At 40.8% G+C, this 60,948-nt stretch overlaps 1 protein-coding gene and 1 long non-coding RNA gene across 2 annotated transcripts; one reads left to right on the top strand and one right to left on the bottom strand.

Annotated features, from left to right (window-relative positions):
• Positions 1-395: 395 nt before the first annotated feature.
• ppp2cb (protein phosphatase 2, catalytic subunit, beta isozyme) lies at positions 396-28,596 on the top strand. The gene is made up of 7 exons (XM_048542876.2): positions 396-704; positions 14,839-15,048; positions 17,825-17,998; positions 19,678-19,767; positions 21,930-22,091; positions 25,779-25,897; positions 27,738-28,596. Exons 1-7 carry the CDS (start codon positions 603-605, stop codon positions 27,808-27,810), a joined length of 930 nt encoding a protein of 309 aa, XP_048398833.1. The 5' UTR covers positions 396-602; the 3' UTR covers positions 27,811-28,596.
• LOC132210707 (uncharacterized) lies at positions 19,245-44,681 on the bottom strand. Its single transcript, XR_009446882.1, has 3 exons — positions 44,623-44,681; positions 40,970-41,081; positions 19,245-19,434 (listed from the first exon to the last, which is right to left on the bottom strand). It is a non-coding gene; the product is annotated as an uncharacterized LOC132210707 (long non-coding RNA).
• Between the last annotated feature and the right edge of the window lie 16,267 nt (positions 44,682-60,948).

Here is a 60,948-nt window from a genome sequence, read left to right as displayed (position 1 = left end):
GAAGGCAGTGGAGGCCAACTCTCTGGACACTTTCAAGAAGGAGATGGATAGAGCTCTTAAAGATAGTGGAATCAAGGGTTACTGGGATAAGGCAGGACCAGGATACTGATTGTGGATGATCGGCCATAATCATAATGAATGGTGGTGCTGGCTCGATAGGGCCGAATGGCCTACTACAGCACCTATTGTCTATTGTCTGTCTGCAAGGGGCCGAACGTGCCACACCACGTGGTACATAAGGGGCGTGACAAATAAAGGCAACTGTCTTCGCTCGCGCACCCATTCAAACGGGCTTCCAACCGCCGCCCGACCTCGCGGGCGCGCTTCGCCTCCTCAGTCACGCGCCGCGGGAACGTGAATTACGTCGGTGCGTGCGTGCGCGCGCGATTTTGCGGACACGCGCGCCGCTTTTTCTCCCTCTCACTCTCACAGTGACGGACGGCGCCGAGCTTCTCAGGGGTTCCGAACCCATGTAACTTATTTATGATCAAAATTTTAACCTCCCGATTCCCCCTCCCACCCAAGACTTTTTATTTAAATTTTCCTTTTCACCTCAACACCCTGTCTGATAATTTTTAAAAAAAAAACCGTTCCCGATAGTTATGGATAATAAGGCGTTCACCAAGGAGCTGGACGATTGGATCGAGCAGCTGAACGAGTGCAAGCAACTCAACGAGAACCAAGTGCGGACCCTCTGCGAGAAGGTATGTGGGGAGCGCCAAGGCCAACAGTTTTATTCTCGATGCGATTTCAGACAGAATCCCCGCCTGGGTTTAAGCGACAGAGTCGGCCTTTCCGCCGCTGCCAAATAGTGAGACCAGTGGCTCGGCCGCTCTCCCCGGCTCGGCTCGGCTCCGCCCCACCCGCCTGACCGGGCGGAACTTCCGGTCCGGTGCCACTTCCGCTCAGGGGGCGGGTCCAAGGTGGAGCTTTATATGCCCTCAAAGCCCTCTTCATCGCCTCTTTCCCCCCCCCAACTCTCTCTTCATCCATATCCGCCCCTCCCTCCTTTCATCCCAGTCCCCGGACTTACTTGCCCCATTCCAGCTCCACCCCATCCTCCTCCTTTTTCATGTGTTCCAGCTGCCCTGACTCTTCTTGCAGGAAGTTGTAGACTTTGACATGTGATTGAATCTTACAGCCTGGATAAAGCCCCTTCAGCTCGATGTGCCCGCACTGTTTGCCAAGCATCTCCAGCACCTTTCCTGTCGTCTTGTATACATACCATGGCGTTTTAAACGCTCATCATTTACCTGATACAGAGGCATTGACTTAGTAGGAGCGCTTCAGTAGGTTTGGGCCTGTACTGGTTGGAATTTAGAAAAATGGGAGGCAATAGTTTTGAAGCATAAAAGATTCTTGGAAGACTTGACAGAGTAGATGTCGAAAGGTTGTTTCCCCTTGTGGTAGGGTTAAAGGGATTGATCTTAAAAGAAATCGTCACACATTTAAAGTGGGTTGAGGAGGAATTTCTTCTATGCAGTTAAGTAAGAATCTTGGCATTCTTTACCACAAAGACCTATTGAGACTGAGTTAGGTTTATTCAATGCTGAGACAGATTTTTAATTTATGAGTAAAAGGTGGGAAAGTGGAGACAATGATTCACATAAACCTGATCTGATTGAATGGAGGCGGAGACATGATGGTTTGAATATGTTTCTTCTGCTTTGTCATGAGGTCGGTTAGCTCAGTTGGCAGACTGGATTGTGGCAAAGTGTGACATCAGTGCTACGTCCAATTTTCATGTCACCTGAGGTTATGATGGACTCTCGTTCTCAGTCTCTTTGCTTGTCTGAGGCATGATGGCCTCTAATAAGGTGCTCTACTAAGACTGTGTAATGTCAAGAGTTCTCTACCACTCTTGTGACTTTTTCATCCCCCTTCTCCCAATACAAGTGCAACAGGCCTTGAATTTATGAATATTCTATCAAATGCAGTCAAAAAAGGTGTAATTTTTAAAGATCTGACAGATGTAGGAATCTTTCCTGTACTTATGAGTGGCTAGTTTTATATTTCCTGCATTGCGTTCTGACATGCATACAAATCAAACTGAGTGGACTCCACGTGGAACTTTTTTGCAACTGGGGTCTGCCTGTATTTAGACACAGTCTCAGTATGCCTCAATCTCTTTATTATTCCACACAGCAGCATCTCTTGCTTCTTTGCCACACTGTCGCAGCCTCTCCCATGGTCAGTTTTAACCATGCCATAAAGTATTTTGCTGTAAAATGACAGCAGACATAAAGCAGGACTAGGCCATTCAGCCCTTCATCCTGCTTTGGCATGCAAAAAGTCTTTCTTCATTCTATCTCCCTGCCTGCACTGTGAAACTGTTAACTCCCTTGTTTATCGAAAATCTAACTTAATCTTGAATAATTTCACTCCACTCTTTGAAGAGAATTTACAGACTAACAACCCATCACTTTAGACTGATACCTACATAGAACATAGAACCTAACAGCACAGCACAGTACAGGCCCTTTGGCCCTCGATGTTGTGCCGACCTGTCATACCGATCTGAAGCCCATCTAACCTACACTATTCCATGAACGTCCATATGCTTGTCCAATGATGACTTAAATGTACTTAAAGTTGGCAAATCTGCTACCATTGCAGGCAAGGTGTTCCATTCCCTTACCACTCTGAGTAAAGAAACTATTTCTGACATCTGTCCTATATCTTTCACACCTCAATTTAAAGCTATGCCCCCTCGTGCTCGCCGTCACTATCCTAGGAAAAAGGCTCTCCCTATCCACCCTATCTAACCCTCTGATTATTTTATATGTTTCAATTAAGTCACCTCTCAACCTTCTTCTCTCTAACGAAAAAAGCCTCCAGTCCCTCAGCTTTTCCTCATAAGACCTTCCCACCATACCAGGCAACATCCTAGTAAATCTCCTCTGCACCCTTTCCAAAGCTTCCACGTCCTTTTTATAATGCGGTGACCAGAACTGTACGCAATACTCCAAGTGTGGCCACACCAGAGTTTTGTACAGCTGCAGCATGACCGCTTGGTTCTGGAACTCGATCCCTCTATGAATAAAAACTAAAACACTGTATGCCTTCTTAACAGCCCTGTCAACCTGGGTGGCAACTTTCAAGGATCTGTGTACATGGACACCGAGATCTCTCTGCTCATCTACACTACCAAGAATCTTACCATTAGCCCAGTACTTTGCCCTCCAGTTACTCCTACCAAAGTGCATCACCTCACACTTGTCTGCATTAAACTCCATTTGCCACCTCTCAGCCCAGCTCTGCAGCTTATCTATGTCTCTCAGCAACCTACAGCATCCTTCGTCACTATTACCTTAATTAGATTAAATCATAATTTGCTGTTTCAGTCACGGTTTTAAAAACAAAAGGGTCCCAAGAACAGTTTTGCTCATGAGGAAAACATTAGAATGTCTCTCAATTCTGGAATACTTTATGTCCTAAAGATTAAAGAAACTAAAGTTTAGAACAAGGTGTAAGAAGCATGTGTTCCACCAGGCTTTGTTGGAAATTTAGGGTTGCTGATGTACATTTAAATTCCGAACTAATTCTTTGCTTTAAGGTTCAAGAAAAATAATAGATTTTTTTCTGAAATAATAAATATACAGCAGCATCACTAACTAAACATTTTACCCAGAGAATTCTTTCCAATCTGATAAAAATACTTCGCAGTTTTAAGCAAGCTTGTATCAGTTGATTGTTATAGATTGTATGTAAAGCTATTATTAAACAGAGCATTTTCCAAGACAAGATCTTTGGAGCGCATGGATCATTAATTGCTGGCTGTTTCTCTATTTTAAGCTGCAAGATAGTCTGCAGCTCTGGTATTCCAGCAGTGTCTATGCACTGTGCTTTCTGTTTGAGCAGAATACTGCTTGCCCCAAAAATGGCTAAAGAACAACAACTGTAATTTTTTTAACACTGCATTTTATCAATGAACTTAATATTTAAAGAGGATGATTTTTAACTTCTGTTATAAATTTGGAATTTTCTCTTGTCCTTGCCTAGAACTCCAAGCACTGTGCCAAAGTCAGGCCAGGGGAATCTTCACTATTGTGCTTTTTCACTCGAAATCCTGGTCTATTTTACCAGTTGTTTGAAGTTGAGTAGCTTGGGCAGTACTCATTGGCCTCCAGGACTAGAGGGCACAATCTCAGAATAAGAGGTCACACGTTTAAGAGGGAAGTGAGGTGTAATTTCTTGCGGGTAGTGAATCTGTGGAATTCTTTACCACTAATGGTTATGAAGGTCAGATAATTTGGTATATGCAAGGTTGAGGTGAACAGGTTTTTAATCTGAAAGTGAATCAAGGATTTTATGGACAAGGCAGAAAATTGAGTTAAGGATTTTTCTGCCATTGAATGGCAGAGCAGACTTGATGAGCTGAATAACCTACTTCTGCTGTGTCTCATGATCTCAGTCCACTAGTCAGCTTTACGTTTGCTGAGTTTTAAACTATTCCTGTTGGGCAAGGAGAAGTGTTCTTGCAGGTTCCGCAAGAGTACTGTGGCCCACCATTGACCTGAAACTTTCCCAGTTCCTACTCATGATTGCCCATATCCTGATCAGTTGAAAATTGTAAGAGCAAATATTCATTGTATAGCGAAGTGGCTCTTATTGTTCTGACTGTGTTGCGGTTAAGAAAGGACTGTATAGTTTTAAGTAAAAGACTGTTAGCCTTGCTAACTAGCAAGTTTTTTTTGTGAGTCTTAATCTTAGAATACCCTATAAACATCCTGACCGGCATTTATTGCCTCCTCCTTTTACACTAAATTTGTCTGTAAAACCTGCTGCTCAAAACAATCGTGGTAACATTCGTGCTGTAGACATAGTCAGTCCTTGCTGCTTTGTTCAGTTTATTTGTCTATCATCTAGAATGTTATTGATGTAACGGCAGGACAAGGTTGTTACCCATCTTTGATCTTTAGAGAATGTGTCTTAGAACCAGTATCTACACAAGGAGCAACTTGGTAAGAGCCAAAATTTCTAGATTGGTTTAAAAAAAGGCTTCTGTTTATGCTAGCGAAGTGTAGAGCTGGATGAACACAGCAGGCCAAGCAGCATCTTAGGAGCACAAAAGCTGACGTTTTGGGCCCAGATCCTCTGAAACGTCAGCTTTTGTGCTCCTGAGATGCTGCTTGGCCTGCTGTGTTCATCCAGCTCCACACTGCTATCTTGGATTCTCCAGCATCTGCAGTTCCCATTATCTGTTGTAGAAAAAGTCTTTAATTCAGGGGATGATAACTGAACCTTGTTACCAATTCAATACCAGAAACAAATAACTTACTAAGGACACAAAGCAACAATATTCAAATAGCTTAACATTACACTGGATATTTGTGATGCTAAAAACTGCTTTATTGACTGACCCAGATAACTGTTAAGCCAGAAGGCACTTTTCTTGTATTGTGGTTTGGGTTAGAGTGGAGACAGTGGAGCAGAGAAATTGTAGAATAATAAAGAAGGAATCATGATAGTGATGTTTTAACACTATTCTAAATCTCTCCCTGTTTTCCCTGAGTCCTAAATGCTACCATCAGCTCTTTCAATCTAACCAGAGCATTACATGTGCATCTACACGTGTTCTGAGGACTAATTTAGTATTGTAACATCATATATTGCAAGTGCTTTAACATACCAATCTGTAAAAGCCAACTAGAGATTGACATGTGCAACAAAGCTGTTGATTGAAAACCTAATATATCAATTTGTTATCACTGACGTTCAGTATCTAGTTTTGAATATTTTTGACTTTTGTTTGACTGCTTTGCTTTAGAATTGCTACATTCCACACCAAGCAAAAACAAGTTTAGTCAATTCTAGTGTTTCTGCAGAACCTACAATTTTGTCAGTCTTTTTTAAAAACTGCTATTTAAAGCTGAACTTGGAGCCAAATAGAAATTTTTGATTTTTGTAAGTACAGGGCTTGTAAACCATAGCATTCTCAACAACTATGTGCTCCTTTTTTATTTTGTCATTGAGAACATAGTCTGAAATCTCTCTCTCATTTTGCCTGAAACCTGGCCAAACAGCCTTAAAAAGAAGCCTTCAGATCGGCTCTTGCTAAATCTTGTTTAAAGTCAGGCAGTCAAATGAACTGCTAATTTGTTTACATTTTTATTTATGAAACATGGTTTGCTCAAGTCATTACTGACAAAGTAAGGGTCACCAGACCCGAAACGTTAACTGAATTCTTTTTATTTCTTTCTTCACAGATGCTGCCAGATCTGCTGAGCTTTTCCAGCAACTTCTGCTTTTGTTCTTGATTTACAGCATCCTCAGTTCTTTTTGGTTTTTGTTTACAAAATACAGTTCCGTTGACTTCGGAGGTGAATTGCTGACAGTGGAGTCCACATAAACTAGGAGCACCTCCAATTGAGCATTCTACTTACTAGGACCAGCTAGGGAGATAATGCTGGATAGCTCCCAACAATTGTTTTCCAAAATGGGAAAGAGGCCATGCAGACTGACTGGTGATCCCAACGTTGACTAGCACTGATTCTGCTAGAATCCTGAAATAGTATGCATTTAAAACTGGAATGAGCAAGCATTTGAAATATTGCACAGCCTAGTTAAACATCCGTGCATGGTGCTTGTTGTTGCTGTGGAGATAATGTAATTTACATTCTGTTCAAAGTAAAAAGCAGAATGCATCAAACGAGTTAATAGTGGATTGATTCATGTTCTGTATCGTGTGTAATACAGACATATTAAAGTGTGGTTATACCGAGTTTCTGAAGGGACCTATTACCTATTCATCTCAGTTACAACAGCTTTATTATTAAAGGCTGAAAATTATTTGACTGATGGAGTTGCTTTGGAGCGAATATAGGACTGTATCTGGAGTTGGGAGCATGGAGATTTGTGAAAATAGAGGCCAGTGATGCATTGTATGTATTTGGTTATACTCAATTGTTTTCCCTCCTTGCATCTATTGTAGGTAACTTATCATTGGGAAAATGTTATTCTATTATGAAGGATATAATTGCAAAGTATTTAGAAGCTGCTAATACAATCAAGCAGAGTATGACTTCATTTAAGGAGAAATTTTAGTTTTTGAACAGGCAACAAACAGGGTAGATATGATGGAACCAATGAATGTCCCACCTTTTGAAAAGGCATTCAGCAGGTATCCTGTAGCATACTGCTTAATAAGAGCTCGTGGTGTTGAAATATTATGTTAGCATGGATAGAGGACTGGTTAACTGATAGACGACAGAGCTGGAATGAGGAGGGCATTTTCAGGATGGCAACCTGTAAGTAGTGAAGTGTCACGGAGATCGGTGCTGGGCCCTCAATTATTTACAATGTATATTGATAACTTGGATGACAGAAGTGAAGTGTACTATAATCAGGCTTACAGATGACACAAAAGTAGATGGAAAGGCAAGTTGAGGATAAGACAAATAGTTAAAGTGACATAGCCGATTGGGCAAAACTTAGCAGATGGCACACAATGTGGGGAAAATGTGACATCTGCACTTCAGCAGGAAATACAGAGCTAAATATTATTTAAATGGAGAAATACTGCAAAAAGCTGCAGCACAGTGGTTTGGGGGAGCTAATACACTTTTTAGTTTAAAAAGAAAACTAATATCCAGGTTCATCTAGTAATAGGGAAGGCAAATTGAAGTTTGGCCATCTCTTCAAAGAGAATGGAGTGTGAAATTCGGGATATCTTGTCAAATCTACACAAGGCATAAGCTAAACCATACCTGGAATAATGTGAACAGTTTAGTCCCCTTTTCCAAGGATGAATATATTGGCATCAGAGGGCAGTCCAGAGAAGCTTCACTAGGCTGATCTTTGTTGAGGGCTTTTCTTGTGAGTATCGGTTCAGTACGTTGGGCTTGTACTCGAAGTTTAGAAGAATGAGAAAAGCCCTTATTGAAACACGTAAAATTCTTAAACATTTGACAGGGTAGATGTGGAGAGAGGATTATCCCTTCTGGGGCCGTCAAGGACCAGACGACATAATCTCAGAGTGAGGAGTCGCAATTTTAAGACAGATGAGGAGGAAAATTGAGGCAGCTGAAGATTATCAGGTCAGCCATGTTCTCATTGAATGGTGGAGCAGACTTGATGGGCCACAGGACATAATTTTGTTCTTTTTACGGCCTTGGTTTTTTCCCCTGTTGGAAATTCTGATTTTAACCAAGGATAAACAGTACCATGGAAGGATCACCATTTGTGACATTAAGTGTCCAGAAGTGAAAGCGTAGGTTGAATGGAATTGGATAATCCATTTGAGGTCTGTAGAATTCATTTAAAAGTTGGGGATTATATTCAGCTGTTAAAAGCACTTCAATCTATTTTGGTTAAGAGGAGGGCTATTAGTATTAGAGGTTAGAACGTTTTCTGCTAGGTATCCTGCCGCTGTCATCCAAGAAAATTGCCCTAAAGATGTTAAATCCAATCTCTGAAATACGTCCCCGCTTTTGTTGGGCTTTACTCCCTGTCCGATTTGCCCATCCATGTGGGTTGCTGTTTTCCATGAAATCTCATTTATCAGAACTGGATTCAGGCCATCCAAACTGTTTAACAATCTTGGGGCTGTCAAGGAATTTTTTGCTGTACACTGACAAATGGAATGAATTGGTTTGATTGTGTGGTCACAGTAATGTCAGTGGAATTTCAATACCGTCTAATGGTGAAGATGATATTTTCATATTTAAACCTCCTAATCCCTGTGGGTGATGTTATGAGGAACCACTCAGACTGGAAGTTCCTGCAGTAATTTACTTGATCGCCTTTACTTTGAGCTATTAACTGGACGAGTTGGCCAGTGGTTCCAATTATTCTGATATATTCCAATGATTGCAAGATAATTAAGTCTGTGATCATTAGGTGAGAACCAGATCAAACATTTATTTTGAGCATAGTGAATTATGAACACTTGCAACATTTGCTTTATGTGCCTCTGCATGAAGAATGATCACTAATGAAGTAGATGACTGCTGGCACCTGTGCACTGTACAAGAGAATAAAGCCTGGACTGTCTGACGGGTTACTTCCATATTCAAATACATTTGCTGTTCTTTTACTTAGAGTGGGAGTTGCAGAATTGGTACTTGATGTTTTAGAAACAGAACTAGAAATTGCTGAAAAGCTCAGCAAGTCTGGCAGCATCTATGGAGGAAAACCAGTTAACATTTTGGGTAGAGTGACCCTCCCTTAGGACTGTTTAGCTGCCAGACCTGCTGAGGTTTTCCATCAACTTCTATTTTTGTCTCTGATTTACGGTTCTTTTGGGTTTTTTCTTGATGTCGTATCCTGTCTTTGGGTGCAGCTCTGGCCTTAAAGGGATTAAACCAAATGGTGAGAATTTTATATTGGATCCCCATAACCATTAATTTAAATGAGGATGGGCTAGCAGGGGATCTGAATAGGATTTGAGCACTTGAATTTTGGTGGTTGGAGCTTACTAACGGTGACTGATGGGAGACCTGATGGGATGAAATTTAAATGATTAAACCTGGAGATGATGAAAGCTCAGATGAGGACTTCTGGTGCAGCTGGGCTATGTCAGACATGGGTCATATTACCAAGATGGATGCAGGTTGTCTTTGCCACAAAGACAATGAGATTCAAAGCTCAGTCCAAGGATAACTAGGAATCGTGTATTGCAAGCAGCTTGGTTCAACCTATCATTGTCCTAAGCGATGGGCCAGAATCAGTAGGCAGAGTACATCTTATGTATCAGGGCCAAAACCACTGATTTTAATTTAATGAGTATTTACCTGGCGGAAATTATAGTTTATCTAAATCTAGATGTCAGGGAAGCAATTCAACAGCTCTGTTGCACAAAACCTTAAACAGCTGATCTGCTAAGAATGCAATTTTCTTAAAGCATGACCTCAAATTGCACTTGTTCCTGTAAATATCAGTGACAGGCTTCCTTCCAATCCAATGCAATTTGTTCTTTTAACTAATGGGCATTTGTTCTCAAAACTTGCCTGTATTTCACCCTGGTGTGCGGATACAGTACAAAATCTCATATGACCATCCTGATAGACATATAATATATGTTGAGGAAGTCACTATTTTTGTTGCATCTGTTGTTTGGACAGTAGCCTTTAGGCTGTGAATATTGGTTTCCACTCTAACTTGGGCTGTTGGGGTGGAATTCCCTTGGTCTGTCTTACCTTCCAATATGATCAGAGGGAATGCCTGAAACAGCATGGAATGAGTGAAGAGATGTGGGCTTATTCATTGTTTGAATTAGCTGTAGAAGTATGAGGAGCTAGTAATCAGCTGGAGAGAGTTTTCCCTGTCTTGTTCAGGGCAATTCTAACTTTTCTTTTCTTTTATTTCCAATTTCCTGCTGTTTAAACCTTTAAAAGTTAGTTTTCTAATCTGGTTATCATATTAACTCTAGACGCATGACTTGAAACTAAACTGGTATCAGAGATAATGGGAACTGCAGATGCTGGAGAATCCAAGATAATAAAATGTGAGGCTGGATGAACACAGCAGGCCAAGCAGCATCTCAGGAGAACAAAAGCTGATGTTTCGGGCCTAGACCCTTCATCAGAGACCACAAAAGCTGACTGATGAAGGGTCTAGGCCCGAAACGTCAGCTTTTGTGCTCCTGAGATGCTGCTTGGCCTGCTGTGCTCATCCAGCCTCACATTTTATTATCTTGAAACTAAACTGGTTGGTTTGTTAGTTTTGTAGATGTTTCATTACCCTGCTGGGTAACATCACCAGTGTAGCCTCCAATGAAGCGCTGTTGTTTTCCTGCTTGTTATTTAAACTCTTAGGGACCGTTGGAGTTGGTTCGATTAGATTCCCTACAGTGTGGAAACAGGCCATTCAGCTCAACAAGTCCACAATGCCCCTTGGAGCATCCCACCTAGACCCAACCCCCTCCCCCTATAAGCTGCACGCCCCTGAACACTACGGGCAATTTAGCATGGCCGATCCACCTAGCCATCTTTGGACTGTGGGAGGAAACCGGAGCACTCGGAGGAAACCCACACAGACATGGGGAGAATGTGCAAACTCCACACACAGTTACCCGAGGCTGGAGTTGAAACCGGGTCCTTGGCGCTGTGAGACTGCATTGCTAACTACTGAGCCACCGTGCCGCCCCCAAACTTCATTTCTGGTTTTTCTTCACAGTGATGTGTGTGTGTGTATATAGGGTCTAATTCTACATGTTTATTGATGTGTGTGTATATAGGGTCTAATTCTACATGTTTATTGATGGCCTTCTTTGTGGAGAACCAGGCCTCTAGAAATTCCTGTGCTTGACTCTGTTTGGGACCATGGCGTGTCCTAGGATCCTGACAATCAAACTAGTGGTTCTCCTTGTTTTTGTGAAATGAGACAAGTGAATATTGTTCATGTCTTGTTGCTAGTTGGTGTTCATGTATTCTCGTGGCCAGTTTTCTTGTGTAATGTAAATGTAATGCTTTTCGCAGTTCTTGCCTGAAATCTTGTATCTTATGTTGGTTCTGCCCATAGTGGGTCAGGGGTCTCTGGTTCTTGTTAGCAGTTGGTTTAGGGTCGATTGTAGGTTTGAATAATAGAATCCCTCCTGTGTGGAAACAGGCCATTCAGCCCAACAAGTCTACCCTGTCCCTCCAAATCACATCCCACCCTGACTCATTCCCCTACCCTGCATTTCCCTATGTCCAACCCACCCAACTTAAACATCCCTGGACACTATATGGGCATTTAGCATGGCCACTCCACCTACCCTGCATATCTTTGGACTGCGGGAAGAAATCGGAGCACCCGGAAGAAACCTGCGCAGACATGGGGATAATGTGCGTACTCCGCACAGTTGCCTGAGGGTGGAATTGAACCTGGGTCTCTGGCACTGTGAGGCAGTAGTTCTAATCACTGAGCCACTGTGCCACCCATACTCTCTGTACTACTCTGATGTCCAGTGGCTGTAGGAGTCTTGTGGTCAGTTCAGATACATTCTTGATGTACGATAACATGACACATGTGTTGGGACAGACTGTATCATCTTGTTATTGTTTGTGTGACAGGCATCGTGAACCCAGCTGTTTGGATATCTATACCTAAATCCTTGGAGGTAGTCCTTCATTTTGGTGTAGCTCTGGATTGCTGCAGTGTTGTGGCTCATTTGAACAGTGTTTTTACGCAACTCAGTGGGTGTTGGGGTGGTTACTGTTGAAATTTACGACTTGATCCATGTGTGTGGCCTTTCTGTATACTTTGGGTAGAAATTCCCCTTTTGGCCCTGCGTTCTACTGTCACATTTAGGAATGGGAGCTGTTTGTTCTTTTCGGTGAATTTGATGCTGGTGGAAATGTTGTTATAAGTTGGCGTGTTTCTTCTAGTTTAGGTCGTTTGAAAATGTCGTCTGCATATCAGATCCCTAATTTGGGTCTAGGCCCGAAGCGTCAGCTTTTGTGCTCCTGAGATGCTGCTCGGCCTACTGTGTTCATCCAGCTCCACACTTTGTTATCTTGGATTCTCCAGCATCTGCAGTTCCCATTATCTCAGATCCCTAATTTGGGTTGGATCTCGGGAAGGACTGTGCTTTTGAGTATCACTGCTTCTGCTATTCACCCCGAGATGGGTGACACCATAGGTGTCACACTGATTTGTTTAAACATCTGGCCGTTAAAAGTAAACTGGATCGTGAGATATAGGTCCAGTAATTCCAGCACTGTGACTGTGGAGGTGATGTCACTCGGGTCCTGTTCTTTCAGTGGTGTTGTTAGTGGTATGTCGATTTGATATCAGTAGGGTGGTAATGTCAGAGGACACCATGATCTCATCCTCATCTATTCATATGTCTTTGAGGGTTTTGAGATAGTCCTGGGTTGAGTTGTTGATGAGGTCTTTGTAATTCCTTGGCTAACCTGTATTTTGATGTGCCGAGGAGAGACTATGGGTGTGAGAGGCACTTCCAGTTTGTGTACCTTTTTTTGGGAGGCTGCAGAATTAGGGGCATTTGTCCCTTCAGGTTTCATTTTTTAGGTAGTCTGCTTTGTTGATCTGTCCAAGTTTTCAACAGTAATCATCCTAAACCCCACAAATGGAGTTGCGTAAAACCACTGCTCAAACCACAACACACTACAGCAACCCACAACTATGCCAAGATGATGAAGAAGAATACCTCCAAGTATTGAGACAACAGGTACCCAAACTGCTGGGTCCAACGATGTCTGTCACACAAACAACAGGAAGATACAGTACGCCCTGACACACTTGTCATGTTACTGTACATCAAGAACGTATCTGAACTGACCACAAGATTCCTATGGGCATCAGAGTAGGACACAAACCTATGTCAACTGCTAAATAGAACCAAAGACCCCTTACCCACTATGGACAGAACTGACATAATTTACAAGATTCCATGCAAGGACTGCAACAAACAGGAAGAAAACTGGCCATGAGAATACATGAACACCAAACAGCAACAAGACGACACGACCAATACTCTCTTGTCTCCATTCACACAGACAAGGAGTTCACCAGCTTGATTGGAACAACATCTGGGTCCTAGGTCAAGCCAAACAGACAAGCACAGCAATTTGTAGAGGCCTGGTTCTTCACCAAGAAGGCCATCAATAAACACATAGAATTAGGCCCTGTATACACACACCATTGCAAAGAAAAACTGGAAGTGAGGTAACTAACTCCGACAGACCCCAGAAGTTAAATAACAAGTAAGAAAACACAACAGTGCTTCATCGGAGGCTGCACTGATGATGTTATCCAGCAGGGTAACACAATGTCTGCAAATTAATGAACCAGCTTGGTGACTGAATCCACCTTCGCGTCCTCAACTGAGCTACAAATCTATGTGAATCTTTGAAACTAAACTGTGATAACAGAACTAGAGAATACAGGCTCACTAGTAAACTACTAATTTGGAACTAATGTAAAGAATACTTTGGGTGATCAACATATGGAATAAAGTTGACAAACTTTAGACTGCCTATTTTAAAATAGCTGGATCCGAAGTTAAGTCCTTGTGAATGTTCATCTATGTGTCTGTCTTTTTAAAAAAAAAAATGGGTTAAGGGACCCCTCAGGATAAAGCCCCTGTGATTTTCAGTGTTTTCCCAAATGAATACAGCTTTTTTGTTTTTAGGAAATGAAATTTCATGCATCTAGCTACTACGCCAGACCTAGATTTTCTTGAAATGGGAAAATTTTCCACTTAAACCGAGCAATAATACTCCAATACAACATTCTGCTTTAAATGCTGTTGGTTGTTTACCCATTATTATTCTGTGAAATGCAGTGGTGGGAGCATGTTCACTTGCTACTTTTGTCATGCCACATTCCTCTGGCCTAAAATACTGTGGGAGCTGCCCTTGCACATCTCTCAATTATACCCTTGAAGAATACAACCCTGAAAGAAGCAAAAAGAATTGGAAAGACCATACTCTTTTTTTTTTTTTACAATTCTGATCAACTGCCAAAGTGGCTGCTATTTGTTGTCTATTTCTAGATTGTTGTGAATTCATCCAGCTAACTTGGTGAAGAGGTTACAATGTTGAATCATAAGCTAACGTTAACCAAAGTAATAGTTTACTTTCAGATGTGATTTTACTGTCATTCACATCCGCTGTATGCCTGACTACATAAAATGAATGTGTTCTCCTGCTGCCAACAGGTATAATTTTGTCATCTTTAAAAAGTTCCTTGTTCACAAGATTTCACAGAAGTGGAAATACATTGAACATAGTTTTCTATATTTGCTTTGGGAGAGCAAGTTATTTTGTGGCTCTGAGATGTGCCAGTGGAACTATTTGTGTGGTGTGGTTTAAATTTAACATAAAGTTCTTTATAACTCCTTGTGCCTTTAGTGGCTTTAGTAAATTAAACTTCTGTTTGCTTCCATAGGCTAAAGAAATTCTCACAAAAGAGTCAAATGTACAGGAGGTGCGATGTCCCGTCACAGTGTGTGGTGATGTCCATGGACAGTTTCATGATCTCATGGAACTGTTCAGAATTGGGGGCAAATCACCAGACACTAATTACCTTTTCATGGGAGACTATGTTGACAGAGGTTATTACTCTGTTGAAACTGTCACGTTACTCGTAGCATTAAAGGTATGATATTTCCTTTCCAAACTTGACATGGTCTGCCTTATGTTATGCACTTGATGATCCTTCTGTCCTAAGTTCTCATCCAAAAGTCCTATACACCTACAGTCAGAGTCATACACTTTAGAAACAGATCCTTCAGCCCAAATCATCCATGCCCACCAGGTTTTCTAAACTGAATTTGTTCCATTTGCCTGCATTTAGTCCATATACCTCTCTAAATCTTTCCTATCTATGTACCTGTCCAAATGTCTTTTTAACTGTTTTAATTGTACTCGCATCTTTTCATATATGCACGCCATCTGTGTGGAAAATGTTGCCCCTTGGGTCCCTCTTAAATTATTCACCCCTCACCTTTAATCCTGTGCCCTCTAGCTTGTGACTCAATCAGTTTGGGCCTTGGTCATTCACCTTATCTGTGCTTCTCAGGATTTTAGCTTCTCATGATTTTATAAATCTCCTATAAGGCCACTCCTCAGCCTCCTGTGTTGTAGGTCATTTTAAAAAAAAAAGTCCCAGCCTACCCTTATTAACTCAAACTCTCCAGTCTCAGTAACATTGTTGCAAACGTTTTTTTCGCACCCTTTCTAGTTTAATAACAATCTTACTATAAGCAGAGCAACCAGAATTGTACACAGTACAACAAATGTGGCCTTAACCATATCTTGTACAGCCGTTACATGATGTCTCAATTCCTGTACTCGGCACTTTTGAAAGCAAGTCTGCCAAGTACCTTCTCCATCCTGTATGCCTGTGATGCCACTTTCAAGGAACAACATACCTGAACCCCTAGGTCCCTTTGTCAATACACCCCAGGGCCGAACCATTACCTGTACAAGTCCTGCCCTGGTTTGTCTGACGGAAATGCAATACCTCATGCTTATCTAAAAATAAATGCCATCTGCCATTCCTCAGCCTATTGGCCAAGTTGATCGAGATCCTGTTGTACTCTTAGATAATCTTCTTTGTCCACTATACCACCAATATTGGTATCATCTGCAAACTTACTAACCATGCCTCCTACATTCTCATGCAAATTGTTTGTACAAAGATGTACATGCTCCTGTTTTTATCAATGGTACTGAGGTGGAGGTGGTCGAGAGCTTGACTTTCCTGGGAGTAAATGTCACCAACAATCTATCTTGCTCATCCAAGTCAACACTACAGTCAAAAAACCACATCAACACCTCTACTTCCTCGGAAGTCGAAGGAAATTTGACATGTCCACGATGATCCTTAACAATTTTTATCTGCACCATAGAAAGCATTCTATCTGGATGCATGAGATAACAAGGTGTAGAGCTGGAGGAACACAGCAGGCCAAGCAGCATCAGAGGAGCAGGAAAGCTGACGTTTTGGGTCTGAACGCTTCATCAGACCCTTCTTTCTGAAGAAGGGTCCAGACCTGAAAGGTCAGCTTTCTTGCTCCTCTGATGCTGCTTGGCCTGCTGTGTTCATCCAGCTTATACCTTGTGATCTCAGATTCTCCAGTGTCAGCAGTTCCTACTAGCTCAGAAAACAATAGAATGCTGATAGTGAGAATGTCTGTCTGCTTTTGTAGTTGGAGAAATTGAACATAATGCCACAACGATATGCTGACCATATTCTCCAGCATCTGCAGTTCCTACTATCTGGATGCATCATAGCTTGGTATGGCAACTGCTGTGCCTAAGACCACAAGAAATTATAGTTGTGTATGCAGCCCAGCCCATCACAAAAACCAGCCTTCCTTCCGTTGACTCCATCTACACTTCCTGCTGCCTCCAGAAAAGCAGCCAACATAATTTGGGTCCCTCCCACCGCAGGTTTACACACTCCCATCGAGTAGAAGACGTAAAAGTTTGAAAACACATACTAGGAGATTTAAGACTCTTTATCAGACATCAGAACAGACCTCTCATATGTCAGAGTTGAGATCTTTTTCTGCACCTTCTCTGTAGATGTAACACTGTATTCTATTCCATTACCCTGATGTACTTGTACTTGTGTAAAGTATGCGTTGTCTGGTTAGCATGCAAAACAACACTCTGTACTGTTATACAGTACATGTGACAATAATAAATCAAATTGAACAGTGTACCCAGCATCTGTGGCATACTACTTGTCATAGGCCTCCAACAACCCTCTACCACCACCCTGCTGACTCCTACCATCAAGCCAATTTTGTATCCAATTGGCTAGCTGTCCCTGGATCCCACTTGATCTAATCTGGCTAACTTGTCTGCCATGTGGAACCTTGTCGAAAGCCTTACTAAAATCTATGTAGACAACATCTACTGCGCTGCCTTCATGTATCTTCTTGGTCATCTCTTCTAAAAACCTCACTATTTCCCAAGTACAAAGCCATGCTGACTGATCTTAATCAGTCCTTGCTTTTCCAAATGCACGTTGACCCTGTCTCAGAATCCTCTCCAACAACTTACACACCATTGATGCCAGGCTCACCAGTTTGTAGTTCCCTGGGTTTTACTTGTTTGAAGTATTAATAAAACTTGATTCAGTTATAAGATGACAAGGTGTAGAGCTGGATGAATGCAGCAGGCCAAGCAGAAAAGCTGAAGTTGTGGGTCTGGACCCTTCAGAGATCCCCAGACCCGAAATGTCAGCTTTCCTGCTCCTCTGCTGCTTTACCTGCTGTGTTCGTCCAGCTCTACACCTTGTTATCTCGGATTCTCCAGCATCGGCAGTTCCTACTATCTCAGAATCAATTCAGTTGTGTGTTTTTCTAACTTGTGCATATTGACAATACTGCTGAAACTTAATGATTTTTCTTTAAACACAGGTTCGTTACCGGGAACGTATCACAATATTACGAGGGAACCATGAAAGTAGACAGATCACTCAAGTGTATGGGTTTTATGATGAATGCCTAAGAAAATATGGAAATGCTAGTGTTTGGAAGTACTTTACAGATCTGTTTGATTATCTTCCTTTGACAGCCTTAGTGGATGGTCAAGTGAGTAAAATGTTCTCATTTTATTTCTTTCTCATCAGGTCTTATGAACTGATTTCCTTGTATTCAAAATCTGCTCAATAGTTGACTTGAGTCTTTACCTTTTAGAGTGAATATCCAATGTGGTTTTCTCCTACTGTCAGTAGTGCTGTCAAGTACAAGTCTCAATCCGTATAGTGCCAATATATACACTTTCAGTGGGGTCTTGAGGTTTCCCATCGTTAAGTAGCTACTGTAGGAGCCAGTTCTGTGTACCTGTCTGGTTTAATAATCTCCTAAAATGCTTTAATGTTAAATACTAAACTTTATCCTAACCATTTCAAGACGAGGTCAAAAAATCACATGAAGCCAGGTTATAGTCCAACAAGTTGATTTTGAAATGCAAGCTTTCTGAGCTCAGCTCCAGAGTTATTGACTACTCTGATCTACCTACTGCTCAAAAGTAGAACGCAATGAGCTGGGGAAGGGTGCAGATTATTACTTGCACAAACAGTCCCATTATGCTGTAAAGCAAATGAAGGGCTTAGGTGCTTTACCCACCTGCAATCCTTGTAACATGTGGAAAGTCCCAAGATGCATCGTAGTGGCTTAATTGGATAAATAGGTGCAGAACTAAAGAAGATACTCGAGTTTGATTAGGGAGAACGGTTTTAAGAATCTTTTTAAGAGGGAAGTAGTGGTTTAGAGAAATAATTCGGGTGTCAACACAGCTGCAGAAATCGGGAGGTTACATTGGAGAACATGATGTGGAGGTGCTGATGAAGGACTTGGGTGGACAAAGTCTAAGGCATACGACTTTAAGTTATAGTCCAGCAGGTTTATTTGAAATCACAAGCTTTCTTAGCGCTGCTTCCTGAACTGAAGGAGAGGAGAACTTGAAGCAGAGTGGGTGCAGAGCTTTGTGTGGGACTGTTTAGAGGAGCCAGCCCATGAAATAATTTAGATTTGTGGCATTTGTATCTGGCACCAAAAATAGGTGATAAATGAGCAAGATTCAGCACTATGTCAGGTATGAACAGCAAACGTTTTTTTGTCAAGGTCAAACGTTTATAAAGACGGATGATGGGTGAAGATTAGAATATGTAAATATGGGGCTGACAGCATTGGTGACAATTTCAGCAGAACCTTGCAATGATGTCAAAGTGAAAGTGGATGCTGTGAGTGGAGGCATTCAAGCATGGAGTTTTGATAAAAAGGAGCTGCCATGAAGCATTGAACAACAAAATAAACAATAATATAATGTCTGAGTTGATTGGTAAGTTTATTCAAGGGTAGGTTCAATTAGAGTTTCTCTTGAACATCATATCAACTCTTAAGTTGCCTCAGGACACAGCTGCCAACTGTCACTTCCATTTAGTGCATATATCAGCCGAGAAGATTTCTGGAACTTGCCATTTGTTGTCCGTGTTTCCTGTTGTGTTCCTGCATACAGAATAAAACTAGGAAAGAAGAGGATGGTTAAAAGACAAGCTGTTATTGTTTTTATTTAAACTTTAAATCAAAATTGGTGAAATGAACAGAGTAGGGTCAAGTAATTCATTGAGTCTTTAAAGAGGATTTAAGGTTCTGTCTTAATACAATCTGTACTTCTGAAAATTTTTAATTTTACAGATCTGGATCTTTTCAATGTACCTTTTCCACATGAATACTATGTTCACTTAGTGATGATTTGCTTTCCACAGATATTCTGTTTGCATGGTGGCCTCTCTCCGTCCATAGACACATTAGATCATATTCGAGCCTTGGATCGTCTGCAAGAAGTGCCTCATGAGGTGAGTTTCATCCTGTTCTGTTTGTTCTAGGGATTGTTTCCAAAAATGGAGCATGAAATGGAAATGTCATACCTGTTTGGATCTAGCAACTATCCGTGAACAATTCACGCACATTGCCTTTGGTCCAATAATAACTGTGTATAATTGGCCTTATTTATTTCTGTTGTTCTGTGGAGAAACTGGTGACTTGAGTGTGGTACATTTCTGGAAGAAAGAGGCGATCACGTGTTTTCTGGAGTATCACAAACACCTGCTGCTGTATAGTATTGCATTTCATATTTTTCTCTTCGAAGTTAAGCTCTAAATGCTTTGCATTTACTTCACAATTAAGGTTGTTGAATTAGGCCACCTTAAACTTTCCGTTGTAGTCACGTTGGTATTAGTATACGTAATGTCTTTTTGGATAAACTTACTGATATTATTTATATTGGATTGTATTTGTGCAGCATAATTGTTCTCACTGTTGAAGAAAACAATTAAAAATTACGTCAAGGCTTGTTTTGAAGTGGGATTTTGTCTGCCGTATTAATGCACAAACTATTGCAAATTGGGTCTGAGAATGTTGCAATAAAAAAGACTCTCACTCTTTAGGAGGGAATTACCTTTGGTCCTGTGTATGGTGTAAATTATATTTAGTTATGGTATAGTCTGGAATGGAAAATAATTTTTAGACTCTTTGGTATTCTTTTTGACACATTCACCCCGATTATTTGGTTTTTACCATGTTCCTTAGTCCCAGAACATTGCTGGATTTGTACTTGGGGAATATGCTGATGTGGCATACTTTTTACGCTGTATTCCTGAAAACTATTTCCTTTTGGCTGGGGAGGGGGGAAAAGAGTGTGCAAAACTTGCATCTTACTGTTCGCAGTCTCCTTTTTTATTTTTAGAAGTTCCAAGAGCTATTTGTTTTGATCAAATTAAATTCCTTTCATATTTTTTGAAACCTAGTAAGCACATACCTACAATACTTGCATGTAAGAAAATAAGCCAGTTTGTTATATATTTGCTCATGGGATATGAGGGTTGCTGGTTAGGCCAGTATTTATTGCCCATCCCATCTTTACCCATAATGTTACTTCCTCATACTTGAGACATCTTTGTACCACATCTATACCCTTTCAAAGGCAGCAATGACAGTTCCCTGATTTGGTGACCAAACCCGGCGCAAACCAGTTCTGACTAATATTTTAAAACACCTACGTTATCCTTGATGTATACAACATAACCAGTTAAACTACAGTTTCATTTACATGTATTTTATTTACTAGATTTACCTGTATTGAACTATGTTAGCATCTCCGAGTCAGTTGTCCTATAATTGAGTCAGGTTACACTGTTCCTTATTGGATCTTCTCTTCAGTGTCACCATTGTTAAATCTGAGTATTTTTGAGATACCCCATTAAAATTATGAATATGTTAATGTCAGATGTAATGTTTACATCTCACAAATGCCAGACAATGGCCATCCCTTACAAGAGAGAATCTAGACATCACCTCTTCACATCCAGTGAATCCATGACTATCCATGTCCTGGGGCATTTCATTGACCTGAAACTGAACTGGACCGAGCTGTTCTGTCTGGATAACCAGGTCAGAGGCTAACAATTCTGCAGCAATTAACTTCCCTCCTGATTTCCCCATAGTTTGTTCACAAGGCACAAGTTAAAGGTGTGATTGAATCCCCTCCACTTGTCTGGAGTGCTGTTTCCCACAAGTACAAGACGCTTGAACTATTCAAGACAGTCAGCTTGATTGGCATCCTATACCCTCTATGCTTCTGGAGACATTGACTCCTTTCTTGCAGTGAACTACCATATATACTGTGCAGTACCTGCCAAAATGGCTATCCTACATGTCATTGATCTAACTTTCTAAAAATAATACTGTACTGGCCAGAATATCCCATTTTAATCCTGTGTTTGGTGTTGATGTACAATACCTTACAGCAGCTAACTGGATAGAATTCACTATATGTAAGAACCATAATCTCCTTAACTTGAGTTTCTATAGCTGACTGTAAAGTTCTAATGCCAAAATTGCTGTGATCAGCAAACTCGTAACAGTTCCTAATAAGCTGTGCTAAGAAGAGAAGTGTTATGGAAAAGATTTTATTAAAATTGTGAAGTTGTATGATTTCTAGTAATTTCTATGCAATCAGGGTCCAATGTGCGATCTGCTGTGGTCAGATCCTGATGATCGTGGCGGCTGGGGGATTTCTCCACGAGGTGCTGGGTACACTTTTGGACAGGATATTTCAGAAACCTTTAACCATGCAAATGGGCTAACTTTGGTGTCCCGAGCTCATCAGCTTGTAATGGAGGTAAGGAATCTACGTCTAAACTACAATTATACCATGTGTTAAGTGGAATTGGAACAGTTCAAACTGTAGCTTCAGACTTAAGGTCAGCATTCTTTTCCTTTCAAATTCCTTTTAAAAATGTTTTCAAATGTTATATTATTTCAGTAGGGATTTAATCTAAAAATATAGCATAAAATAGAAACTGATAATTTAAATGCAGCTGGGCTGATTTTTGCACCAAAGCTGAAATCCTAAGAATTGTACCAATTAAGCATTACATTCTACTCCTTTTTAAAAAAAAACAGGTATGTACATTTAGCTGATTTTGAAGGCAATATTCTCCTTTATCTTGGTCTTGATGTTCTGCTTAGAATTAATATAAAATTGGTCTAATATTTTTAATAATGTGTTGTGTGGTCTGATGCATTAGTAGGTCTTGCACAGGCTGCTGAGAAACCAGAAAAGCAAACAAAATGGGGGAAATAGGTTTACTATGGTGTACAAAATTCCAATCACCTTTGTAACTAAGGCTTATAGATTTTGTGCAGATTAAATTTGTCCCTTAACCAGACTCCTCATGAAATGCAACATTACTAAGACGTGTTTTTTTTGTAGTCCTTCCTTGAGAGTTCAGATGTATTTAAATTGATTATTAATGCTACAGAGATGGTATTGGGTTTAAGAAAGTGTAAAATCTCAATAGAGACTAAATGTTTTTTAGAAAAACGGCCAAGGTTGTTCAAAGTCCCAGTTATTAGCTGAAAAGACCATCTTTTTATTTTTTTTTTTAAAGAAAGGCAAAAAACATTTTTACTGGCAAAAGAAAATGAGCAAGTACTTTTTAACATTACCTATACTTCAAACTAAAATTCTGAACAGAGTTTTCTGTTGGTTCTGCTACACTTTTTTTTAGGCAATGAATTCAAGATAACCACAACTCACTGGGTAAAATTGTTTTTCATTTATCCCTGCTAAACCTCATGGTTCATATCTTTTAAAAGCTGTGTCTCATAGCTAATGACTCCTCTACTAAGGGGCAAAACTTCTCCGTATCTACCCTCCATATTTGTATACCTAAACTACATTCTTCCCATGCGTCCCCCCCCCCCCCCCGCCCCCATTCAGCCTTCTCTGCTCTAATAACAGAAATCCCATCCTCTTGTGTCTCATGACCACTGAAGCCCTCCAGCCCCTGCTACATCCAGGTGAACATAATCTTCTGCTCCCTCTCTAGTGCAACCAAATCTTTCCTATAATATAGTGACCAGAACTACACACCAGTACTACAATTTTATGGCCTAACTAGCATTATATTCATCTCCATCATCACCACCTTTTTGTTCTTGTATTCAGTGCCTTGATTAATAAAGCTAAGTATCCCATATGCCGCCTTAACCACTTTTTTATCTATCTGTCTTGCTGCCTTCGAGGACCTAATGGATATGCTTGCCAAGGTCCCTCTGATCTCCTCCTATACTTCCCTATGGTCCTACAATTCAATGTTCCGTTGCATTGTTTGCCTTCAGAAAAGGCATCATCTATCTCACTCTTCAGGACAAAATTCCATTTGCCACTTTCCGTCTGTCTGACTAGCTAGTCTGTGTTGTCCTGAAATCTGAGCCTTTCCTACTTACCAGGGTACCAATTTGGTGTCATCTAGGAAGTTGCTGATCATATTGTCTAAATGCATGTCTTGATCATTTAACGTACACAGCAAATAGTGTGGGACCCCGTACTGAACTTTCTGGTACACCAGTGGACATAGGCTTTCAGTCACTCGAACACCCTTTGACCATCATCCTCTGCTTCCTGCAACTAAGCACATTGTGGATCAATTTTTTAAATTGTTTTGGATCTCGTGGACTCTTAGTTCCTTAATCAGGCTGCCAAGTGAGGCCTTGTTAAAGGCCTTACTGGAATCCATGTATATTATCGTCAACTGCACTGTCCTTGTACATAAACCTAATCACTGTCTCAAAAACTCTAATCAAATTTGTTAGATGTTTCCCTTTTATAAAGCTTTTGCAAACTGTCTTTGAAGTGGAGATTAATTTCAACCTTTGGGATTTTTTCCCGATAGTTTCTCTGCCACAGATCCTAGAATCACTGGCTGATAATTGTGTGGTTTGTCTCTTCTTGAATAATAATGTCACGTTAGCTGCCCTTCTGGCTTCCCCTTCTGTGGTCAGAATTAGCTAATGATTCTAGACTTGCTATTTTGAGCGCATGTTTCTCTCACATCCAGTGAACTCTTAGTCCTTGATGTCTCTCGTTCTTCGGCAGATTCTGTCTCTGCCTTCTCCAAGCTGCTCAGGACCAAAATTCAGAAAAAAAACTTCTTACCCCACCCTCATAACCATCTCCAATGTGATATGAAACAGATGGCCTGATCCTGGAAATATGCAAACTAATTATCTTTCATTTTAAACTTGCCAACTACATTGGTTTTCTTGCTATCTTAGGGGAGTCTGACATCTTCTTCAACATGTAATAAGGCCTTTCAGCTCATTTATTTTTGATTGGCACAAATTCAGTGTCTAACTATTCTGATTCCATTTTTAGCACTTGGTCCATAGCCTTGTATGCCTTGGCATCACAAGTGTACATCCAAATACTACTAAAATGTTGAGAGTTTTGGCCTCTTCTACCCTTGTAGGCAGTGAGTTCCAGATTCCTACCACCCCCTGGGTGAAAGACAATTTTTTCCTCAACTCTTCTAAACCTTCAACACTATACCTTAAATCTATACCCCCAGTCATTCATTTCCCAAACAAGGAGAAAGCTTCTTCCTGTCTGTGCCTCTCATAACTTTGAGTGATTCATTGAGCGCCTTAAAATCTGACTGGCAAACACTTTCCCATTTATAACATATGTTGACACAAATGGTATTCTTTAGATTTAGTTGTGAAATTAGTCTCATATCGAACCTCATCGCAATGGCATTTAGTGCAGGCTTAGACTTCTAACAAAATTTAAAATGGATTAATCCTACCTTTTATTAAAAACTGTCAGTTTTCCAATGAGAATAAATCCTCTTCTATCCATTTTAAATATTTTGAGACTGCAGTAACACACCATTATTGAACAGTGTGGGCATTCTTCATGGTATGTGTAACTCTGTATAAATCTGTTTGACCAATTGACAAATCAAAATGTAGGTTTGTTTGGTAGTTTCAGACACAACGCAAAACAATTGTGGGAGAAAAATGGGCTTCCTTTTGGATTTTAATCTTTTTTAATAAACTAAATTTTTTGTATAATGTATATATTGCAAAGCACTGATGGTTAAGCCTGAGAAATGTATCAATGCCTAATGTTATCATAGTGCTTGTACATAAGGAAAAGTAAGTTGTAATGGTCTGGCAATAAAGTATTTTCAGCATATGGAGCTCGTTCTTCTATCCCTGAGGCAATTATGAATATTCTGATATTATAGTATAATTTAGATGCACAGTCATTTGTGAGAGGTACCCAGTCTCATCCTTGTAAAGTTAGCCTATTAGCTGTTATTAAAAAAAAAATCTCTAGTATCCTCAATCATACTTTAAATATTTACTGTAGTTTTGCCAACACACGAAAAACTCAGTTACTGTAATTGAAAAGGTTTAGTGAGAACTCAGCAGCATTTACCTGGGTGTTCTGTGTAGTTTCTATGAAGAGCATTTTTTTTTCAACATGTTAAAGATCTTTTCAATTGTTTGATCCCAGGGATACAACTGGTGTCATGATCGAAACGTGGTAACAATATTCAGTGCTCCAAATTATTGTTATCGCTGTGGTAACCAAGCTGCTATTATGGAGCTGGATGACACGTTGAAGTATTCCTTGTAAGTATGATGGAATCCAAATTTAATATTTTAAAGTAAGCACCCTGTTTAAGACAGCATTCATTAAAAACATTATTTTAAGGTAAACTTGTACCTTTTTTAAGCAGAAAGGTAAAAATCGGTTTGGTTATACTGAATTCCTAAGTAAGCTCCCATCTTCCAGCACTAGATTTAACTGTTTGTCTGGTGAAAGCTTCCCAGTTTTAAATCTGGCAACTGAGTCAATACCATGGAATCCATAGATGCTTGCTTAAATCATCCAGTAAAGGAGCATGGTGATTCAGTCATGGAAAATTGATTCCTTTTTGTAGATGGCGAGTAGATTCAAAGTTACAGTTCTCGTGTTGAGTCAACACCAAACACCTCTAGGTCTGAAACTGAGAGGAGGGAGATAATAACATTGAGCGTGCACTTGGTTCTAAAGCAACTATCAACAGTAATATAGATGTTTTTAAAAAGGAGTCATTTTACCTTTTGTTGTTTTGAGTGGAGAACTTGTTTTGAGAGCATGTTGCACATATCTCTAAACTAAAGAACTGCAGATGCTGGGATCTGAAATTGAAATTGCTGGAGAAACTCTGCAAGTCTGGCAAGGTCTAAAGAAGGATCATGGTACTAGAAATGATAGTGCTGTTTCTCTCTCAGCAGAAGCTGCCAGACCTGCTGTGTTTCTCCAGTAATTTGGTTTTGTTTGTTGCACATGCCTCTGAGCCTCTTCTCTACTTTCTTTCCTTGTCTTTCCATCTCCTTTCACCTTGTGCTGTCCAAAACCTACATGAGCACAATTGTTGACCTGGTTTTAAAGTCTTCATGTGCTAGTTTGCAGTTATCCAATGTTGGATACTTGCAGTATCTTGTCCCAAATGCTGGACAGGATGCTGTGTTTTAATCTTTGCCTTTTATAGCTTGAGGCTACTGAAGCCATAAAATGAATCCTGCTACCATAGCTCAAATTAGCATCCTGCTACAGTTTTTAGCTCAAACTGCCTGCATTTTCTTAATGGTACGTTTTGAAATGATTAGCTTTCATTTGGTTATTACTGAAATGTGGGTCTTCATCTCATGACTTGATTCCTTGTAAATGGAAGCCAATCTGTTTGTTATTGACACCATTGTTTGAAATCCAGTTTGTGAACATTTATAAAATCAAGCTTCCACAAACATTGTTTTGTTTTTAAAATAATTAGTGATAATTATTTGAATATTCATGTTGGTGTTTAGATTAACTTTTTACCATACTTTTACTTAAAATCTTTGCTCAAGGTGCTGTGCAACCTCTGACTGAGTGTCTAGGCTTCATGCTGCTCAGAAGTAAAATAATTTGAATTTAGTATTTGCTGCTATTCATACATGAATATTTTTAAACAGTTACAATTGACATCTAAAACATTACTACAATATGTAACTCAAAATGGAGCACTTGAAGGATTGTTGGTGATTTTTTTGTTTTGTTTTAGTACAGTTTTTCCAGTGGTATCTTTATTCCTGGACCTGTATTGTTTTGGAAACACAATTCATTATTAACGCTGTACATATCACTTATTAGAATTACTTAATTTTCTTGTATGGTAATCTTCTGTTATTTTAGTAGGTTTGGTGTTTTTCAAACTGACTAAGCCGAGAATTAATTGTTTCAAATGCTTATGTTTTGCATTGTAACTTTAAGACTGACAAAAGCACTTTAGAAGAGCAACAGCTATAAACTATTGAAATTTTCATAAGTTGTTTTACTTTATAAAACACTTTCATTAGTTTATAATAGATAAGTATTAAGTTTGTACTTTGACTTATAGTGCTCTTGGTTTCAAGTACTGTACTAAGTGTAACTCCTTTCCTACAGCCTTCAGTTTGATCCAGCACCTCGCCGTGGAGAGCCTCATGTCACTCGCCGTACTCCAGATTATTTCCTGTAAAGAGTTCTTAATTATACACTATAACCATGCCAGCAGCTCACCTACGACCGAAAAAGCAACAATAATTTAAATGTTTTTTGTGAAATTACTTCTGTTTGTCACAACCTAATAGCATTAACACGGACCAAATGTGCCATACTGAAGGCAGACTTATGCCTGGAGCATTGAGCACAATTTTGAATAGTAATTTCTATTTTTTCTTTGTTTTGTTTCAGTATGGAAGATATGGTATTCAGTCCCAACAGTAATATTTTGCCTGCTATTACATGTTATTCTGTTTTACCTAGGAGACTGTGAAATATTGATGTACAAATGCTATAATAAACAGGTTCACTTGCGACAGTCATGATATTTTTGGTTGTAGTTTTACCAGGCGTGTATTGCTTTACAATCCCTTTCTTTTTTTTTTGCCCTCAGTAAGGGGCACATAACACCTGTTCTGAATGTATCCTGTGGACATTTGAAAGGGACTCCGTGTCCTTCTGGAGTGTTGGAGAAAATGTCCCTTTTTCAATGTTGAATCACTGTTCTGTGTTACTGTACTTTTTTGTATATATTTGACATACAAGTGCTTGCGACTTCAACTTGGTGTATTTGAACAATAAACTACAAATAATCAGTTACTGGGTTTCAGGTAGATCATTTAGGTAATTAAATAAAGTTGTGGCTTCCCTTTATGACTGATTTCAGTTGAACTGAGCAACTATGCACAAACGGTCTGAAATCTTGTTGAATTTTTTTCACTTATTTCCTCCTTCATCTAATAAAATACGAAACTTGAACCTTTGGATTGGTTAATGTCTCATCAATTCTTTCCCAGACATTTTACACTTTGATTTTTGAATTTTTATAGTTTCTTTTTAAATCATGGATTGCTTCTGAAACTTCTAGAATAATTTCTTTATCTGCTCCTTTCATGTTTCCTAGGATGATTTCTGGCATAGGAAACTATTGCTGGTGATCTTTTATGAAATATTTGATTTTTGCTAAAATCACCAAATTTGGTATGTGTCCCCTAGCTGGGCAAAAGACAAATTCAACAGACTTGATTATTGGACATTTATAATTGGATTTGATTTAGTACCTAAATATGAGAAACAATTTAAGGATTTATTGTAATTTGAGGCAAATTTTAAAATAAAACTACAATGTCTTTAAAAAAAAAGCACATTTTTTCCAACATCATAGAATCTGTATATTTCATTTAAAGTTGCTTTTCAATTTTCTATATTCCACAAGAACAGGTCCAATCTACTCAACCTCTTCTTATAAACACCATTGCTTCAACAGTTCATTTTGAGGCATATATTTGATAGGTTATCTAAGACGTTTTGCAATGATTTCACAGGGTAGGAATAGAAAAAAGATTTCCTGTGGTAGGAGAACCCGCTACAAGAAGGCACAATTCGGAAACCACACTAGGAAACCACTTGCGCTGCACCTCTCTTTGCCCACAATAGACATTGGGAATCTGGGATAGAAAGACTGCAGATGCTGGAGTCAGAGATAACACAGTATAGAACATAGGTCGGTGCAACATCGAGGGCCAAAGGGCCTGTTCAGCGCTGTATTGTTCTATGAACTAATCTAGGCCCATGACCCTACACTATTCCATCATCATCCATCTGCTTATCCAAGGACTGTTCAAATGCCCCTAATGTGGCTGAGTTAACTACATTGGCAGGCAGGGCATTCACACCCTTACCACTCTGTGTAAAGAACCTGCCTCTGACATCTGTCTTAAATCTATCACCCCTCAATTTGTCGCTATACCCCCTCGTACAAGCTGACGTCATCATCCTCTGAAAAAGACACTCCCTGTCCACCCTATCTAGTCCTGTGATCATCTTGAATGTCAGTATTAAATCCCATCTGAGCCGCCTTCTCTCCAATGAGAACAGACCCAAGTCCCTCAGCTTTTCTTCATAAGGCCTTCGCTCCAGACCAGGCAACATTTTGGTAAATCGCTGCACCTTTTCCAATGCTTCCACATCCTTCCTGTAATGGGGCGACCAGAGCTGCATGCAATATTCCAAATGTGGCCGCACTAGCATTTTGTATGGTTGCAGCATGACATCACGGCTCCGGAACTCAATTCCTCTACCAATAAAACCTAACACACCGTAAGCCTCCTTAACAGCACAAACAACCTGGGCGGCAACTTTCAGGGATCTATGTACATGGACACCAAGATACCTCTGCACATTCGCACTACCAAGAATCTTTCCAATGACCCAGTATTCTGCCTTCCTATTATTCTTCCCAAAGTGAATCACCTCACATTTATCTGCATTGAACTCCATTTGCCACCTTTCAGCCCAATTCTGCAGTTTATCCAAGTCTCCCTGCAACATCCTTCCACACTGTCCACCACTCCACCGACTTTAGTGTCATCTGCAAACTTACTAACCCATCCACGTATGCTTGCATCCAAGTCATTTATAAAAATGACAAACAGCAGTGGTCCCAAAACAGATCCCTGAGGCACACCACTAGAAACCGGACTCCACGCTGAATATTTTCCATCAACCACCACTCATTGCCTTCTTACACAAAGCCAGTTTCTAATCCAAACTGCTAAATCTCCCTCAATCCCATGCCTCAGTACTTTCTACAACAGCCTACCCTGTGGAACCTTAATCAAAAGCTTTACTGAAGTCCACGTACACTACGTCAACTGCCCTACCTTCATCCACATGCTTGGTCAACTTCTCAAAAAATTCAATGAGGTTTGTGAGACACGACCTGCCCCTGATGAATCCATGTTGATTATCTCCAATCAAATTGTTGCTTGCTAATGATTATAAATCCTATCTCTTATAATCCTTTCCAAAACGTTTCCTACGACAGACATAAGGCTCACAGGTCTATAATTACCTGGGTCATCTCTACTGCCCTTCTTGAACAAGGGCACAACATTTGCAATCCTCCAGTCCTCTGGTACTAAACCTGTAGACGATGGGGACTCAAAGATCAAGGCCAAAGACTCCGCCACCTCCTCCCTAGCTTCCCAGAGAATCCTTGTAAAAATCCCATCCGGCCCAGGGGATTTATTTACCTTCGCACCTTCTAAAATTGGTAACACTTCCTCCTTACTAACCTCAATCCTTTCAATTCTAGAAGCCTGTAACTCAGTCTTCTCCTCTACAATATTCTCGTTTTCCTGAGTGAAAACAGATGAGAAATATCCGTTTAGGACCTCTCTGACCTCCGCGGGGTCCACACACAACTTTCCACTTCCGACTTTGACTGGTCCTATTCCTACCCTAGCCATCCTGTTATTCTTCACATACCTATAGAAAGCTTTAGGGTTCTCCTTTATTCTACTTGTTAATGTCTGCTCATATCCCCTCCTTGCTCTTCTTAACTCACTCTTTAAATCCTTCCTAGCTAACCTGTAACTCTCCATCGCCTCAAATGAACCATCTTGACTCATCGTCACATAAGCCTCCCTCTTCTGCTTAACAAGCGATACAATTTCTTTAGTAAACTGCAGTTCCCATACCTTATCACTTCCTCCCTGCCTGACAGGGACTTGCCTATCAAGGACACGCAATATCTGTTTTTTAAACCAGCTCCACATCTCCAGGGGTAGGTAGTATCAGCAACAGACCAGGCTTCCTGACCCAAAATGTCAATCCTCCTGCTCCTCTGCTACCTACCCCAGCTGTGATCTTCCCAGCTCCATACTGGCAATCTGTTGCTACTTTTACATCTCCATCACCACATACAGATTAACAGATTTTTGTTCGGCAAGAGTACTGAGGGATATACAGAAAAGGTGAATGGCCTACGGTTCCTGTGTCCCATGTAAATCAGCATCAATGAAAAAGTAGAGAAGTTAATTCTAATTAGTTGCCAATCTTGAGACACTGATTCAGACCTATTGTCCAAAAGCCGGTGAAAAAGTATTTAAGAATTGGTCCCAATGCCTCTTTTTAAAACTTGGATTCATTAAAAAATGCCCACAAAATGATAGTGATTTCTGCCAGACTATCCAGAGATGGATGGAATTTATCTCATTGTTTTTGTCAAGAAATCAACACTATAACTGGATGGATCCAATTGGAGGCGAAAGAGGACCTGTTCATTGATATCAGACCTAGTGTTATATTGGCCTCTGGCCTTGATTGTGGAGTTTAGTTTTAAATTCACAAGTAACAGTAGCTCCTCGTCATTTTCTGTCTGAATTCAAAACACTAAAAGGCACATAGCTTTTTGGTTGTTAGCTATTACCACTGCTTGTACGCAGGGACAAGGAGCACAGTATCTTTCTGATTTTTCTCCAATTTCTGGGTACATTGCCCATTATACCCCTCCATTCTTTTTAACCTTGAACAACTTCTGTCAAGTTCTTTTGCAATGTTTTGCCTTGGAACCAATAGAATGCAGTCTTTGTAACTGCCTTGAATTGCTTGCAATCACTTTTCCTCTCCACTTGCAGCCTCCTATTATTTAATTAGTGAAAAAATTGCAGTATGCTGCTGTGCAGAGAGATCTGGGTGTCCTTGGGCATGAATCTCAAAACAAAGATGGCTTGCAACTACTGCAGGTAATTTCAAAAGCAAAAAGTATATTGTCTGTCCCTCTAGCAATGAAAGAGTTTAAAATCTGGGAGGTACTGCAGTAGCTGTATCAGTTGCTGGTGAGGCCGCACCTGGAGTACTGTGTACGGTTTTGGTTTCCTGACCTGAGAAAAGATGTACTGACACTGGAGGGGGTGCAGAGTAGGTTCACTAGGTTGATTCCAAAGTTGATAGTTAGTTTATAAGGAGAGATTGAGTAGACTGGGACTGCACTCATTGGAATTTACAAGAATGGCGGAGCAGGGGTGGAATCTTATAGAAACTATTGCTTACACAATTTTATAAGGTGGAAGCAGGGAGATTGTTTCCATCCGTGGGTGAAACTAGAATTAGGGGACATAGCCTCAAAATAAGTGGCAGTAGATTTAGGACTGAGTTGATGAGGAACTTTTCCCAAAGGCTTGTGACTCTGTGGCATTTCCTGCCCGGTGAAGCAGTTGAGGCAACCTCATTAAATGAATGTTTTTAAGGCTGAGAGATTTGTTTTGAACAGTAAGAAAACTAAGGATTATGGTGGATAAATACGTAAGTGGAACTGAGTCCAAGAAAAGATCGACCACAATCTTGCTGAATGGCAGAGCAGGCTTGAAGGGCCAGATGGCCTACTCCTGTTCCTATTTTTTATGTTCTTATTCCCTTATAGCCCACTCCTTCCTCCCTTTGTACCTTTTTCTTTTTGGAACCTCTTCTTTCTCTTTCCTGTCTTTTTGCTAGTCTCCAGCTAGGCTGTTTAATATTCCCTCTCTCACTTGCTCAGCTTTGCTATGCCTCTGTTTCAAGCAACTCTCTCATTCACTGTACTTTTATCCCCGTTCCCTTGCTGTGACTGCACAATATGTCCTCAGGAACTCCACTTTCCCAACCTATTGACTTGACCTACATTTCTGCAAGATTTTTCCCTCACTTAATCCTTCCTTTCTCTAATAGATTAATTGTGCTGACAACAATGACATACCTTCCTCAAACCAGCTAAACTTTTCCTCCTGCTGCTCTCGCTCAGCCTGATATGACACTTTCATCCACTGTTCTGATCATCTGAACTCTGTACAACCTGGGCCCACCTGAGAAATTCCATTACTAGACCATCAAAACAAAGCAAGATAAAAATGAACACTTTCTCATAACATAAACTCTGTTTTTTTTCACAGCTTCTTCTAGTTATTGCTACTTTCAACTTGCATGTATTTTTTACAACTTTGCTCAGATGTTCTTTACACATTCACCAGTTTCTAAACACAAAAAGAGACTAAACACCAACATAGACTCTCTCACACATAGTTTTCCTCATTTTGTCTTTTGTCACATCAATCTGGACTACTGCGGTACTTCCAAGATAATTTGTCCTAACCTTGTGCTGACTCCTCTCCCAGTTTGTTTTTTTGCATCCCACCAGATCTTTTTCTTCATCTAACTGTTAAGAGAACAAAATTGCCTACCCAAAATTTAGTTTTTGACCACAGGGGCCTCCAGTTAAAGGCATCGTCTCCAGACAAGTCTCTCTTCTCAGCAACCACCACCTTATGGGGATCATCTTTATTTCTACAGCCACTTACATGACACTGCCCAGAGGTGACTCAGCCTTCCCACACAATAGCTCTTGATTTGTCCTTCGATATTATTGGTCTTCTGATTGTGTTGAGTTAGTCCCCTGGAAGTTCTGGGCCACATACATCTATCTCCCTTGTCTTGCTCCACCAGTCCCCCTCCAAATACAGAGATCCATTCAGCTGGCTACAACACATAATTGCCTGGGTGGCAAATAAAATAGTCACCTGCATGATGTGTCTGATCATCTGATTTCCCGGTCCACTATGTCAATTGTTTTAGTGTTCCAAGTGACACTCAACATGGAGATGGCTAGGGGTCTAGACACAGCATACATTATGTTTACCATATGCATTTGGGATTCAGCTCGAGAGAGAGACTGTTCACTCAGTGAAGGGTTCTTTACATTCTTGTACACTTTTGATAGTATACATTTGTCATGTTACCGTAAACAATACAAGACAATTACAAAAGCAATACCTCATTAGAAGGCTGGACCTGTACCCAGGCAAGATAAATACTTTCCAAGCTCCTGCAGTGTCTATGTCTAGTGAGTACGTGTCTTGAAAATACAAACATTCCCATTTGCAGTCATTATCTCTCTAACGTTTGTGAGGGATGTAGTTCATTTTGGTATTTTATACTGTGTGAATTGTTATTTTTTCATATTGTCTGTACGCTTCCGTTTACATTCTCAATAAAACAGCTCACAAATTGGCACTGGCAAGCTGACAACTCTAGAATGTTCAGTAAAGGATCGCAATCTTTGGCATGTGATTGTCAGGAGTGAAGTTCGGAAACACTTTTTACACCTGACAAGTCGTCAAGTTCAAGGTGTCGTCCAAAAAAACAGCGTATCTGCCAACGCACCACTCTCTCATCACTGCACTCAAATAATGTAATATACCTGTTTGTAGCTTTGTAGGTAGGATGTTCAAGGTTCTGGATGCTTCTTTGAAGCTAGCCCAATGTGGTGAATCCTCTTGTGGTGAGAGAAGTACAAAGCATGTCACATTTGTTACTCAATATTGATAGATGCGACAGTTCTGTGGAATTAGTGTTAAGGTCTCAAAATAAATTGTTTGTCTACCTTCTTTGATCAAAGGTTGGCAGATGATTTTGTATGGAGATTTTACATAGGGCTATGGTGTTTTATCAGAAGGTTGTGCAAGGCATCATTCGGTGATGGGGTATGATGACTCCTTTCACAGTGAGAGGATAGAATTTAAAATATAATTATTTAATTCCCTAACTGTCATAAAACCTGAGCTGGATGGCTCGATGTTGAAATCATTGTATATCTCCAAACCTACTGGTTACAGTGCTACTCTCAAACATCACGTTATATGACAAAAGAATTGCAGGATAGTGTTAACCTACAAATTTGGGTGCAATGTTTCTAATATTCTCTGTAAAGCAGGAACAGATTTAATAATAAGAACTTATCATAAACACAGACAACCCAACTTTAATCCTAAGTGAAAGTGTGTAAGTTAAGCCAATATTATACGATAGTCAAATTTGTTAAACAGACAGAAAGAAAGGGAAAGAATTCTTTTGAAAAGCATGCGTTAGCTTTGGGCTTGTAAGAACTAAAAATATTGCTGTGGAAGCTGGTTTTTGAAGTGAGAAGCAAATGTATGTCTGATGTTACAAAAATTATTTTTATATCTTACCTTTTATGATAGGAATATCGCCATTATATTAATAATTGCTAATTCATTTCCAGTAGTCCAGCCAATAAGAATACCTAGTAGTTCAAAAGGATTTCATGTTGCTTCTGGTTACTAAACACAATATCTTAAATTAGTGGAGAGAAAAACAGAAGTAAAGAAGACTGAAAATCTAGAGATAGTAAGTTAGCATTGGAAGAAACAGCACTCCTGAACAGCATTTATATAGCGAGTTTAGCAATAATAATGTTCCCTGTTTCTTAGAAGCATAAGAAGATGCATTTGTTCAATGGTCCTCCATTGAATCTGAAGGATTTGGTGGTGATGTTGTTGAAGGAGTTTTTTTTAACAATCTTATGTGTTGCTGATATTCATTAACGGGATGAGGGCGTTGCCCGCTAGGCAGCATTTATTGTCCAAACTTAATTGCCCAGAGGGCAGTTCAAAGTCAACCACATTGCTGTGGGTCTGGAATCACATTTGGCCAGACCAGGTAAGAATGGTCGTTTTCTTCCCTAAAGGATATTAATGAACCAAACAAAAACCAAAAGAGCTGCGGATGCTGTAAATCTGGAACAAAAACAAAGTTTCTGGAAAATCTCAGCAGGTCTGGCAGTATCTGTGAAGGAAAAAAAAAATCACAGTTAACATTTCAGGTCCAGAGATCCTTTCTCAGAACTGATGGTGGATGGGAAAATGTCAGTTTATATGCAGAAAAATTGGGAGCGGGATGGTGTAGGGAGTAAACAATAGGATAGAGCCTAAAGAGACAGAAGAGCAGTTAGACAGAAAAAGAATTGATAGCGATCGCTGGGAGGGTGAATGGTTGTTAATGGGGACTATTACTGACTAACAACAAGTGATGTGTAATGGCAGACTATGTGGTATGGGGTAGGGGGCTGGGACATGGGAGAGTTTAGGCCCTAAAATTATTGAACTCGATACTGAGTCCAGAGTGCCGCAGAGTCCCCAAGCAGATGAGGTGTTGTTCTCCCAGCTTGCATTGAGCTTCACTAGAACACTGCTGCAAGCCAGAGACATGTCAGCCAGGGAAGTGGCAGGCAATGTTACTCCCTACACCATCCCACTCCCAATTTTTCTGCATATAAACTGACATTTTCCCATCCAACATCAGTTCTGAGAAAGGATCTCTGGACCTGAAATGTTAACTGTGATTTTCTTTTCCTTCACAGATGCTGCCAGACCTGCTGAGATTTTCCAGCAACTTTGTTTTTGTTCCAGATTTACAACATCCGCAGTTCAGGGTCTTTTTTTACAAGCAGAATGTAGATGTTCTGCAAAGCAGCCACCCAGTCTACACTTTGTTTGCCCAGTGTAGAGGAGACCACATTGTGAGCAGTGAATGCAGTAGACTAGATTCTGGGAAGTGCAGGTGAAGTGTTGCTTCACCTAGAAGGTATGTTTGTATTTCCTCCTTCCTACAAGGTGGCATGGTGGCTCAGACATTGGTACCGCTACTTCACAGCACCAGGGACCCATGTTTGATTACACCCTCAGACAACTGTCTGTGTGGAGATTGCACGTTCTCCTCACCTGCCTGGGTTTCTTCCAGGTCCTCTGGTTTCCTCCCATAGTCCAAAGATGTGCAGGTTAGGTGGATTGGTCATGGGAAATGAAGGGTTACAGGAACAGAGTAGGGGGCTGGGTCTCAGTGGGATGCTCTTTGAAGGAGTGGGGTGGACTCAATGGGCTGAATGGCCTGCTTCCAGACTGTCCGGATTCTATGATTCTATATCTTTTTTGAAAGGTAATGCCAATAAGTATAACAGTTGAAACATAACCAGTGATATAAATCTCTAGCATGATTTTTTTTTGTACATCATATGCCTTTATATATAAAGATAAGTGGTTTATTTTTTTAACCACATCATCAACATACACTTCAATGTTAAGCATTTGTGTATGTGGGCACCAAGATCTCTCTTTTAATTGACACTTTTCAAAATTATTCAATGCACAAACCTCTGAAAATATTAAAATTTCAGCATAATCAATAATGCAGTTCCTCTTTCTAGTCACTAGAGGACTACCTTTCTCTTCTAGTACTTGACATATGCAACTGGGAAAAGCAAACAAAATTGTCAATTTTGCAGAAAACTGAATTCAGATTTTGCTGGCATTCAGTTGGAGAATAGCTCAATTGATTAAATACAGCAAATGCAACAAAATAGAGGTTGTTGGATCAAGCCTTGAAATGCATCTAGAATACCTATAATTCCCATAGTCAGATATAGACATAGAACAGTACAGCACAGAACAGGCCCTTCAGCCCACAATGTTGTGCCGACAATATCATCCTGTGTTGTTGGAGCATGGATTACAGGTTGTTCACCATCGCTGGGTCAAGATCATTGGAGTTCCAAAATATGTTCATATGCATCACATAAGGGCCGCAACATTGATCACATCACCATAATAGGACAGCGATAATCAGTCCTTCTGATGGGTTATGTGGTGCTCTTCCAACACAGAGAGTCTGCAGATAATAAAGTGTGGAGCTGATGAATACAGCAGGCCAAGCAGATCTTAGGAGCACAAAAGCTGACGTTTTGGGCCTGGACCCTTTTCCTAAGATGCTGCTTGGCCTGCTGTGTTCATCCAGCTCCACACTTTGTTATCTTGGATTCTCCAGCATCTGCAGTTCCCATCATCTCTGATTACAGAGAGTCTGCATGTTTGTTGCCCATTTTTATTGGGCTTTGTTGCATTTTAAGTTTGTAAAGTGAACCCATCAATGAATTTCTATGCTACAGCTTCTATTTAATATCTAATCCCAATGACAGTACATCTGACAGTGAGCATTCCATCAGCAGTTGTAATAAGTGTCGAGCTTATATTGGTCTCATGCCTCTGGTGTGGGGCATGAAGCCTCTAAGAAAACAGTGGTGTCACTGGGCTGATGCTGACGATACCACAACGCATACTGTGTTCTTCTGATAACATTGGAAATAAGCCACAAACCATATTAAATATATTTTGAGACTGTCAATTACCGCCAAACCAAAGTCTTGTATGTTTTAAAATCAAATGTATAAAACAATGGAAACTCATTTTGTGAAAGCGAGAGGAAACCTAAATGTTACTGATGGAAACCACAAGGCTACAAGCTACAGCCCAAAAAGAAAGCACATCAATGAACAAGCACTTGACTTCAGTGCAATGATAGCCACATGGAAACTTGTGTTTGTCTTTTAAGATTTATCTCTCTCTGAGCAATGAACTAAACCACAAACAATATGACAGTTGCTCAGGCAGAGAAGCTGATGTGAGTACCCCATCTGAACTGTTCTGCTTAGACACAGTTCACATGAACAAGACAAATCTGCAGCAGAAAATTATGCAAACATAATTCAGTCACACAACCTCTGCATAAGAACATTTTTTTGAAAGCACAAAGAAAGCTGCATAGAGTATTGGACCAGCTTATCGCCATGATGGCTGAGGACTTCATGAAGAGCCTAGAGCTGGGATACAACTGCAGTTATTGGAAGCCAGTAGTTGTAGACAAAAGTACTGAGATATGGATTCCATCAACCCATAGAGTTCCCCTGGGAAAATTCCTGCAGAGGGGTTGCAGCTTTTCAATTCCAGGTTGTAGAGTTCAGATGAAGTAGAAGCATAAATTACAACAGTCTCCAACTGTTTGAGTGTTTTTCAATTCAAGGGTGCGTAGCTTGCAGTTTTAGAACATAGAACAGTCCGGCATAGTGCAGTCCCTTCAGCTCATGATGTTGAGACGACCTATTATCATACCAAGATCAATCTACCCTGCATACCCTACATGTTACTATCCTCCATGTCCCAATCTGTGAGTCACTTAAAAATCCGTAAAGTATCTGACTCCACTACCACTGCCTGCAGTGCATTTCACACACCCACCACTTTCTGTGTGAAGAACCTACCTCTGACATCTCCAATCACGTTAAAATTATGCCCCCTTGTAATAGTCATTTTCAGCCTGGGAAAAAGTCTCTGACTATCCTCTCTATCTATGCCTCTCATCATCTTGTACACGTCTATCAAGTCACCTCTCATCCTTCTTCACTCCAATGCAAAAAGCCCTACCTCCCTCAACATTTCCTCATAAGACCTGCCCTCCAGTCCAGTCTTGGAAGTGGGTGGATGCTGGTTTGAAGATGGGTAACAGGTGATACCAGATTGGCTGTATGTTATGTGTCTCTCTCAATTTTCCGTTCTGGTATGACATGAATAATGGCTAATTGATCAAGTGTCATCCATTTTACACTATTATACAAAGTCAAAATTATCAATTAAATATCTTGGAAAAACATGGCACAAAGGCTAGTCTGTACAACTTTTCACAACCTGATCTCCACACCTAGTTTTCTGATAAAAGGACAGGTAGAAGGTAAAGGTAACTAATTTATGCTAGGAGTCTGTATTGCAAACTTGGACGCAGTTATTAGCTGGCTTTGCAGAGTTCTGATAAGGTTTGATGTTAGACCAGGGATAGCAATTGTTTGACAGTTTTGTCCAAAGGCTAGTGTCCCATAAGGCATAATTCTTAGCTGTCACCTGAGCTTTATCAATGGCGTTTTAATAGCTCACAGGGTTACATATACAATTTGGCTGTAATGTTATTTTAAAGTATTAGAACTCTATAACCTCTTCAAAATCCAAAAGAGTCAAAATGAATCAGGCATGTCTACAGTGAATAACACGAACCCTAGATAAAAATACAGCTTGGTGCTCTTTACTAGCAGGAAAAATAGTGAACTGAATGCCAGGGAAGTTTAAAATGGATCTGAAGAGTAGTTCCTTGCAATAACTTACTTAACATGGACTTTAATATGCATAAGTCATTTTAACACTAAGGCAGAGGAGATGGGAATCAAAACTGAGCATAAAATGTCATATTTTCCCCGTTGGCCTTGGAAACACGTGAAAATGGCAATACTGTTTGGGAATCCAACCACTGCTGTTTAATTCAAAAACTAAATCATTTAAAATCATTGACATTTAGGTGCCAATATGGCATTTGAGCAACTATCACCCACCAGAAGTGTCAAATGGAAGATCCATTTCAGCATCACATATACCAGGCTTCAGCCTGTTTGATTCATTTCATGACATACTGAGGAAAAAATTGAAGTTCTGGATACTGCAAAAACAATGGGCTCTGATGCCTTTCCAGGAATAGTACCTGTAATCTAGAACAAGTCACATCATAGAACAAGCCAGACTATTCCAAAACAACTATAACGGCAGCATTTACTTGGCAAAGTATGCCCTGACTGCAAAAAACAGAAAAAAAACTAATCTTTTAATCATCAGTAAAGGGATGGAAGAGGTCATTTATCAAGTGGCACTTACTCGCAATAGTCTGCTCACTGATGCACATTGTGTGTTCTGCCAAGGATACTCAAGTGGTGTGGTGAACGTGTGTGCTTCCAATGTCAAGGCAGCATTTGATTGAATGTGTCATCTGGGAGCCATAATAAAATTAAAGTCAAGAACAGAAGAACACAGGAACATAAGAAATAGGAGCAAGATTAGGCCATCTAGCTCTTCGAGCCTAGTCCACCATTCAATAAGATCATGGCTAATCTTTTCATGGGCCCACTCCACTTACCTACCTGCTCACCATAACCTTTAATTCTTTTATTGTTCAAAAATCTTTGCCTTGAAAGCATTCAATGAGGTAGCCTCAATCACTTCACTCGGCAGGGAATTCTTAGATTCACAGCTCTTTGGGTGAAGAAGTTCCTTCTCAACTCAATCCTAAATCTGCTCCCCCTAATTTTGAGGCTTTGTCCCTTAGGTCTAGTTTCATCCACCTGTGGAAACAACCTCCCTGCTTCTATCTTATCTATTCCCTTCATAATCTTATGTTTCTATAAGATGCCCCCTCACTCTTTTAAATTCTGATGTGTAGTCCCAGTTTACTCAATATATCCTCATAAACCAATCCTGTAAACTCCAGAATCAACTGAGTTAACCTCCTTTACATCCCTCTAGTGCCAGTACATTCTTTCTCAAGGAGACCAAAATTGTACAGAGTACTCCAGAAGTAGCCTCAATAGCACACTATACAGCTGCAGCATTACCTCCCTGTCTTTAAACTCCATCCTTCTAACAATGGAGGACAATTTTCCATTTGTCTTCTTAATTACATGCTACACCCGCAAACCAAGATTTTGTGATTTATGTAAAAGGGCACCCGGGTCTCTCTGCACAGCAACATGCTGCAATTTTTCACCACTCAAATAATAGTCCATTTTGCTGTTACTCCTACTAAAACTAGATAACTTCATATTTACCAACATTGCATTCCATCTGCCAGACCCTTGTTCACTCACTCAACCTATCTATACCACTTTCCAGGCTTTCAGTCTTCTCTGCACTCTTTGCTGTACCACTCATTTTAGTGTCATCATTGAATTTTGACTGTCTACACTTGGTCCCAATTCTCTAAGTCTTCAATGGAAACCAGGGTGAAATCTCTTAACTAGTTGAAGTCATCCTGGCAAAAAGAAAGACGGTTGTCATTATTAGAGGTCAATCACCTCAGTTCCAGATCATTGCTGTAAAAGTTCCTCAGGATAATGTCCTGGGCCCAAACAATTTTAGTTACTTCATTATTGACCTTCGGTCTAGCACAAGGGCAGAGGTGTATATATTGGTTAAATATTGCACAATGTTAAGCGCCACTCACCAATTCTCAGATACAGAAGCAGTCTGTGTCCATAAGCAACAAGATCTGGACAGTATCCTGGTTTAGGTGGATAAGTGGCAACTAACCATTATGCCAGAAAATGATCATCTCCAACAAGAAAGAATCCAACTACTCCATTCTTGTATACAATGGCATTATAATCCCTGATACCTCCACTATCAAGACCCCGAAGGTTACCATCGATGAGAATCTGAACTGGACCTGCCATGTAAATACTGTCAGGGGCAGGGAATTCTGTGGCAAGTAACCTCATTTCCTGGTTCTTCAAAGCCTATCCACCATCTACAGGCCACAAACCAACAGCATAATAGAATAGACTCCACTTGTATGGATAACTGCAGCTCCAACAACACTCAAAAAGCCTGACATTATCTGCAGCTCCAACAACACTCAAAAAGCTTGACAAGGGAGCCTGCTTAATTGGCACCCGATCCACTAACTCCCTCCACCACCAACTTAAGGTAGCAGCAAGGTCTACGATCTACAATATGTATTGGAACATGCTAAGGCTTATTTAACAGCTTTTTACAAACCCACATATTCCACAAGGAGGACAATGGCAGCAGATGCAATGGGAACACCACAACCTACATGTCCTCCTCCAAGACACATGCCATCATAACTTGGAAGTATATTGCCATTCTTTCATTGTCACTGGGTCGAAATCCATGAACTTCCTAACAACAACATAGCTGTCACTAGACCACACAGACTGTAGCCATTTAGGAAGGCAGCAAACCATCACCCTCCCTGGGGCAATTGAGAATGAGCAATAAATGCTAGCTTAGCCAGTGACATCCACAACTCATGAAATAACTAAGATAATAAAATGTGAGGCTGGATGAACACAGCAGGCCAAGCAGCATCTCAGGAGCACAAAAGCTGACGTTTCGGGCCTAGACCCTTCATCAGAGAGGGGGATGGGGTGAGGGTTCTGGAATAAATAGGGAGAGAGGGGAAGGTGGACCGAAGATGGAGAGAAAAGAAGATAGGTGGAGAGAGTATAGGTGGGGAGATAGGGAGGGGATAGGTCAGGCCAGGGAAGACGGACAGGTCAAGGAGGTGGGATGAGATTAGTAGGTAGGAGATGGGGGTGCGGCTTGGGGTGGGAGGAAGGGATGGGTGAGAGGAAGGACAGGTTAGGGAGGCAGAGACAGGTTGGACTGGTTTTGGGATGCAGTGGGTGGAGGGGAAGAGCTGGGCTGGTTGTGTGGTGCAGTGGGGGGAGGGGACGAACTGGGCTGGTTTTGGGATGCGGTGGGGGAAGAGGAGATTTTGAAGCTGGTGAAGACCACATTGATACCATTAGGCTGCAGGGTTCCCAAGCGGAATATGAGCTGCTGTTCCTGCAACCTTCGGGTGGCATCATTGTGGCACTGCAGGAGGCCCATGGTGGACATGTCATCTAAAGAATGGGAGGGGGAGTGGAAATGGTTTGCGACTGGGAGGTGCAGTTGTTTGTTGCGAACCGAGCGGAGGTGTTCTGCAAAGCGGTCCCCAAGCCTCCGCTTGATTTCCCCAATGTTTCTGCAAACCATTTTAACTCCCTCTCCCATTCTTTAGATGACATGTCCATCCTGGGCCTCCTGCAGTGCCACAATGATGCCACCCGAAGGTTGCAGGAACAGCAACTCATATTCCGCTTGGGAACCCTGCAGCCTAATGGTATCAATGTGGACTTCACCAGTTTCAAAATCTCCCCTTCCCCTACTGCATCCCTAAACCAGCCCAGTTCGTCCCCTCCCCCCACTGCATCCCAAAACCAGTCCAACCTGTCTCTGCCTCCCTAACCGGTTCTTCCTCTCACCCATCCCTTCCTCCCACCCCAAGTCGCACCCCCATCTACCTACTAACCTCATCCCACCTCCTTGACCTGTCCGTCTTCCCTGGCCTGACCTATCCCCTCCCTACCTCCCCACCTATACTCTCCTCTCCACCTATCTTCTTTACTCTCCATCTTCGGTCCGCCTCCCCCTCTCTCCCTATTTATTCCAGTTCCCTCTCCCCCTCCCCTTTTTTCTGATGAAGGGTCTAGGCCCGAAACGTCAGCTTTTGTGCTCCTGAGATGCTGCTTGGCCTGCTGTGTTCATCCAGCTTCACACTTTGTTATCTTGGATTCTCCAGCATCTGCAGTTCCCATTATCTCTGATACAAAATCCTAGCTTGGTTTGTTAAGCATTCTTATTATCTAACCAGCCCAGATTCATACTCCTCATTCAAAGTTCCCGCTCTGGGTTTGGACATTTCAAAGAATAACCGTTGCGCACGTGCTCCTTTCCCTCAAGCCTACCGTCAAACCGTCCGGCCCGCGATTGCGCAGGCCCGCTCCACCGATCTCCACGCGCTGGCTCCTCGCCTCCGCGGCGGATCTGCACATGCGCAGGCTTCATAATCCTGACATTTCACACCCTGTCCTTCCATTCCTTTTTCGGATGAGGGGTCTGGGCCCGAAACGTCAGCTTTAGTGCTCCTAAGACGCTGCTTGGCCTGCTGTGTTCAGCCAGCTCCACACACTTTGTTATTCTCGGATTCTCCAGCATCTGCAGTTCCCATTATCCCTCTCTCTCCTTCCATTGCCCGGTTACTCCCGGGCGGGAAAACCGTCGCGCGACACGAGGCCTCCTGGCGGGGGTGGACCCGCATTGCGCAGGCGCAAAGGTCGATTTGCCGCGCTTGCGGTGCCAGGCGTGGTGGCAGTGGCGCATTTTTTTTGATCAGAATGGTTGTAAAAGCGGTAGGCAGTATCAGTGCTGATACTTAGATTGGATGCTTTGCTATGATATAATAGACTTATTTTATTTGGGTGAGGGTGTGGTGTTGGAATCAAACTGCCGTTATTGCTGGACTGCTTGTTGTGTTTATATCTTTCATCATGGAGGCTGAGGGTAGTGACCTCGTATTCTTGTCAAATGCTGATATTCTGACAAAGGTAATTGGGAGCTTTACTTGCCTGTATCTGACCCATTTTGTTTTATTCAGTGCCAATCATGATTTCTCGTTTCAAGAAACATTTTTGCAGCCTGAGGTAAACAGATTAAAAACGGGCAAGCATGTGATAATGTACTGACTAAAATAGGAATGCAGATTCAACAAATGGCAGGAGTGTTGGATTAGACAGGAACGTCAGAGTTATGTTGAACGAGAACTACGTGAAATTTGCAAACCAGTAAAGTTCCTGAAATTTAAATCGTTTGTTAGAACCTGAACCTTGCCTGCAGTAAGGCCTACATGAGTACTTTTCTACCTTGTATCATTTAGAGGGTTGAATTTCTGAATTACCTTGATTGTGGGATAACACTGGCGTTTTTGAAAAGTGGACTTTAAACTGGTCATTCCCTTACTTACCCTGGCCACTCCACCCCCTTTGTACAGCATAACAACTGATCTCACCCTCACCCTAAATTTTACACCAACAGATGTTAATATTTCTACTCTGGTGGAGGTCATCACTGCAATCAAAGATGACTTCTCAAAACTATTGTTCCTAGCCAATTCAGAGAGCAAACTTGAAACTGAGGCATTCTCCATATAAAGTGTGTAATGGAGGTGTGCCTCAGTGAGTGTTTTTTTTGCTTTTCAAAAAAATACTGTGGATGAGGCTGTACACCATTGTAGAGTTGATTCAACAAGTGTGTTACCAAAGTATATCAATGTAGTAATGAAAGAAAAATGTGTGTGCACGGTCAGGATGGTGCAAAACTGGAAGTGATGGTGCCTCAATTATGCTTTTGTCCTTTTTATGGTTGAAGTCTTAGGGAGAAAGGTTTAGCAATGTAATCCATAGGAGATTGAACATTTTGGTAATGTTGCAAGGGCAGTATTCTTTAGGCCCAAGCTGTTGCTTTAGTGGTTCTGGTTCAAGTTTGGCACTGGCAGCTAGTGGAATTTAAATTAATAAAACCTGGAGTGGAGGTTAATTGATGATAATAATAATCAAGAAGCTATCATCAGTTGTTGTAAAGTTCCATCTGAGGGCTCTTGTAGTGCAAAGGTAATGGCCTTACCCCTGGACTAAGAGACCCAGATTCAAGTCCCACCTGCTTTAGAGGCGTGTAATTATATCTCTGTGTAAGTTGATTAGAAAACTAGTTTAATTGAAAAGATTGCCTTTTAGGGAAGAAATCTGACCTTAACTAATTTAAAGCAAAATGCTAGAGAAATTCAGCAAGTCTGGCAGCATGTGTCGAGGGATAAGAATGGAGTTAAGGTTTCGAGTCCAGTGGCTATGCTGTTATTGGATTCAAATGTTAAATCTGTTTTTTTCTTTCTGGATTCTCCCAGACTTGCAGAGTTTCTGCAGGACTTTCTGAATCTGTTGATTTTTTTTTTCGCCTGGCCTAGTTAATGAGTGACTTATACTCATATTCCGCCTGGGAACCCTGCAGCCTAATGGTATCAATGTGGACTTCACCAGTTTCAAAATCTCCCCTTCCCCTACTGCATCCCTAAACCAGCCCAGTTCGTCCCCTCCCCCCACTGCACCACACAACCAGCCCAGCTCTTCCCCCCCCCCCCCCCCCACTGCATCCCAAAACCAGTCCAACCTGTCTCTGCCTCCCTAACCGGTTCTTCCTCTCACCCATCCCTTCCTCCCACCCCAAGCCGCACCCCCATCTCCTACCTACTAACCTCATCCCACCTCCTTGACCTGTCCGTCTTCCCTGGCCTGACCTATCCCCTCCCTATCTCCCCACCTATACTCTCTCCATCTATCTTCTTTACTCTCCGTCTTCGGTCCACCTCCCCCTCTCTCCCTATTTATTCCAGTTCCCTCTCCCCATCCCCCTCTCTGATGAAGGGTCTAGGCCCGAAACGTCAGCTTTTGTGCTCCTGAGATGCTGCTTGGCCTGCTGTGTTCATCCAGCCTCACATTTTATTATCTTGGAATTCTCCAGCATCTGCAGTTCCCATTATCTCAGATACCATAGCCATTGGATTGTTCTGTGGTTGTGCCAGACTACTGTAGAAAAGTCAAATTGGCTCAAGTAGTTCAACAAAATAGCTTAGCACCACCTTCTCACAGTCAGATTGGCAGAAAATGTCGGTGATAAGTAATGCCCACCTCTGATGGAAAGAAAAGGTTGCCTCACTTGCATGTTGTGGATATAAAGTCCAGAGACCACAGTGTGCGGGAATGGTGGTGTTAGGTGTTTGCTAGTAGATAGAGAGGATCCTGAGAATTAAATTAATAAGAATGATATGAAATTTCACTTGGAACCTGTGTATTAGTTCATTTTAACATGCATTTTGTATATGTGTTGCTATTTTCATGGTTTGAATTCATAGATGCTTTTAAAGATGTAATTTAAAAACTGGAAGTGCAAGTGGAAATGTAAACATGATTGTCCTGTTTCATTTCCATTGTTTATTGTTGATGTGAAGATTCTCTCATTTTGCATTCTGAATTACTGCATAATGATGACAATAAAATAATGTTGCCTGTATAGTTTATGATAGCCTGGCAGGTTACTTGTGATAGTTGACCATTGACCCAAGCAGTACTGATTTGAAAAATGTGATTTCAAACTTTTTTTTTGTAATTAAATGTGAATTGTACAGACTTGTCTTTTTAAAAAGAAAGTTCAGATTGTTAAAGTCAAATTAAGTATGACAGGAAATAAAACTTGTACCTAGTAAAAGTTTTGTTATCAGTACCTTTTTCTAAAACAAGCTAATGAGGTTGGAGTTACACTGTATAAATATTTAAAATGTGGCTGTGGTGCACAAATTGGACCTGCTACAACTAGAGTTATGCTGCTGACTGTGATTTGTTAATCCACCAATCAGTCTATACACAACACAACCTCACTTGAAATGCACAAAATAAAATTGTCAGGAGCATTTTATTTTAAAAAAAAAATCTTGACTGTAGACCGGTGGTTTTCTCTACCCAGTGCTAAGCCCAAGTGCTACTTTGTGATATGATCTAACTCTACCTGCTGCTGAAACACTTTTGTTATTTTGTTTTGTTTCAAGCTTTATTTCTCTAAGACTATTTTGGATGATCCACCATCTTTCAGCCACCAACTGGATCTCATCCAAAACTTTGGCTGTAACATAATTGCCACCCAGGCTTATTCGCACATCATGCTTGTGCTGTGTTCATTTCTACTCCAGTTGTATTTGATTTACTTTTCTCATCCTTGAATTCCATGGACTCACTTCTCCATTTTTGTAACCTTCTCTCAACCTCCAAGAACTTTTTTTTTCAATTTTACTCTCTTGCAGATCCTAGTTTCTTTGCTCCACTTGAAGGCAGAGTCTTTTAATTGTCTCATCCAAAGCTCTTACCCTCTCTCCCCAAATCACATCTTTTAAGACTCTCCTTAATATCTATCTGTGTGATCAAACTTTTGCTCACTTTTCCCATGTAATCTGTGGTTTCGTGTCAAATTTTATCTGTAAATGTTTCTTTTCTTTGCATTTTTTTGGACATTTTACTGAATGAAAAGTACTACATAAATGTAAGTTATTACTGAGAAGACAGCCTGTGGAGCAGATGTCTCACTTTTTATCACGTGCACATGAATCTGTGATTTAAATGAAGTATTGCTTCAAGGTAAATTAGAGTATAATAGCATAAAATAAATATGTAATAAACAATTGTATGTTTTGGTGTATCAAATGCTGGGAATAATTTTTGCTTCCTGCTTTTGTAGGTTCCAATCAAAGAAAATAACGAATTAACACGACGACTTGAGGAATTGCATGTTAAATCATTTTGCCAGAAAAATGGAAGACCTGTATGGAGGCCTCAAGTAGGTATGTTCTCTTTCCTTGTTGGTGCTGCAGCGCTCTGTCATTTTCATCTGCATATGTCTAAACCTATTTTGAATGCAGGAGTGGCATGTTTTCCATTTGTAAATAGTGATCATTAAGACGCTTAGATCAGTTTTCATAATCTGAGAATAATTTCAATCAGCAAGATTAGACTAAATACAATTCTCTCAACTTTGCAAGTGGATGATATTTGGTACGCTAAAGAGTGAAATCTGAACATGATTGTGAAGGATATGTTGCAGAATGACTACAGTCTTGGATATGTTGTGGCACAGAAAGTAAAACAGTGACACACTTAACCGTCTGTTACTCTCAGTAAGTAAGTTAAGACACATTCATCTGTTGCAAGCATCATTGAAGAGGACTGATTAAAAATTTTAACCTGTGTCCTTGACTAAATGTGTTTGGTTTTTGGATCCAAACTACAGAGGGATAGAATTATGACATCTCTATACTACAAATGGGGAAGATAATTGTACTTATTGTGATGTGACTGAAAGCCTTGACACCTCTCAGTTTCTCATTCTCATAATCTGGGAGGCACAGGAATTGGCAGTCAAAATGCAAGTCTACCAAGTTTTTATCAGCTCAAAGCTTGATCTAGTTTGTTACTTGGAGAAATAGCTCTTAAGACTTTTAATATTGTGGATGACCTGATGAATATTGCCAAACTGAACTCAATACTACAACATCCTTCAACAGTTTGACTGTAACCCTTAATGTGAGGGACAAGGAAATGGAGGTTTAGGCTAATGGGGTTATTTAAGCTTGTCCTGGTAGAAATTGAAATGGAGCATAAATACACTGTTTGGATTAAACAGTCAACTTTTAATGTTCAATACAAAACTTCTGGACCCTAATCCACAGAGGCTGTCTGATATGTAAACATGGTGCTTCACCTTTCCTGTCATCTCTGATATCCCCTTAACTCTGGGGTTATTCAGCCTCCAGATCAATAGTTTCTAGCAATTTCTCCCTTTTGTTGCACCCCTGTTTTTCCCAGTGCTTCCTCTTGCTGTTATAAATATCCATTTTCTCTTGACAACTGCTTCCGTATTCGAGTAACCCTCCTTTTGTATCCTCGGATGCTTAATTCAAGTGCCTAATACCATCCCCACAATAGTAATGTATACTCCTATTAACATCACGTTTCCAAGACAGAGTTTCTGCACACCATGGATCTCACTCTCCAAAACTACACTGCCACGACTGCTGTCGATTAGCGACTGTCTCTCCTATTGAACCTAGACCACCACCACCACTCTTCTCCCCCCCCCCCCCCCCCCCCCCAAAAAACGGCGCGTGCGCCCCTCGGATTCACTTGAAAGGAATGGAAAACGTTCTGAAAACATCTTCCAAGATGCTCATCCATGTTTCTCACATTACTGTCTTTGCTGTTAACCCAGGCCAGTTCTTGACAATAGCTTTGTGAATTCCAGTTTCCTCCCCAGTAATGTTACTTGCCTTCTACCTACAGCTTTTGTAATACTTTGCTTGCTTCCAAGAAAAACGCTTGAATGCATGTTATGTTACTGTGTAATATTAAACATAAATGGGCGCAATTAGAATTTAAATCTCCAAATACTGAATATAGCCCTGATTCTGTAATAGAGCAATTACGTGACTATGATAAATGTTTATTATCGACTTGTCTAACCATCATATTGATGGATATACAGTAAGGATAACTGCATAAGAAATCCACCAACTTTTTTTTTAAAGAAAACAACATATATGATTTGGTGTTCAATACTTGGTTTGAAATATCACAAGCAAGGGTAAAGGTATTTATCTGGAATGCACACAATCTATTGATGATGACTTAAAGTGTTCAGCATTAAAGCCAGAATTACTAAAATCTGATCAAGTTCTGGTGCGTAGTTAAATTGAGAATCACAACTTTGCATTCAGGGAACAGATGCAGCTTCAAACTGGCAATAGAATTGTGCATTGTGCAAAAATCTAATTATTTGGTTCTGCACAACAAAAATAGCACATCTGTAGTGCCATTCATCTCTTGATGTTGTCTGAAAGTCACTTCTGGCTACCCTTTTTCCACGTTCATCTTGGGAGGAATTGCAGAGGAAAATTTGTGTATTTGCTACAAATTGGTGCTAATCTAAGAAAATGTCCTTTGGTGTTAAGAGGCATTACTTGCAATATTTTATTCCTGTGAATGAAAAGGCGAAATTGAAGAGTTTAACTCCATTTCAAAAGAAAACAAATCTTTTTGGTTGTACACAGTTGCCTTCTCTGATTCTATTCCCCTCATATTAACAGAAACAGTAAACTCACTGCTACAATCTGTCATACGATGCGTTACCCATTGCATAAAGATAAAGTAAGTAAGATCAGTGGTGACACATATCTTAATGATGTCTGAATTGGGAAGAATCATTTAAACTTTGTGCTTCAGACATGGCTTTCAGTATTTTTTTCAGGTGCTTCATGTTTTCATGTGCAGGTGGTTTTAATACTCAAAGCTATTTTGATTACACCTTTTTATTTTGATGGATGCTCAATATATCTCATCTTCTTTTCTTTTCTCAATCTGGTAGCCCATGATTTTGGCTGCTCGATGATACGAATTCATTAACAAAGACTTTAATCTGATGTTATTTCTTGCTTTGTGTTAACCAAAATGAATGACAAACCAATAAGATCTATCTTTATATTTTATCTGCTGGTGGGATTGGCAATGTGATGAATTTGTAATGGTATCCTCATTGCCTTGTTGAATGAAGTTAGGTATTTAATGTTAGCTGGCATGAACTTTTGTCCATGCTCATAACTGGTTTAAAAATGTTGACATATAAGCAATTCAGGCCTGCAACCCTGTTTTGCTACTTAATATGATAGTAGCTGATCTCATTCTCTGCCTCAGTTCCACTGCCTGTCTGCTCCCCACAACACTTTAACGCATTACTGCTTAAAAGTCTGTCCATTTTTTCGTTAAATTTATTTTGTCCTTGCAGCACTGCACTCTGGGGTATTAATTTAGATTCACAACCCTTTGCAAGAAGTAATTCCTCCTCCTCTTTGGTGTAAATCAGCCACCCCTTAGCGTAAAAGTATGACCTCTCGTTCTAGATTACCTCATTAGGGCAAACATCTGCTTGATGTCTACTTTGTCGATCCCCTTGAATATCCTATATTCCAATTAGATCTCTTAACTTTCTAAACTCCAGTGAGTATAGGCCTAAACTGCACACAATCTCTTTCCTTTTAAAAATAAGCCTTTCATCTCTGAAATTAATCTGTGAATTAATCTACTGACTTTCCCTGAACAGCTTCTAGTGCCATTACGTCCTTCCTCAACACCAAAACTGTACTCCAGATTTACTTGAGGTTATTACTGCAAATGTCATTGCATCCCTCTAGGCTGGTTTTGGATCAAAGTTGAGAAACAAAAGGCCAGTGTTGTAAGAAAGGAAATCTTGATTGTCACCTTGTTCATTCATGTATAATTTAACTTCTAATTAAGTAATATTTTCATTTTTTTTATAGTAGGGCAGGCAAAGGAAGATAGTGCACTTCATTCGGATTTGCAGAATTTGGAAGATCAGAGCAACTACACCCCTGATGGAGTTGATGATAAAAGTGAATTTGAAGATGAAAATGGAGCTGATTACCACAATTATTCGGATAGTGACTTGAGTGATTACGACGTTTCTCCATCCGCTGAAGCTGCACAAATACCTGGAATGGGTGTAGAGCCGATTTCTGAGAAAGAGGACTGGGAGAAGGAACTCAGCGAAGCTTGTCCCTACGGTAATTTTTGTGAATAGTTAACGATTGTTTTTTTTAAACAACATTTTTATAGTGGTTAGAAATCACATGTAGTCTTGTCTTCTACTTTCTGCCTACATTCTGTTGCATATATGTTCTGTGATTCTTGGGAAATTGAATAGAAATCAGATTTTAAAATTTTATTGCAGCAAAGTGCTTTCTTTTAGCTGTTTTTATTGTGTTGGAGGCAGCACAAAATATCACACATGCAGGTGTGTCATTTGTTTAAAAAGTAAAGCTTTCAGTTTATATTTTGGGGAAAATATATTTCAGAGGTCATGGTGGCGAAGTTTGTTTTGTACAGTAACATTAGCAGCCAGTTTCTTGCGCTGCCTGATTTTTGTTTTGCTGACATGGCCAAATTCACTTTCGTCTTTCACTTGATCCATTGTCAGATAGTGACTGGGATGGGGCTGATGGGTGTATTCAGTTAACCTTTCCCTTGTCAGCTTTTGTTTTCTATCAGAATTATCTGTTTATCCTCAGTTATTTCATTGTTTTTGTCAAAAGTGTAATGTGTCTTTGCCAAAGCATTTTGAAATTTATACCCACTTTAAAAATCTAAAATGTTTTTCCATGCTTAACACTTTAACAATCCAAATTTAATTTGCATGACTGGTTCAGATTTCTTGAACATTTTTAGGTCAAACAACTTTAAAGGATACAGAAATTAAATCTCATTTAGGTGAAAAACATACATTGAATAGCTTGAAATTTACCAAAATGAATGAGTAGACTGGCCATTTGTGTATCTGAAAGATTGATTGGCTTGATTGTTGAAACTCTGCGTAGTTTTGTCTATCTTAATGCTACATTTGAAATTAAACTTTTGGCCATTTGTCAGTTCACTGAAACTTTGCAGGTGAGTAGAATTTTAGTGCTGTTCACCTTTGGTTAGTGAAAAATCTGCACTCGACATGTGCACATTTAATTGCAACTGTTTCGAGAAGACCTGAATTTTATGATGGATTCCCTGGGTGTTGGGAAGTGTGAAGCAAGTTCTGAGGGAGACTGGACACTCCAGGAATAGAAATTGCATTAAAGTTAAGTTTGAGTTGGAATCAAGTCCACATCTTGCTTTGAGCATTCAGAAAGAAATTATTTATAATTATTGGGGTCTGTGAATTAAACTAATGCCGGAAAACTAACTCATACAGAATAGTGATATGAGAGTGATGAGAGAAAGCACTCATGACCCTTGGCTTTATTCACCAAGGCATGGAGCACAGAAGGAAGCAAATTACAGTAAATCTTAATTTCATTTTGGCCTAATCAGTGATTAGTAATGACCCACCCATCAGGAAAGATGTAGAGGTATTTTGAGGGGATGCAGAAAAGATTACTAGAATGTTCCAGCGATGCAGGATTTCAGTTAATTTGAAAGGTTGGAGAAATTTGAGGTTTTCTCTTTAGTATAGAAAAGGTTAACAGGAGTTCTGATAGATGTATTTGGAAGAGTAAGTAAGAGACACTATTTCCAGAGGTAGGAATATCTACAACAAGAGCAAACAGCCCATTGGCAACAGAATCAGAGGTGACATGAAAGAAAAGACAGTATGCAGTGAGTAGTTATAACCATGAAAGTACTGCCTGGAAGAAGGGTGGATGCAAATTTGATAGTAATTTGCGAAATAGGAACTTAATAAGTATTGGAGGTGAAATGTTTGTAAAGCTATGGAAAGAACAGGGGATAAGGACAAGTTGGACAAACAAGGTGGCCTTTTGTATTGTATTATGATTCTGTGGCAATAAATTTCTGCAAAATGGCTTTTGATGTAAGGAAATATACTACTGATTACAAACAGCAGGACAACAGGGGGCAGGCGATGGCCTCGTGGTATTACTGCTAGACTATTAATCCAGGAAACCCAGCTGATGTTCTGGGGACCCGAGTTCGAATTTAAAAAGTTTGGAATTAAGAATGTACTGATCACCATGAAATCGTTGCTGATTGTCAGAAAAACCCATCTCGTTCACTGACGTCCTTCAAGGGAGGAAATCTGCCACCCTCACCTGGTCTGGTCTACATGTGACTCCAGACCCACAGCAGTGTGGTTGACTTTCAGCTGCCCTCTGAAATGGCCAAGTCACTCCGAAGTACCAGTCGCTACAAAGATTCATAGAAATGAAACTGGATGGATCACCTGGCATCAATCTAGGCACCATAAAAGACACTGGCAGAAACAACGCTGTTGACCATGCAAAGTCCTCCTCGCTAACATCTGGGGGTTAGTGCCAAAATTGGGAGAGCTGTCTCACAGACTAGTTAAGCAACAGCCTGACACTGTGTCTAAGGCATGATTCTGTGTGTATGACTGTGTCCGAGGTACCCACATCACCATCCCCAGATATGTCCTATCCTACCGGCAGGACAGACCCAACAGAGGTGGCGATGCAGTGGTATGCAGTCAGGAGGGTATTGCTCTGGGAGACCTGAACATGGACTCGGGGCCCCATGAAGTCTCCTGGCTCCAGGTTAGACATGGTCAAGGAAACCTCCTGCTGATTACCAAAATACTGTCCTCTCAGCTAATGAATCAGTACTCCTCAATGTTGAACAACACTTGGAGCAAGCACTGAGGATGACAAGGGCACAAAATGTACTCTGGGGGGATTTCGATGTCCACCACCAAGAGTGGCTTGGCAGCAGAACTACTGATCAAAGTGGTTGGGCCCTGAAAGACATAGCTGCTAGACTATGTCTATGGCAGGTGGTGAGGAAGCAAACAAGAGGGAAGAACATATTTGCTCCCATCCTTACTAATCTGCCAGCCGCAATTGCATCTGACTATGACTGTCTTGGTAAGAGTGACCTTTGCACCCTCCTAGTGGACACAAAGCCTGCCTTCACATTGAGAACAAACTCCTTCATGTTATGTGGCACTATCACTGCTAAATGGGAGAGACTTCGCACAGTTCAAGCAGCTCAAGACTGGGCATCCATGAGGCACTGTGAACCATCCACAACAGCAGAATTGTACTCTAGCACAACCTGTAACCTCATGGCACAGCATATCCCCCACTCCACCATTACCATCAAGCCAAGGGATCAACTCTGGTTCACTGGAGTGTGCATGAGGGCATGCCAGGATCAGCACCAGGCATACCTGACGATGAGGCATCAACCTGGTGAAGCTACCAAATAGGACTACTTGCATGCCAAACAGCAATTAATATGCAGAGTTAAGCGATCCCACAACCAACGGATCAGTTCTAAGCTGTGCCGTCCTGCCACATCCAGTGGTGAATGGTGGTTGACAATTAAACAACTTGCTGGAGGAGGAGGCTGCACAAATATCCCCGTCCTCAATGATGGAAGAGCCCAGCACATCAATGCAAAAGATAAGACTGAAGCATTTCAGCAACCTTCAGCTAGAAGTGCCGAATGGATGATCCATCTTGGCCTCCTCCAGTGGTCCCCAGCATTACAGATACCAGTCCTGAGCCAATTCAATTCACTCCACGTGATATCAAAAAAAAGATTAGAGATACTGGATACTGCAAAGGCTATGGGCCTTGACAACGTTCTGGCAGTAGTACAGAAGTCTTGTACTCCAGAACTTGCTGCTCCCCTAGCAAAGCTGTTCCAATGCAGTTACAACACTGGTATCTACCCAGTAATGTGGGAAATCGCCCAAGTATGTCCTGTACACTGAAAAGCAGGACAAATCTAACCCAACCAATTACTGCCTCCTCAGTAAAGTGATGGAAGATGTCATCAACAGTGCTATCTGGCAGCACCTGCTGAGAAATGACCTGCTCAGTGACGCCCAGTTTCGGTTCCTCCAGGACCACTTGGCTCTTGACCTCATTGCAGCCTTGGTTCAAAATTGGACATAAGAGCTGGATTCCATTGGTGAGGTGAGAATGACAGCCCTTTAATATCCAAAGCTGTATTCGACGGATTGATGGCATCAAAGAACCCAAGCAAAACTGGAATAAGTGGGTATCAGGGGTCAAACACTTCGGTGGTTGGAGTCATACCTGACACACAAAGATGGCCATGGCTGTGGGAGGTCAATCATTTTAGTTTCAAGACATCTCTGCAGGAGTTCCTGTGGGTAGTGTCCTGGGTCCAACCATCTTCAGCTGCTTCATTAGCAACCTTCCCTCCAGCATAAGGTCAGAAGTGGGAGTTTTTGCCAAGGTTCAGCACCATTTGTGACCCCTCAGACACAGGAGCAATCCATGTTCAAATGCACCAAGATCTGGACAATAACCAGGCTTGGGTTGACCAGTGACAATTGACATTTGTGCCATACAAATGTCAGGCTATGACCACCACCAGTAACAGACAATCTAATCACTGTTCCTTGACATTCAATGGTGTTACCATCACTGAATCAACATCAATGAATCATCCCAGGGGGTTACCATTGACCAGAAACTCAACTGGACTGAGCACATTAACACAGTAATTTCAAGATCAGGCCAGACTCTAGGAATACTGCAGCAAATAACTGACTTCCTGACTGCTCAAAGCCTGTCTGCCATCTACAAGGCACAAGTCAGAAATGTGATGCAATACTACTCACTAGCCTGGATGAGTGCAGCCCCAAAAACACTCAAGCTTGACACCTTCTAGGACAAAGCAGCCCGCTTGATTGCCACTGTGTTCACTCCCTCCGCCGCTGACACTCAATACACGATGCTGTTACTATCTACAAGATGCACTGCAGAAGTTCACCAAAGATCCTCAGACAGCACCTTCCAAACCCACGACCATTTCCATCTAGAAAGGACGAGGGCATCCGACATATGAGAACACCACAACCTCCAAGTCACTCACCATCCTTACTTGAGAATATTTCACCGTTCCTTTACTGTCACTAGGTCAAAATCCTGGAATTCCCTCCCTAATAGCATTGTGGGTCAACCCACAGCAGGTGGACTGCAGCGGTTCAAGAAGGCAGCTCACCACTACCTTCTCAAGGGCAACTAGAGATGGGCTGAGAAATGACCTGCTCAGTGACGCCCAGTTTCGGTTCCTCCAGGACCACTTGGCTCTTGACCTCGTTGCAGCCTTGGTTCAAAATTGGACATAAGAGCTGGATTCCATTGGTGAGGTGAGAATGACAGCCCTTTAATATCCAAAGCTGTATTCGACGGATTGATGGCATCAAAGAACCCAAGCAAAACTGGAATAAGTGGGTATCAGGGGTCAAACACTTCGGCGGTTGGAGTCATACCTGACTCCAACATCCCTCAAATGAGTAGACGTCAAGTTGGGCAAAGGAAGATAAAATAAACTTCATTTAAAGCATCCAGTAGTCAAAGTGCATTGTTTCAACGTTTTAGCTTCAGAACTCATCCCGATGTTTTAAGTAACTGCCCTGCAATCTTTTACTTTACCATGTAATGGTGATTGAACATACTTCGCTCTGGCTAAGGAGATGCAATTTATTTTAAACTTGGCAATACTAGCATCCAGAAGATGTGCAAAATATATAGCCCTGTACATTTTAAAAGGTAGAGGACAAATCCAAAAGTGCAACGCATTTCATCAAGATGCTGCAAGATCTTGTACTGAAAAATACAGGATTGGAAGAGATTCTGTGGCCTATTTGTTCTTTTCTGATCTAGAGCCATAGAGTCGTATAGCATGGGAAATGGACCATTTGATCCAACTCATTCATGCTGTCCAAGTTTTTCCAAACTAAGCAAGCCCCACTTTCCTGTGTTTGGCTATACCCCTTAAACCTTTCCTATTCATAAACCTGTCCAGATCTCCCCCCAAATGTTGTAACTGTACCTGCATCTACCACTTTCACTGGTAGTTGATTCCATGTACAAACCACCCTCTTTGGCGGGGGGGGGAATTGCCTTACATCCCTTTTTAAATCTTTCTCCACTCTCCATTAAAACAACCCCTAGTTTTGAACACCCCTCAACCTAGGGAAAATACCTTTGCTATTCACCTTATCTATGCTCTTCGTGACCTTATAAACATCTATAAGGTCACCCCTCAACCTCTTACGCTTCAGTGGAAAAATAGTCCCAGCCTTCTCTTGTAACTCAAACCCTCCAGTCCCCCAGTAACATCCTGGTAAACCTTTGCTGAGCCCTGTCCAATTAAATAATATCTTGCTGTAGCAGGATGGCCAGAACTGTGCGTAGTACTCCACAAGTGGTCTCACCAATGATCCCAACTTCGATACTCACTGACCTGAGCAGCAAAGGCAAGTGTACTAATCCCTTCGTAAATACCAGTACCTAGGTTTACCACCTCTTAATTCTACATATTAGAAATAAGTTCTACATTTTTTGTAAATTGCATTGCTATTCTAATGTATAGGAAGCTTCATTGTTCTGTAAAACCGTGGAATCTTGTGGATTTATTCTTTCAATATATTGCTTGGTTGGCTATCGCTTTTAAAAGTAGACAAAGTAAAAGTTTCAGATCCTTGGATTGTATCACACATTTGGCAGGCTGATCAGGGTCATAACTTGCTGCCAAGCAGATTAAGGAGCACGTTATCTATTTCCTTTCAAATGTTGTATTTCAGAATAAGTTTTTTTTAAATTTCTCTCAAGTCTTCTGTTTTTGTGTGAACAGTTACTGCTTCAGTAACCTTTGTTTTAATGGTGCTGCACTTCTTCCTTTGTTTTTTTTATTCTAGATAGTTGTATTTTCTTCAGATTTATTTGTGTGCCTTATTAGGATGGTCAGTCCAAGATTCCTGAGGAGTAGGCCAGTTTACTCTTTTGTGCCTGTTACATGGAAACGTAGAAAATAGGAGCAGAAGAAGGCCATTTGCCCCTTCAAGCCTGCTCTGATGTTTACTATGATCATGGCTAATCATCCAACACGATAGACTGAACCTGCTTTCTCACGTGTATTTTGATACATTTTAGCCTCAGGTGCTTTATCTGACTCCTTGAAATCATACGATATTTAACGTTGGCCTCCTTTTGGTCATAGTGAATTCCACAAGCTCGCCACCCTCTGGGTGAAGAAATTTCTCTTCTTCTCAGCCCTAAATGGTTTACCTGTAATCTTTAGGCAGTGACCCCAAGCTCTTGACTCCCTGCCATTGAGAACACTTTATTTCTGCATTTGTCGTGTCTCGTTCTGTTAGAATGTTAGGTTTCTACAAGATTTCCCCAATATTCTTCTGAACTGTAGCCAATGTAATCCTGACTGATTCAACCTCTCATATACCAGTAATGCCATCCCAGATACCGGTCTGCTGAACCTTCACTGCACTTGCTCTATAGCAAACACACCCATCCTCCGATAAGGAGACCAAAACTGCACGCAATATTCCAGATGTAGTCTCACCGAGGCTCTGTATAATTGCAGTAAGACATCCTTGTGTCTTGCTCAAATTCAATCACCATGAAGGCCAACATATCATTTTCTTTCTGCAACTACATTCTCACTATCAGCAACTGATACATGGGGACATCCAGGTCTTGTTGTGCATTCCCCTGTGGCAATATATTCCAATGATAACCTGCGTTCCTGTTTTTGCTACTAAGGTGGATAACCTTACATTTACCCACATCCACAACTTGTCCAAATCACAGTGATGCATCTCTACAACCTCCTCACAGTTGTCACTCCCACCCTTCTTTGTGCCTTCTCCAAACCTGGCAGTATTACATTTCATTCCTTCATCTAATTCATTAATGCACATTGTGAACAGCTGAGATTCCAGCATCACCAAATTAATTAGTCATCCAATGAACAAATTACCTGCACAAGAACCAACCTGTTGGAAAATGTTTGCAATCAACCTGTCCATATATATGATTACACACTTCTGGAGCAGGTGGGACTTGAATCTAGCCATCCTGGTCAAGAGGTAGGATGCACCATAAGAGGTCCCAGTAATTTCTGTTTTAATATTCAGAAATGTTATCATGCACCACCAAATGACAATTTTCCCACCACCAAATTGTCTGTATGCATTACCTATTATCCCCACCATTATTAAATCACCCGTTTTTCCAAGTAATTGATTACATACAATGTTGGCAAGGGAATAATCTCTTCAGACATTAAATTAGATTGGTTACGCATCGCATTGTCATTACAAGTTGT

This window comes from Stegostoma tigrinum, chromosome 1 (genome assembly GCF_030684315.1).
Source record: "Stegostoma tigrinum isolate sSteTig4 chromosome 1, sSteTig4.hap1, whole genome shotgun sequence".
In the NCBI taxonomy this organism is placed as follows: domain Eukaryota; kingdom Metazoa; phylum Chordata; class Chondrichthyes; order Orectolobiformes; family Stegostomatidae; genus Stegostoma; species Stegostoma tigrinum.
This window is presented reverse-complemented; position numbering and strand designations above follow the sequence as displayed.

Coding starts and splice junctions, on each gene's coding strand:
- ppp2cb (XM_048542876.2), top strand. CDS start 603: ATGGATAATAAGGCGTTCACCAAGGAGCTGGACGATTGGATCGAGCAG. Junction 15,049..17,824: donor CGTTACTCGTAGCATTAAAG/GTATGATATTTC, acceptor CTTTAAACACAG/GTTCGTTACCGGGAACGTAT. Junction 17,999..19,677: donor CAGCCTTAGTGGATGGTCAA/GTGAGTAAAATG, acceptor TGCTTTCCACAG/ATATTCTGTTTGCATGGTGG.